This window comes from Pteropus medius, unplaced genomic scaffold, assembly GCF_902729225.1.
Source record: "Pteropus medius unplaced genomic scaffold, Ma_sr-lr_union100, whole genome shotgun sequence".
In the NCBI taxonomy this organism is placed as follows: domain Eukaryota; kingdom Metazoa; phylum Chordata; class Mammalia; order Chiroptera; family Pteropodidae; genus Pteropus; species Pteropus medius.
The window spans coordinates 20,872,522-20,940,321 of NW_024344240.1; the positions used below are offsets into that span (position 1 = coordinate 20,872,522).

General features: G+C 37.7%; 1 protein-coding gene across 1 annotated transcript; it reads right to left on the reverse strand.

The window, feature by feature from the left end:
• Positions 1 to 6,984: 6,984 nt before the first annotated feature.
• GALNT8 (polypeptide N-acetylgalactosaminyltransferase 8) lies at positions 6,985 to 48,310 on the reverse strand. Its single transcript, XM_039869062.1, is given in 14 exon segments — positions 6,985 to 7,128; positions 11,409 to 11,550; positions 11,552 to 11,568; positions 12,561 to 12,656; positions 13,228 to 13,365; positions 20,921 to 21,106; positions 26,188 to 26,302; positions 26,811 to 26,829; positions 26,832 to 26,888; positions 26,891 to 27,006; positions 27,731 to 27,914; positions 32,797 to 32,963; positions 44,479 to 44,745; positions 48,102 to 48,310. Coding segments are annotated over 14 exon segments (1,857 nt in total).
• Positions 48,311 to 67,800: the final 19,490 nt, after the last annotated feature.

The window sequence follows — 67,800 nt, forward strand, 5'->3', positions numbered from 1 at the left end:
AATAAGTTCTGGGGATCTACTATATACTGTCGTGCCCATAGCTAAAACTATTGTATTGCGTACCTAAGACTATTCTAAGAGAATAAATCTTACCACACACATGCACACACAAATAAACAATAATAAAGGGGGCAAGAGGAGACCTCGGAAGGTGATAGACTTGTCAATGGCCTTGATGGTGCAGATGGTTTCATGGGTGTATACTTATCCTCAAACTCATCAGATTGTATACGTTAAATACATACAGATTTTCCTTATCAATCATACTTCAATAAAGCTGTTTAAAAAACACTTGGCAAAAAATATAGACAAAGGACAAAAATTTTATAAAGAAAACCTAAAAGGAAATCTGTATGGTTGTTCATTGGAGAAACCAGAGCAATAAATTGAGGGAGACACCTAATAGATTTCATCAATATTAATATAGTATTCTCAGCACTTTCCCAACAGATATTAGCTTTGGTATCCAGGAACAAAAATTAGAACTCTCAGAAATTTTCACCAAATCCTAAGTTATTTCTAAGTATTTCTAAGATTAGTTATATTCTTTACTCATTATTATGGATGTCTAAAATTTTGTTTAATAAATAAGTACTAAGTTTCATAATGTTCACAAAAACTATAGTCTATAGCAAATATTCATATACTAGAAAACATTACTATGTAATATTCAAAGAATGTAGCATTCAGATCTCTTGATAAGAAGTTAACTAGGTTAACAGCGCTAGTCAGAATCATATGCTGAAATTGCCAATTTCAGGACATATTTTTCTTCCAAAACTTGTTATTTCTCGAAACATTATTCACAAGATATGTATCAAGTACACTACACATAAAAACTTGTTAACATGTATCTTTTATGTGCAACAATTATTCACTATGAGAGGCAGGTAGGTCATAAACACACACTTAACAACGAACTGATTCCTCTTTTTTTTCCTGCATGCTCCCATCCTGGTTTTCAAAACTATCACCCTTAACCTTGGATTCTGAGTGTCAGTGCCTGCTCTCAAGTTCCATGGGACTTTGATGAATTCCTTCAAACCAGTACCATCTCTATGTTACCCGAAATACTTTAATTCTTGCAGGAGAATTATAGAGCTCTTTTCCATTTTCCTAATTTTTCAATGAATTTTTCTTAGAATTTGGGATTTGGAAAAACACAGAAATTTCCCGAGGAATGCTGGGAAGGAAACTTCATACGGAAATACTAGATGTGCTGCAGGTCCAATGAAGAAGGCCCAACACCAGGCTCTCTGGAAAGGGAAGTAGGGAGCTTGATGACGAGGGAGTAGCTGGGACTTGGACACTGCAGCCAGTCCAAGGACAACTCACCTTCCAGAACAGAAAAGCATAAGTCCATCTTCTTCAATTTAGCCTTGGCTAGAAAATATGTTAGAAGCAAAAGCCACCAGACTCATTTAATAGTTAATGAAGAACCTTGACAGGATAGAAGATTGACAAGGTGCTTATAAAAGACAAGTCCCGACCTAGCCATTATGACTTCTTAAAAAAAGAAGGAAATTAGAACTATACCTATTTCTTATCTTATTGTAATAAAGTTGAGTTTCTGCTTAAGTCTCTTTGTTAAGGAGGCCAATCAGCTTTCTGACGATATTGAGAAATTTGGTTTTTATCATTCCAAAGATAATCTTGAGACAAGTTTTGTCCTTGAAACTACATTTGTCAAAATGTTTGAGTGAGGAAATCATGTTTGTTAAAATTAAAACTTAACAATTTAAAGTCATGAGAAGTTGATTTTATTCACCAATTCTTGTGATAATTGCTCATTGTAACATTACTGCTCTAACTCTATTTTACTTAATCTCTATAAAAAGACTTTACAAACTTCCTTAAAATTAGGAAATTAGCTAAAAGCACATTGTCTATTGTAAAAATGGATTACAAGTAAAATAAAGGGACCCTATAAGAGATTAACTTTAAAATGGCTAAATCTCAGTTTGTTATGATACAGCCTTCAGCTCTTTATCCCTTAGGTTTTGCACAAACAAGGAGGTCGCTCACCCTAAAGAAAGTATTGTGTTACTCAAGCCTAGTGTGGATGATGCTTGGGGCCTGGAGAGGAAGGACAAACAGGTCATGATGGCATGACTGCAGTCTCCAGGCCCATCTCCTTTTGGAAAAGGGCCAGAATCCTAAAGAAGCAGCAGCTGCAATGAGGAGAGAAGCAAATCTAAGCTGTATCTCTGTGGTTTCTGTGGGAACTTGAGGGGACCAAGTACAGCTGCTTTGTACCTTTAGCTTTGGACAGATGGCATGAAAACCTCTTTTCATGACTGCCACTTTAGGGTTGAATAGTGAAATGTGTTTCTTTCATGATGCCTGTAGGCATGGGATCTCCCCATGGCCCCATGAGGGGTCAATCAGGGACAGCCATCAAGAAACCCAGAGGCAATGTGGCATGGGAAGAGGAATGGACATTGTGAGACATCCTGGGACTATCATTGTCTTAGCAGAGGAAGGAAACTGCAGGACCGTGGTTCCATGGTTCCCTTCTTACTTATGGGGCAAACACAGAATTACTTCCCTGTCGGGGTCTCATGATGTCTTGTAATACAAAGTCATCAATCTGTCATATTTCTGTTGTTTATAAAGTAACTTCAACTTATAGTAGAGCTCCAACATTCCCAAAATTCAGAGAGAAAAGAATCAGTAAAAAATTAATTTGGGTACCAAGGAGACAGTCTCCTGACTAAAGATAGTCACTGAGATGACCTTCATAATGTCCTGACCAATGATGGCTGGATTTCACGTAGAACTTTGGACAAATAGGTGGTTTCAGGGCCAAAGAAGCAAATCAAGACTATCCTTGTCTTAACTAAGAGGCTGCCCCACACATCAGAGCAGCTGGAGGAAGCTGAGCACCTCCAAGAAAGTGGGGGGACCTGAGGTTCTTCCTGTCATCCTAACGGTGAGTATGACAGAATTACAGATTTCCTTTAGAGAATAAGGAACACCAGTTCTCGGGCTACAGGACACCTGGATGCCCTAAGCCTGAGGCAAATGCCACCAGGACAGGCTGGGTAGTGGGGCTCAGCTGTCCCCATCTTTCGACCCATCTTTCAATAAAGCTGTTGGTCTAACTCAAAAAGAAAAAAAAGAAGAAGGAACAACAAAGATTAAGCAGCATTGCTTATAGTTGCAGTTTAGCAGGAGGAGAGAGTTAATGTATATATAGACAGTTATTTTTTGTATGTGCGGTTTAAATCTTTTTATTTTGAAATAATTTTTGACTTACAGAAAAGTTGCAAACAGTACAAAGAATTCTTGTATACCTTTTACCTTTCATCCAGATTCCCTTTACTATATCTGTTTTATTACCTTCTGCTCCAACTATATGTCTGCTCCATCTGTTTGTCCGTCCATCCAAATCCTGCTTTTTGTCTGCCTATCTTTCCACCATCCTATCATCCATCTGTCTGTCTATCCTCATCTGTGCATCATCTATATCTGTCTATCATATCTAGCATCATCACAACTATCATTTTATCGTCTGTCCTATCTATTTTTTTACACACACACACACACACACACATATATATATATATATATATAATCCCAGAGATAATGCCCCTCACCTTCCAATCCAACATCCAGTGACAATTTTATAAAATCAAGAACATTCTCTTATATAGCCAAAGTACAATAATTAAAATCAGGGAAATAACATTGAAACAGTACTATTATCTAATAAACAAGCTTCATTTAAATTTCATCAGTTGCCCACTGCTGTCCTTTATAACCAAGGGAAAAATAATTTTCTCTCAGGCCCAGATTCCAATCCAGGATCACGCATTACATTTAGTTGTCATGTCTCTTTAGGCTCCTTTATTCTGAGGCAGTTAGTCAGTCTTTCATTTTCTCTTACGACTTTGACATTTTTGAAGCACACAACCATTTATTTTGAAGAATGTCTTTCAATTTGAGTTTAATTAATATTTCCTCATGATTATAGACCTAGGTTCTGTATTTTGGTCATGAATACCACAGAAATAATGTTGTATTCTTCTGGGTGCATGATATCAAGAGATGTATGCTCTCCATTTGTTCAGTAACTAGCAATGTTAACATTGATCACTTAGTTAAGATGGTGTCTGCCCGATTTCTCCACCATGAAATTACTATTTTCTCTTTGTAGTTAATAAATATCTTTGGGGATTTTCTTTGGTACTGTGCGTGTATCCTGTTTCTCATCACCCATTAATGATTCTTGCCTGAAACAATTTTAACCATGTAGGTTGCCAAATAATTTTCTAACTCCAAAATTCTTCCTACAACATTTAGTTGGCATTCTGCCATAAAGAAGAGCTTTTTTCCTCCCTATTCATTCATCCATCCATCCATCCATCCATGCATGCATTCATTTGTATAAACTCATAAACTCATGGATTCTTATTTTAGTCTATGGCTTACAATCTACTTATTAAACTCATTATTTATTTTAATGCTGAAATTGTCCAAGATTTGGCTAGTGGGAACCCCCTGAACCTGGCTGCTGTAGATTGTGATGTGTCCCCATCATTCTTTGAGCAGTTTCTTATTTTCTAACATAGGAAAAGGTCCCAGCCACCGAACTCTAAAATCAGCTATTTCTCCAGGGAGCCCTAATTCTTTTTATTGAAAAATATTTAGAAACCAAGATCCGGATGCTGGATGCTGAGTGTGCTTAGAATAAGTGTTTATTCACTTAAGCTAGAAAAAAATAGGTACACTTGTTTTTGTTTGTACACCATTTTGGGTTTTCCTCTATCTTTGTTGGTTTTATGTATTTACATTTGAGCATATGAAATACGATATGGTTCTAAAAGTCTAAATTATAAGGAAAAATGTATATTTTTAAGACGTGTCTCCCTCATCACACACACACACATTCCTTCTATCCTGTTGCTATCCCAAGTCCTTTTCACCTATTCCCACCACCCATCAGTAACAAATTTCATTCATTTCTGGTTTACACTCATGTTTCATTTTGCAGAAATAAACAGATACATGTACATTTTTTCCTTATTTCTTTCCTAAAAGGTACATATTATAGATGCCATTTTCCTTTTTCATACTGGATATCATCCCATATCAGTTCAAAGAAATGTTCCTAATTCTTTTTTATAGCTGCATAGTACTCTATTGTGGTGATGTATTCAACCACCCTGATGTTTGAGCACATACTTTGTTTCCAGCATTTTACAATTACGATCAATACTGTAAGTAATTAATTTATACATAAGTATTTTCTTATTTTTTGGAGGTGTAAATTCCTCGAGGTAGAATTATTGGCACAAATTAAAAATGCACATATAATCTTTTTAGATATCGCCAACTACCTCTCCAAAAAGATTGTACCAGTTTTCATCAATACCACCAAAATGAAATTGCCCGTTTCCCACAAACTTGCCAACAGAATATGCTGTCATACTTTTTAATTTTCGCCAATGTAAATAAAAAATGATCTCAGTACAGTTTTAATTTGCATTTCTCTAACTATGAGTGAGCTTAAACATTTTTTCATATGTTTAAAAATATTGTGTCTTTTGTCCATTTTTCTATTGGATACATGCTTTAAAAAAAAATACTTTGCTTGAATTGCATTTTTCTTTCAGTATGCTAGGCCAAAGCTAAAAGTTATACATTTGCTCAACATTTATCCTGTTTCTTAATTTTTTCATGATAAAATCTTATCTGTGGTAAGAATTTGGTTCTTGATATAGGTGCACGCTATGAAATTTTATCAAGCTGTACCTTGTGACTTGTGCACCTCTAAAAGCTTATTTTAAAAACTCTTAGCCAATTTAATTCTGTGCTAACAGTGTCTTGCTTGCCAAATACATAAGGGAAGCTTAGTGGTTTCCAGAACTTATACTTGAAAGGTGAGCCCACAACACAACATACACACAGGGTCATTCTTCCTCCCCTCCCACCATGGTGCCCACTCCCAACCCCCAGGAGCTTGACAAAATTAGCTGCCCTAGACATGTCTTCCCACTTCACCAGCTAGGGGAAGGATTTACCCAGTGGACAGCAGTAAGGACCCCTACAACCCCTTTTGAGTTTTTCCTACAACCCCTTCTCTATGTCCCAATAAGTGATGCTCCTCTATTTCAAGACTCATTTTTTTCATAATTTGCAGGGGTAGTAGAAGGAAATGGGAAATCAAGTCTATTAAATGTTATAAGCTACTTAGAGAAAGATTCAGATGGCCTGGACTTTTCTATCATTCTCTCTGCACTATGCAGAGCTGAGTAGTTGAGGTGCGTTCTCTCCTACCCTCAGCCTCTGGAGCCTATTTGATATGGGAGAGATTGTATAATCTAAATAAAACTGCTATGCAGGGGTGAAGGAAGAATTTTTAAGATTACTTGTCTGTTTATTGTATCTTTCAGGAGAGCCAAGAAAAGAGAGCAGCAGCATGCCTTCAGAGAATTGGCGCCACCTGAATAGCTGTCATGCTGCTGGCCTGATGATCACCTGGCCTCTCCAATGGAGCAGCCTTAAGGCAGTGGGGAATCTCTGAGCAGAGAGGCCCCAGGAGCAGATGTGAGGCAGATGCTGACAGTAGTCATCAGGAATGAACACTAAACAACATTGGCATAAATCAAAGATAAACCTCCCCTCCTGGTTCTCTCCCCCGCATGACCCCCAGATGATGAAGGTTATTTCAAGGAATTTCTAGGAATAGCATTTGATGTATACCATGACCTTCCAAGGAAAGCTGAGAGCAAGGCATTGTAGTTTCCTCACCCCTCCCCAGCCAGGATACCCTGACACATGCAGAGACAATACCTTCATCTTGTGGGTCACAGGCTGAAATCACAGTAAACACACACATGCACACACACATGCACACACACATGCACACGCACACACTTTCTCTCACTCTCTCCCACTCTGAGTAGCATTGGAAGTAGAAGCCATTCCAGTGGCAATAACTGCTGACCCAAATCCAGGCTCCCTGAGGATCACTGGATGTTAGTTGGACCCTCAGTTTTGGACAATATGCTCAATTGTCCATACTTGTGTCATACAGTTCTGAAGCACAGGCATAAAGAAACCAGAAGTGTCCTCCTTTATCTCCAGACATCGTTTGGTGTCTCTGTTTATGATAGCTCTTCCCTGAATGGGAAGAGAGACAGAATCAAAGTATTGCAATGCCCTAGTAGTATGTCACCATCCCTGCTCCTATTCTCCTTGCTGTGCTCAGAGATATACTTGAGGGGTCCCTCAATCTTCTGCAAGTCATCCAGAGGACAAATGAAGCAAAATGTAGAGTTAGGTCACCCAGTGTTTTCTCTAATAGCCCTGTGACAAACTAACCATAGATCTGGGAGTGAGCAATGCAGTGCTGGGTTCCAATGTTATCATCTGCCTTACCTGAGATTGAAGCATCGGGTCAGCATGACTGGCAAGACATGACACAAATTGGAGAGCCATGTCCCCTTGCTCGACCTTCCTTTTCACATCTTCATCTCTGAGTCTATGAAACCTACTGGGATTCTCCCTTTCTCCTCAGTGAGGCTCTGTGGTGGGACTGGAGCAAAAGCTATGTTCAGGAATCTCAAACTATTTTCTCTACCACTCCGGGGCGCAGTTCTTACTCCTATTATGGGAGCTTCAACAGGGAACATTATGAGCTTTAAAGCTAAAGAGTCTGGGTTAAATCCCTGCTCTGCCATGTACAAACAGCAGTCTTTGACAAATTAACTTAATCTGCCTAAGTCTCTACTTCTTCATCTATAAAGTGGGTTAGAATTAACATTAGGGTTAATATTTATTGAGCATCTTGTGTCTGACATTAAGAATGTGCGATAAATGTTAGTTCATCTCTGCTCCTCCCCATTCTAATGGGGGAAAAGAGAAGAGGAATCATCCTTCTCTTTCTTCCCATATGCCAACACCCCCTGAGCTTCAATGGCTCAACAGTCGACAAGCACACCATTGTCCTGGTCCTGTCCTCTTCACCCAGCACTCTCAACTCCCTACACCCCTTTACCCTTTTTTGCAGGAATAACTCCCATAATTTTAGTGTGAAGGTGAATTCGTTTCCCTCTGCTATTATCCTCAGAGTTAACAGTCTCCATTTGTCTAGTGAGAAGCCCTGACCTCGCTGGTCCACCTTGGGTACCTACCCCCAACTATTTTAACACCAAGCAGGCTGCTGGCTCTATGTCCAAATCCCTCTCTCTCCTTAAACACTGCCTCCCTACCTCTTATGTCTTCTAACCACAAACTGCCCCCAACAATCCTGCTCCCCCAAATTTGCCTGCCTCTGGCCACACCAGACTCTCTCTGCTCCACCTCCCCCAACCGCCCTAGATGCATTCATCCAGTGTCATCATTCAGGGTGGCTCTCCCAGTTCTTGAACTTTTTATGTCACTCCCACGGCTCCTTTTCCTTGGCCCCAGCTTCTGGACCACACAGGGCTCCTGGAGAGGGGCCACCACGTGAGCAGGCCTGGCCCACAAATGTACCTACAGCGGTTTGGCCTCAGCACTTGGCTTACTCCTTAGGGTTATTCCTCCAGATCTTCTCAGCATACTCTATCCCTTGATGTTCACTTTCGCTAAATGACTTCAGTTTTCACTTTGTCAAGAAGACCACACTTCCAGTCAATCTAGCCCCTCACCTGAATGCCATGAGCAATCCTGGGGATGCTGCTCATGGATGCTCTCAAAGGAGCTGCCCTGCTTACTGCCAGCAGCCCCGTGTGTTCTGAGCCCAGCCACTCTAGATATATATAAAGAGAAACACTCCTGCTGTCTAACATCTTTCTTTTATCTCTCACTCTTAGTAGCTTCCTTTTCTACTGACTTTAAATATATCCAAATGTTTCAATATTAGAAACAGAAAAAAAAAAATACTCTTAACTCTATCTTCCTTTTGCCAACATTTTGTGTGTTTCTCCCTTTCAGAATCAAACTTCTTAAGCAGAGAGGCAATAACAAACAGTAGATAAGATTCTGTGTTTGAATCTTGGACATTTACTATGCTGTATGATCTTGGGAATATTATTTGACTTCTCTGTGCTTTAGTTACTTCATAAATGGAGTAGAGCTAATGATAATACTTCTCTTATAAAATTTATGTGAAAACTAAATTTGATCATGTTTAACCCAGTGCCTGGTACATAATACATACTCAATTAAACTTGGCCATCATAATTAATTGTGAACTTTCAGATAGGGTCAGTGGTTTTTTGTTTTTTGTTTTTTCTATTTTCTCATCACTTCCAAGTGACATGTGCTTTGGCAGCATTCCTTACATCCTCTTCAGCCTCTTTTACATTGTGTTCATCTGGATCTTATAAATTTTGGCTTTGGTTTTTATTCGCAGGGTGTTGCCTGTCAGCTTTTAAAGGATTTTTCTTTTTGTTTCCTTTTCACTTTTTAAAAAAGAAATATGTGCTTATTTTTTAACTTTGAAAATCTATTTTTTAAATTAGAAGCACTCATAATGGGATAACATTGTACATCTAGTTTTTATATCCTGCTCTTTAAATGTAACATTACATCATATACATTTTCCGATTTCACTGATTTTTTGAAAACACTTTTGAGAATAATTTTAATGGTTATATAATAGTTCAAAGGATGAACAGAAATCTCACCTACTGTTGGACATTTAATTTTTCCTAATATTTTGTTATAATAAATGTTAAGGTATTTTCTATATGAATATTGAGCTACATTTTATATTATTCAATGTCAGGGTTCTTTCTATAGAGAAATAAATTGTTTTTGGAACTAGGCCCCAACTATTTGGGAGAGCACTGCCTTAGAGGTCTCTTCCTCTTCTTGAGTCCTGACTACAAGTGGTGTCTTCCTTCTCATCAACTCTCATGGAGATTCTGTTTGTGTCCTGAGCTGTCACTCCATCTTGAAGACTTCTGAATGATGATGACCTTTTGTAAGACAACTTACCATTCTACTGTTAGAAAGTCCTCCCCCTGTCCCTTAATATAAGTCTAACTCCTTGATCTCCAATCACTGGTCTTAGTTCTGCCCTCCTGTAGACATTGAACGAGTTCACTTCCTCTTTCTCATGAACACAGCATTATCTTTTCTCTAGATTCACTTCTCCAAGGCAGTACCTCCAGGCCTGCCAATCTTTTATTTGCTCTGCAACCATATCTTGAGTGCCTGCAATGTTCCAGGCACTGTGCTAGATGCTAGAGAGAAAACAACAAACAAAACCCGGGCCCTGCTCTCTAGCCCAAGTTTAGTGATGAAAAGGAACAAGTGAGCTGGCAATTAGAAGAGATCATGAGACAAGGCCTATAAGACAGGTACTGAGAACACACAGAAGAATCGCCCATCCTAGTTCTGTGGAATCACAGGTGGCTTCCTAAGACAATGTGTAAGGCCAGGGGAATACTTTGCAGTTGGTCTGGTAAAGAGATGGGAGGAGAGAGAACAACAAAAGTGCCTGAGATAAGAGGGAGCACAGCCTTCCGTAGAATTATATGTAGTTCCATTTAGTAAAAGCTTAGAGCAGGCTAGCAGGACTTACTCTTCTCTCCTTCTCACTGATATTCTCTAGTTAAGAGGGACCTAATCTAGGATCCAAAAGACCTCTGAAACTAAGTAAAATTGTGCATGTAGGTGCTTATATATATTTTCTTGGAAAGAGTACATAGCGTGCAGCAGATTCTCAAAGGAGTTATTAGCTTTAAGTTAGGAATGATTGAGTTAAATTGTCCATGTCCTTTAATATGTGCCTTCTGGACCCCATACAGTACCATGTTCAGAGGTATGTTCACAGACAAAGCATTACCTCCCTCTATCAGGACATCACATTCCTGCCAATGCGGCTTAATGCAGCCTTATTACACATTAAATTCACATACAGACTGTGGTCAACCAAGTCACTCCACCCTGTTCTTGGTCAATTGATGTTGAAGTTAAAGTCAGGGCTTTTACATTAGTTTCTGTCAAATTTCAGCCCAGTGCTCCAGACTCTCTGACTATCTATCATTCATTAAAAAACTGAATACAATGGCTAATACCTATTGAATACTTTCTATGAACCAGACACTATGCTAAATGTTTTACATGCATCATCTCATTTAATCCTCCTAACAGGCTTAAAAAGTAGACATTATCATCTCCATTTTATAGACGAGAAAACAGTTTCAGAGAGGGTAATACAATTGCTAAAGGTGACTGAACTAGGATTTGAACCCAAACTCAACTGTTAAGCTATAAGAGATTCCAGTATCTCCTCCCCTTAGCATCCCCACCTTAGTCAACAGATTCAGTGTTTCACTCCAAGTTCCCTTTTTCCAGTGTTTTCCCTATGCACTGCCAGAAAACGAATCTTCCTAAAACACTATCAAACCCAATCCTAACCTCTCAGATTATATGTAAACATATCCTTTAAGAAACACATGACTCACCGGTTTAAAATCCCAGTATATGTGCAGTCTATTTTTGGCTGCTTTGGAACATGGCTCTAAAGTGGGCTTCATCCCAGTGCCAGGGTCTGTCAGGCAGTGATCATCAGCATCTTCCTCTGCAATCAGTGATCCCACATAGAATTAGGTGGTAATAGACATTCTAAAAGAGAACAAAGGATCTGCCATGGACACAGTCAATGCAGAGGCCATTAATCGTACAGAGGGAGAGCATAAAGACTACTCTTAGGTTACCACAGGGAGCACTGAACTTTCCTGGGTAACAAGAAGTAACCTCTGCTTCTTTCTTTCTACCCCCCAGTAAATTCTAAAAGGAAGACCAGGGATGAGGAGGGAGCACTAGCCTGCTTCCTTCTATACAAGGAGCACAACAGAATTATGGTTTGCATGGATGAGGAAGCTTATCTTTAAAACACACACACACACACACACACACACACACACACACACACACACACACCTGAATTTCATAAGGTGGCATTATAAGCCTCATCCAGGAGCTTGTTTTCAGGAAACTTTTCAAATTTTCAATCTGACACTGCCTTGCTCAATGAACTTGGACAAGTAAGTTGTTTTTGTGTCATGACTTTTTATTTGTCAAGTGGAAATGTTATCTGTCCTGCACCCCTCAAAATGTTGCTATGAGGCAACATGCAAGGTAACATGATAGATGTGAGTAGTCTCAGTGAAAGAAAGTCCCCTGGCTGCGCCTTCCACTTGGTGCCAGATCTCTTCTATTCCCTGGAGGGACTTCCATTCAGCCACTCTCTTCTCTAGCCTTCTGTTTCCTTCTCTACAGAAGAAGTCACAGGTAGCATCAACTGTCCACCTTCCAGGGCATATAAGGAGCACCAGGAGGATGGAGGAAAGCAGTGGGAAGAGAGGGAAAAGGGGATTGAAGGTTATTGTCAGTGAAAATATTACCATGGAGAATGAAATAGAACTGTCTTGCCATGACTTTGTGAATGAACTTAGTTACAAGTACAGGTTTGGGTTTCACCATTACCCGTTATCCAAGATGCTCAGCTCCAGCTTCCCCACCATCTAATACTGAGTCCAAATCTGGCAAAGATCGCTAAGGGCTGAGCCTCAACAGACTTACCCTGTTGGGGCAAAGAAGATTATGGAAGATACCTGTATACTGTATTCATGACAGTAATACATGATGGGGGTGTTGCCTGGAATAGGTCCCTGATCTAGGCAGACATTTTCATCCAATGGGTTTTTCATCTGAAGGGGCAAAACACATGACAACACTGTTGGAAAGAGGCAGAGAAAGAGGGCCTTTGAGATTCCCCAAGCTCTGCATTTTCCCCACCACTCCAAGGGTACCAGAAATCATCAGCAAAAAGGGAACAAGGATTTGGGATCCTGGCAGCCATTTTCTAAGCACTAGACAAATGCCGAAGTGAGGCACTACTGTGATGCCCACTTCCTGGGAACAGCCACCCCGCTTGGACCATCAAAGCATATATAGAGAAGGGGAATCTATGCCTGTGTTCACGTGGGCAAGGCCAAACACTCTGGCTGGCTGAGAAACTTGGAGGATCAAAGCTAGGACTGCAATTTGCAAAGTAAGGAAGCAGAAGCAGAGAGAAGGAAAAGAGATGGAAACTGGGGAGCAAGAGATGAAAGGAAGCAGAGGGTCTAAGGGTAAAAAGCCAAGGAAGGAGTTGGGGGTAGGAAGGGAATTGAGCAAGATGGGCTTTGGAAACCCTTTTCTGGCAGTCAGGCAATTCAAGTTTTATTGTCTTCTATAGTCAAACATTTAAAATCTGAAATTCAATTTCATAATTCATACTCTTCCATAGCCCACAATGTTGTGGATTGGCTTCAGGGCTGGATAAACATTTTTCAGATACCAGTCAAAAGTTTTACATTTCAGTTTCTCCCGGATTGCCATCCTGGAAGAAATGTCTCCATAATCGATTCCAGAGTTCTATAAATAAAATAGAGTGCTTCTGTGTAACATGCTCGACTCCACCAAAGAGTATGGGGGATACTTGGGGGTATTTTTCTGATGGCCTGCAAGGTAACCTTGATAATTTATAGTTTTTCAGGGAAGATGATAAAGATTAAACCCCAGGAATCTCTGTTGGTTTTAAAGGCACTTGCAAGGCCTGTGTAGTGGGATTACCCAGGTTTATTACTCATCATTAGCAAGCTGATGCAGACTGCTTCTGTTTGAGATATTTACATCAATAAGGCACAAAATACTTCTTACAATGGTCAGAAAAGGTTTTCAAAAGGAATATTCTGGCATGAAAATTTGGAGCTTAAAAGACATTTTCTAAAAGTGATATCTGTAGGGAATCAAAATGAAAAAATGCTTGAGCCCAGAGCCACAGCTCAGGAAAAGAAGACAAATCACGCCAAACTTAGGAGTCAAGGACAAATGATGTGCACTTAGTTAAGAAAGTCATCTTCATTCATGTGCATCCAACAGGATTACAGTTCCTACTCCCACCATCCCACATCCTGCCTGCCATGTTATATACTCTTAACACAGTGAATTCCTTTTGTCCAAACCTGCCCCACAAGGATTCCACCATTGTAGATGATGGATGAAGAACATGGAATCTAAAAGATTCCTTTGTTTGAATCTTATGTCTGCTGCTTACTACCTTAGCACTTTAAACATGTTTCTTTCAACTCTCTATGCTTCAGTTTTTCCATCTGTAAACTTAGAATAACAAAAATAAAACCTAACCAAGGTAAATGCTGTGCTCACCTCCTTCCACAACCATATCAAAATTACAACTAAATTATAGAACAACCACCTGAAGATTAGCTGAACAGAACTCCTATAATAAAGGATATAAAGAAGAAGTCATATCGAGACTAGTAAGAGGGGTAGAGACAAGAAATGAGCTGATCCCACATTCACAAGTGGTGGTTAAGAATTGGGAGAGATATCTCAGCTATGGAGGAACCTCTGAGGAATGAGAGATCCCAGTCCCATACCAGACTACCTAACTTGGAGCACCAGTGCCAGAAAGAGAAATCTCCACAACATCTGGCTGTGAAAATCAGTGGGGATTCCGTCCAGGTGAAACAGAGGGATTCTGTAGACCGAAGTGTTCTCTTAAATGGCTCAAGCACAGATTCACTCACTCACAAACACTTGCCTTGGGTGCCAGCAAATGAATAGCAACGTGAAAAGTACCAGAGACATACAGGGAGGAACTGAATTGGCTGGCTCCAGGGCAAGAGTTGGAAGGGCAGCTCTCTCCCAGACAGAAGTTCTGCAAAGCACCATTGTTCCTTTGTTGAGCCCTTGCAACACACAGCTGGCAAGTGCAGATGGGCATCATGTCTGTGTCTCCACGTACACAGCTAACGCTGAGCACACAACCTTGGTGATTCGCTGAGACCCTGCCCCACCCAACTTGCTCACAAGAGCAAATCTCTTTCAGCAGCTATCCCTCACAAGTAACTGGTTTTGGCCCATACTTTGAACTTTCCTAAAATCCCTCAAAGATCCACAAACCCCAAATAGGCAGTGGCTGGCTTCGGCATGCCCTGCACCTCTTCCTAAGTGGCCCTGAGCCAGGCACTAGGGGTAGCCAGCCTTGGCTCTCAAAATAGTACCCCCAGGCACCTCCAAGCCCAGCAAGGCAGCTACAAACTAGAGATCACTCTGTTACTCTTATCAGGTTGCCAAGGGTGAGGCAAAGGCAGAGGAAGACCTTGGCTTGCACCAAAGCCCCTCTCAAGAGGTCCCAGAACCAACACACCCAGCAGTAAGCTTCATATCACACCAGAGCACCACCCAATCAGTCCCACAAACAACACATCAAAAGGGTAGACTTAGCAGGCACCAGAGCCCCACTAATGTAAATACCACTGTGGGGTCAGTGTCCATAAAACAGCTCATCCACTGTAGTTACAGCTAGCCTCAGCCAATGAGCCCGAGGGTTAATCCCACCCACTGACATGCCAACAGCAATCAAGACTCAATTACAACAGGAGGGCACACATGACACAAGGGACACACCTACAGCACCTGGCTCAGGTGATCAGGGATACTGTGCCACTGGGCCCCATAGGATGCCTACTATATAAGGTCACCCTGTCAAGACTGGGAGACATTGAAGACCTACATAATACATAGAAACACAGGTAGGAAGCCAAAATGAAAAGACAAAGAAACCTGTCCCAAGTAAAAGAACTAGACAAAATTCCAGAAAAAGAACTAAACAAAATGGAGGCAAGCAATCTAACAGTTACTGAGTTCAAAACACTGGTTATAGGGATGCTCAATGAACTTAGGGGGAAATGGATGAATTTATTGAGAACTCTCACAAAGAGATAGAAAGCATTAAAAAAAATAGTCTGAAATGAAGAATACATGAGATGGAATCAAGAACAGATTAGATGAAGTGGAGGATTGAACAGGCAATTTCGAAGACAAGGTAGTAAAAAATGCCCAATTGGAATAGCAAAAAAGAAAAAAGAATCTCTCCCAAAATGAGATCATTTAAGGGACCTCTGATACAGCATCAACTGTCACAACATTTGAATCATAGGGGTACCAGAAGAAGAGAGAGGGCAAGGGGTTAAAAACTTATTTGAAGAAATAATGACTGAAAACTTTCCTAACCCGGCTAAGGAAATAAACATACAGGACCAGAAAGTGAAGAGAGTCCCAAATAAGATGAACTCAAACAGGCCCATGTCAACACATATCTTAATTAAAATGTCAAAAATTAAAACAAAGAGAAAATCTTAAAAGCAGCGAGAGAAAAGCAGTTAGTCACCTGCAAGAAAGCTCCCATGAGACTGTCAGCTGGTTTCACAAAAGGAACTTTTCAGACCAGTTAGGATTGGCACAAAATATTCAAAGTGATGAAAAACTAGGACCTACATCTAAAACTACCCTACCGAAGAAGGCTATCACTTAAAATCAAAGGAGAGATAAAGAGCTTCCCAGACAAGAAAAAGCTAAAGGAGTTCATCACCACCAAACTAGTATTAAAAGAAATGTTAAAGGTACTTCTGTAAGAAGAAGAAAGATAAAAAAAATCAATAATAAAATAGCAATAAACACCTGTCAATAATTTCTTTAAATGTAAATGGATTAAATGCTCCAATCAAAAGATATAAGGTGGCTGAATAGATAAGAAAACAAGACCCATATATATGTCACCTGCAAGAGACCCACTTGAGCTCTAAAGACACACACAGACTGAAAGTAAAGGGATGGAAAAAGATATTTCATGCACATGGAAACAATAAAAAAGCTGGGGTAGCAATACTTATGTCAGAAAAACATAGACTTTAAAACAAAGGCTATAACAGGATACAATGAAGAACATTTCATAATGATATAGGGATCAATCCAACATGAGGTATAACGCTTGTAAACACTGACAGACCCAATGTAGGAGCACTTAAATATATAAAGAAAATATTGAAGGACATAAAGGGAGAGATTGACAGTAATACAGCAATAAAGACAGGGGACTTTAACACTCCACTGATATTAATGAATAGATCATCCAGACATAAAATCAACAAGGAAACAGTGGATTTAAATGATACATTCAACCAGATGGATTTAATTGATATTTTTAGAAAATTTCACTCAAAAGCAGCAGAATATACATTTTTTTCAAGTGCACATGAAACACTTTCCAGGATAGACCACATGTTAGGCCACAAAACAAGTTCCAATAAATTTAAGAAGATTGAAATCATACCAAGCAGATTCTCTGATCACAATACTGTAAAACTAAAAATTGATTACAAGAAGAAAACTGAAAACACTCTAACATGTGGAGACTAAATGACATACTACTAAACAAAAAAATAATTAATTCAAGACAATGACCTAAACAGTAGAATTTCTCTTAGTAAATGTGATAATGAGTCTTACTCTTCAACCTTCAAAACTAGATAACCGAAATAACCTCAACATATTGTTGGCTTTAAAATTTGAATCTAATTGCTGTAAAATCCCAATACTAATCAATACAGAGTATTTAGTTCTTTCACAATGAGAATCTCACTTAGATAAATAGACTCCACTGTGAACTAAATTAATACCAATTGCAAAAAAAAATTATTACTGCTTTGCAGAGGAATCAACTCAAGTTCGGAAGAGTTAAGTAACCTGTGTAAAGCTTATAATTCATAAATAATAGAGTTGGGATTAAATTTAATAGTAAATTTGATTAAAAACGAGATAGATTGGGTCATAGATGGCACCACAGAAACACAAAGGATTATAAGAAAATATTATGAACAAATATATGCCAACAAATAGGACAATGCGGAAGAAATGGATAAATTCCTATATAATCTTCCAAGACTGAGTCAAGGAGAAACAGAAAATCTAACCAGACCAATAACTACTAATAAAATTGAATCAGTAATCAAAAGACTTTCAAGAAACAAAAGTCCTGGAGTGGAGGGCTTCACTGGTGAATTTTACCAAATATTCAAAGAAAAATTAACACACATCTTTCTTAAACTATTCCAAAAAATTCAAGAAGCAGGAAGGCTCTCAAACAAATCTTAAAATGCCAGCATTATCCTCATTCTAAAACCAGACAAAGACACTACAAAAAAAAAAAAAAAAAAAGGAAAATTATAGGCCAATATCCCTGGTGAACACAGATGTAAAAATCCACAATAATATACTAGCAAACTGAATTCAGGAAGGCATTAAAAAAAACATAAGCCATGATAAAGTGAGATTTATTCCTGGGATGCAAGTTTGGTTCAATATCTGCATATCAGTTAACATGATACACCACATAAACAAAATGAAGGAAAAAATCATATGATCATATTAATAGAAGCAGAAAAAGCATTTGATAAAACCCAGCATTCAGTTATCATAAAAACTCTCAACAAAGTGGGAATAGAAGGAACATACCTCAAAGTAATAAAGGCTATATATGACAGACCCACAGCTAACATCATACTTAACAAGGAAAACCTAAAAGCGTTTTCCTTAAGATCAGAAACAAGATGAAGATGTCTATTTTCATCACTTTTATTAAGCATAGTATTGGAAATCCTAGCCACAACAATCAGACAAGTAAAAGCAAAAAAAGGCATCCAAATTTTAAAGGAAGAAGTAAAACTGTCATTATCTCCAGATGACATGATACTGTATAGAGAGAGAACCCTAAAGATTTCACCAAAAAACTACTAGAGCTGATATGTGAATTCAGTAATGTAGCAGGATACAAAATTAATATTCAGATATCAGTTGCATTTTGATACACCAGTAATAAACTATCAGAAAGAGAAATTAAGAAAATAATTCCTTTTTCAATTGGATCAAAAGAAAAATAAAATATCTAGGAATAAATTTAAACTAGGAGGTAAAAGACCTGTTCTCAGAAAATCACAACATTGAAGAAAAAAATTGAAGAAGATGCAAATAAATGGAAGCATACACCATGCTCATTGTTAGAAAGAATTAACATCGTTAGAATGTCCATACTACCAAAGCAATCTATAGATTCAGTTCAATCCATATCAAAATACCAATGGCATTTTTCACAGAACTAGAACAAATAATCTTAATATTTACATGGAACCACAAAAAATTCCAAATAGTCAAAGCAATCTTGAAAAAGAAGAATCAAGGTAAAGGTATCATGCTACCTGATAACAAACTATACTACAAGCTTATAGTAATCAAACTGGCATAAAAACATACACATAGATCAATGGAACAGAACAGAGAGTCCAGAAATAAATCCACATCTATGCTCATTAAATCCATGACGAAGGAGGCAAGAATATACAATGGGGTAAAGACAGTTTATTCAATAAATGGTGTTGGGAAAAGTGGAGAGATAAATGCAAAAAAAAAAAAAAAAAGAAAGAAAGACAGAAACTGGACCATCTTCTTACACCATATACAAGAATAAACTCAAAATAGATTAAAGACTTAAATGTAACAATTGAAACCATGAAATTCCTAGAAGAAAACATCGGCAGTAAACTCTGACATTGTTCTTAGTAATAATTTTTCTGATATATCTTCTTGGGCAAGGGAAACAAAAGAAAAAAAAAAACAAATGGGACTACATCAAACTAAAAAGCCTTTGCACAGAGAAGGAAAACATCAGCAAAACGAAAAGACAACCTACTGAATGAGAGAACATATTTACCAGTGATACATTTGATAAGGGGTTAGTATCCAAAATTTATACAGAACTCATACAACTCAACACCAAAAAACAATCCAATTAAAAAATGGGCAGAAGACCTGAAGAGGTATTTTTCCAAAGAAGACATACAGATGGCCAATAGACATATGAAAAGATGCTCGTAGTCACTAATCATCAAGAAACGCAAATTAAAACCACAATGAGATATCACCTCACACTTGTTAGAATAGCTATCATCGATAAATCAACAAACAAGTGTTGGGGAGGTTGTGGAGAAAAGAGAATCCTGATGTACTGTTAGTGGGATTGTAAATTGGTGTAGTCACTCTGGAAAATAGTATGGAGTTTCCTCAAAAAGTTAAAAATAGAACTATCCTATGATCCAGCAATCCCACTTTTGGGTATTTATCTGAAGAAATCCAAAACACTAATTTGAAAATACATATGCACACCTATGTTCATTATAGCATTATTTACAATAGCCAAAATATGGAAGCAGCCTAAGCGATAAAGAAGATGTGGTACATATATACAATGAAATATTACTTGGTCATAAAAAAGGATGAAATCTTACCATTCATGACACTATGGATGGACCTAGAAGATATTAGGCTAAATGAAGTAGGTCAAACAGAGAAAGACAACTACCATATGAGCTCACTTATATGTGGAATCTAAAAAGAAAATAAATGAACAAACAAAAAAGAAACAAACTCATAGATACAGAAAACAAACTGATGATTGCTAGATGAGATGGGGTTGGGGACTGGGTGAAAAAGAGGATGGGATTAAGAAGTACAAACTACCAATTAGAAAAATAATCATGGTGATGTTAAGTACAGCATAGGGAATACAGTCAAAAATATTGTAATAACTATGTATGGTGCCAGGTGGGCACTAGATTTATCAGGGGGATCACTTCATAAGTTATATAAATGTCTAACCACTATGCTGTACACCCAAAACTAATATAATATTGAATGTCAATTATAATTGAGAAAAAATTTTTTAATTAAAAAAATATAAAGAAATCAATTTGTATTTTATTTAAACCGCTGTTATTTTGGCCTCTGTTCCAGAAGCCAAACAAAGATTCTAATTAATATCTTTATAAATAATTTCAAATTATTTTTTAATTAAATAAAAAATGAAACCTACCCCATAGGTACATTGTCGTGATGATTATTGAGTGCCTGGAACATAGTATTGCTATACAAATGTTAAGTGTCATTATCATCACAACATTGGGACTTTATCTTTATTTTTTAGGGCGGGATGACACTTTTACTCTATCTCTTCCCATTTCCACCACTACCACCATCTCCTCCTCCTTTGTCTCTTTTCTGTCCAATGACAAACCTAGAGAAGTATGTTCCAGGCCAGGTAGACCATGTCTTTATACTCATCCATCTAGATTTCAGCCACACTCAGAGCATTGCGCTTCAAAGCGTGAGGCAGATCCAAGGCATAGGGCTTGTGGTGTCTCTCTAGGTGAGCAATCTGGGAGCAGGACAAGACCTCTATTCTCCCTCCACGCTGCCATACCTGCAAGAGAAGTAAAAAAAAAATCATCTCAGCAGATTAGGCCCCATAGCTGATAAATGGCATAGTTTGTAGACCCAAAGAGATCACATTTTAGAGCCATTTTTTAAAGTATGTAAATTTAGTCCTCCCACTCCCATCTCTATGTTGCCTCTCAACCTACTTACCTAAAACAACCTTCCTTAGAAGTCTCCCAAACACTTCTCTCCTGTCATTCAGACAGCTCCAGAAATCTTACCTCCTTCAGGAATTCCTCTTGAACAGACCAAAGGAAGGGATGCCTCTGATTATTTATCACTAAGAAAAGTGCTAAAGTCCTGAGCGGCACTTCACCCTTAGCTAATCCCACTGGATTTAGCTTCCCATGACCTCTCTCCACCCTACATGCCAGTTATAATGCAATGTGCTGGACAGACTCTCAGGTGGCCCCCATGATCCCTGCCTCCTGGTGTTTACACCCTTCCCTATTCCTTTCTCCTTACTTGTGAACTTGTAATCTTCTTCTAACTAATAGAATATGGCAAAGGTGACAGTACGTACATGATTGCATGCGTGTGATTACATCCAGTAAGATTATAGTATCCATCTTGCTAGGAGACACACTTTCTTGCTGGCTTTGAAGAAGCAGGCCGCTATGCTGTGAACCATATGGAGAGTACAAGAAAATAAGGATGGCTTCCAAATGACAGCCAGCAAAAACCTGAATACCTCCTCAATCTGGAACTGAATGCTGCCAACAACATGAGCTTTAGAAGCAGATCCTTCCCCGGTCAGTCCTAGATGAGAACCCAGCCCTGGCCAGCACTTTGACTGCAGTCTTGCAGAGGACTCGGCTAAGCCAGGCATGGACCCCTGACCAACATTAATTGAGCGATAATAAATGTATCTTACTTTAAGCCACTAAGTTTATGATAATGTTGTTACATAGCAATAGATAACTAATTCAGGTAATTCTTGACCAAGACATACCATGACTTGTGATATAATTATAAATATTTTCCCTTGTCATCCTGATGGCTACAAACATACTTGTCAGATCACACATTCTAATATTTGGCTTAAAAATATGGTCTTCCTCCCAGTAGATAATAGAACTATCTAATGTTATGAGATTAATATAATGGCTCCAGGGTCTTCTCTTCATGGTTGCCCAAATGAGTTGCAGTTTCTGAAAGATAATTAGCCTATCTGGCAGAAGTTAGCAACTTACTGCACTCATGCCTATGGGAGCAATTAAGTCCTGCTAGTTCAGTTAGCCACCTAAGAGGCCAATCCCCTTAACTGACTTTAATTTTTTTTTCATTTTTTCCTCCACTTCTGTACCCACAGACTCCTTTCCGTTGCCTCCCTTACAACCCAGAATAGAGGAGTGAAAGAAAAAAAACAAAGCTTTGAAGTCAGGCTGACCTGTATTCAAATCCATCACTGCACACCTAATAACTAGGGGATAAAACACCCCCATCCCCCATTCAATGATTCTCAGCTGGTTCATCACAAGGGCATACCCAATATCTGGGTTGTCAGGTGGACTAATTGACATAATAAGTACTCAGGGAACAGCAGCACCTATGATTATTAACTTGAAGCATACGTTTTCTTCCATTATTCTCCATTTCTCCTCATTAGTTCCCAGAACCAAGTGGAGGTTATAGCTTATTTGTTTTCAGATTTTATTTTCCGGAGCCAAACATTTAAAAATCCAAAAACTTTACTTCAATATTTCTAGTTGAAGGAGTTTTCCAAACTATAGGATTTTAAGAGAGAAAAATTAATGGTTGGCATAAGAAAACTTAAATTCAAGTGAAAAGATTAAAATCAGAATTGTAATTTGAGAAGTAATGTTAACTATTATACTTGACCAACATTCCAATTTTACTCTCTCAATTTATTCCACTTAACAAAAGTGTGCGCTCGCGCGCGCTCTCTCTCTCTCTCTCTCTCTCTCTCTCTCTCTCTCTCTCTCCCTCCCTCCCTAACACACAGAGACATGAAGTTTCTGCTTAAAATAGCAATAGCTATTACTACCCTAATATTTTTCATGAATTTGACCTTTACCATGTAGGTATAATTATTATCTCCACTTAATTAACTTGCCCACGTTTGCCAGCTTAGTAAATGACAGAGCTAGATTCTGAACCCAGGCCATCCACGTGTTAAGCTCTGGCGCAGTGTCAGGAATATAAGTGCCAGGTGCTTGACAAATGCTGATTTTCCTTTCTCAGCCATCAATCCCATCGCTCCATCTCCATTTATACACATCCATGCATGCCATTCACGGCAGTGGCCTCTAGATGTCAGAATAAGACACTCCATGCAGCTCTGGTGTTTGCTAAGGCCTATTACTGAGAAAAGATCTTAACAAGTGCTTAGGGGTTTTAAAAGGCAAATGGCCACACAACGTAAACCAAGGAAACTGGATATGGGTAAACTGTTTTATCCAAGAAAAGCAAAAGAATTACCCTGCCCTGACATGTCCTACTTTTCCAGCAAAATTTAAAAGAAAAGAGGACTTCTTGTAGAAAATGAAATGGCAAAGTTTAGCATGTGGAACAGAGGAATGGAAATAGAGAGAGGCAGCCTAGATGCAGAAAGGGAGAGCAGAGAAAAGGACGAAGAACTCAGAAATGGTAAGAAGGGCTTTGGGTCCCAAGTTGGGGAATTGGGTTTCCAGCCAAATTCATAGGAAGGTCTGGTAGGTGGGAAAACCCCAACTGCAATGTAGCTAGGGTCATCTTTAGAATTTTGCTAAGTACCATACATAAAATAATTATTTCTACATTTATATATTTTTTGTCCTAGAAACTATTTTTTGTCCTAGAAACCAATATCTATTCCCCTCTGCATCAATAGTTATAAAGGGACTAATTGGGCACATAACTTAACTAGCTAAAATCTACATTTCCCATACTCTTTTACACATAAGTGTGGCCATATGATCAGTACTGACCAATGAAATACAGTATCCACAGCTTGCAGGTAGTGCCCTTAAAAAAGAATGAGAAAGCTCTCTTCCCCCGCCCGCCCACCCTTTTTCTCTTCCTACTAACTAGAATACAGATGTGGTGCTAAGTGTGTCAAAACCACAAGATGGGAGAGACTTGGTCCCCATCACCCTGGAGCTAACATTTCACTCCTGAACTGCTTATGTTCGAATGGTAATATAAGAAAGAAATTAATTTCTATCTTATTTAAACCTCTGTTATTTGGGTGTCTGTCCCAGAAGCTAAATAAGGATTCTAATTAATATCTCTATAAGTCATTTCAAATTATTTATTATGTTTTAACTGCACCATCATCTATATGAAATAGTTAAAACAATGACGCTTTTCATTTCAAAAATGGGGAAACTGATCAAGACCACACATGAAAAATTTGTTCTCTCTGCCAAGAATGATTGTGGCTTAATGGATAACCCAGACAGGGACTCAGAGTTTATTTGTTAACATGTAAATGTGGGGCCCTGGTTGGGTTCTAAATGGGTACAATATATGGTCATCAGTCTCAACTGAAAAGAAGTTAAAGGGTATAGGTCTGAATAAGCGTTAGACAGGAAATTATCTTGTTCTTCCAGATACCACAATGGACCAGAGGTCACCTGGTCTCAGGCACAAAATTTTGGAGCTGGGAGAGGTTAAAAAAAAAAATCCATTTTACAGAAGCTCAGTCCGCAGAGAGTTAGCAAAGCCAGAATTAGAACCAAAGTCCAGCATTTTTTACAATGCCACCCTGACATCCTTATTATTGTTATTTTTATCATTAGCCATTTATTGAATGTAAGCCATGTGTCGCTCATCATGCTAGGTTCTTGATGTAGCAGGTATGGCTTAGAGGACAACACAAACTTTCTGGTGGAAGAGTAGGATTTGAACTTAATATCTAGATTCCAATATATGTGTAATTTTCACTATCTTATGCGACATCTTTTAAGAGTTCAGCCTTAGGCTGGAAGATGAAAGAAAGATCAACCAATAAGTACAGTCACAAACCCAAGGGTCATGGCCTTTTAATGAAGGCCTATAGATTATACAGAAGAGGAAAAGGATACTATGCAAGAGATATTTTATACATGAAAACTGTTCCAAACTTATCATGATGGGTTCAATTCATTGGCACCAATTCTTCATACCTCTCTTCATGGCTTCATTGTAGACAGAAGATACGCCCACTCCTTTGACTTTGGGCTTGACCACGACAAATGGAATAGGGCAGAAAAACATAATGTGCTAATTCCAAACCAAGGCCTTAAGAGCTACCCCTTCCAAGCCCTGCAGATCTGTGAGAATAAATTACTGTTGTTTTAAGTCACTGAGTTTGGGGTGGTTGGTTACACAGCATTTTTATGGCAATAGCTAACTGATACGCTGATGTAGTATGAACTTGTATTTGGAATTTCTCCAGTTGTCTAGTTTGTACCCTGAATGTCCTTATAAAGCACAAAAAATCTGAATGTTTATTTGACCCAAGGCAATATGATAAATATGAGAAGCTGTCAGGGGCAGAGAAGAGGCATCATTGCTGAAGTGTGAAGCCAGTGTTGTTCTTCCAGATATTGGTGTTATTCCAGGTACACGGGTAGTTGGTCAGAACTAAAATTGGTTTGAGGATTTTATTGCTGTACAAACTGGCTATTTGTCTAGACTAGACTACATCTCAGCATGAACTTGTGTCATCACGTCAGCTGTTCTAGCTGTCTCTACAGGAGCAGGCTGGCTGCCCACACATCTATATCACTTATCCCTCTTCCCAGTTTCTATTTGACTGGTCTTGCAGATAGCTGTCTGCCACAAAGTTCTTTTGTCCTAAGAGATGCTTGGAAATGCCTGGATTCCTCAAGGTAAATAGGGACACCATCTTCTGAGCCTCAATTCTACCTCTTCTCACCCTTATCTCCCAGATTATATATACCTACACCAGAAAGCTCCACTCCAGAAGTCCTATTGCCCATCTCTAGTGACCTAGAAACATGAGGATTTGTCCACCTCTTGAGCCAAGGATTGGCTTGTTTCAGGATTCCACAGGTCCTACTACCCTCCTATTATTTCCTTTTCTGTTTTGTCCTATAAGGATACTGTAAATGTTCCTACCCTCAGGCTAAGTTCCACATTCTCTCCTCCATAGACCGGCATACCACCATCCAGAGATCTGATCTTTCCCAAGAAGAGCCTATTGGCAGCCAGGATGCCCATGATGGAAGGACTCCTATAGAGCACACAGCAAGAGAGTTACTAAGCCCTCAATGATGAATGGGTTAGGATGGAGGTGAGGGGTAGAAAGTCCAGTGATGGATTGGCCTTCAAAACTCTACCTAAGCCTCTTCTTATTTTGTAGCCTTTCCTTAACCTCCCAGGCTGGACTGAGTACATTGTAGCCTTCCCTCACCTCCTGTGCTGTCATAACCCTTCCCAAAGTCTATTGCAAGTACATCTTTTTCATCTTTGTATCCTTATTTCATAGCCTGATAAATACTTAAAATGGCCCAAATGTTTTCTAAAATGTTATATACTTGGCTTTCTTTTGCTCGGAAGCCCTCAAATAGCCCCAAGGGTCTCTAATTTTTTGCTTGGGATCATCTTTTTTTTCTCTATCACCTGTTCTTCACTCTCCCTACCTCACTTTCATTACTACCATCAAATATAAACAAAACACACATCTTCACTTTCTGACTTCCCAAGTGCTATCCAAGTTCCCTCAGCCCAGTCAGACTTACTTCACTGGAGCGGTGACATATTCAGGTCAGTCCAGGCCTTTGGCAGTGGATCATAGCGGCACCATAGTTTCCAGTTAACCCATCAACTGCTAATTCATACTTACCCAGTTCGAAGGTGTCAAAATGAATGTTATCAAACACAAGAGACACAATCACAGTGTGGTCTTCCTGAATCTGAGCCAGGATGGGCTCCGCCCTAGAAGAGTGTGTAACAAACCCAGGTTAGTTATGAGAGTAAGCAGAAGAAGCAAGCAGACAAAGATGCTCTAAGAAGCTGCCCCGACATTGAGCGCCTTCTTCACTGAGGCTGTGCTGGGTGGTAAGGAGAACTAGCCAGAGTCTAGAAAATCTCTGCAACTTTTGGGATAGCTGGGGATTCTAGTAGCTGACCATGCAAAATCATATTTGAAATTAGTACCCAAATACCATCCCCAAGCCGTATTCATCAGTATTCCGCCTGAATGCAAATGGTCTCTTGGGTATCCCTGTTTCCAAAATGATGTCTCTTTACTATCTGATTCTTTACCTTCTCCAAAACACAGCTTTCTTTGTATCATGTAATTTCAGGGTTGCGAAAAACCTTAGGAATTACCAAAAGATAATCTCTTCATTTTGCAGAAAAGGACATGAATGTCTAATTAGGTGACGTGATTTATTCAAACTTACAAAGTATTTGGTAAAGTCAGGGTTGAAATCAGTAGTCAATACTCCAAGCTCATTGTTTCTTTCTCTAGCACTAGATTCCTATCCTTAGCCAATCAAAATCTCTGAATAAAAGCATCTTGTCTTTGGAGCATCCCTTTGTTTAAGGTCTTATGTTGACTTTTCCCTATTTCTACACTATCCCATCTTTTATTCAGTACATGCACAGTATCTCCTTTCTTCCTTTTCCCAAAAGAAGAAAGCTCCTGATGCCTTACCACCCAGCGTTTACTTCAACATGAGTATCCAAAATGGCAACCACATCAGCCGTGGCCACTTCTCTGCCAGCGTTGCGTGCGTGAGCAAGACCTTTTCTCTTGGTATTCTGTACTATTGTCAGTAGTCCTGGATACTTCTGGTTGTAAAGCCTTATCTTCTCATCCAAGTTAGCCTTTAGTTCTCCTGTCAACCAAATGCACACCCATAGAAATTCCGAGTGCCATAATCAATTCAGTACAGAAATACTATAATACATACTATTATATATATAGACTACCTCTAGCTTAAGATGAGCAATTCTACAGCTTTGACTGAGAAAATAGTCAGTGTTTCTCCTGCACCTACCTCTCCTCTCCCTTTCATCCTCGGGCTTAATATTGCCATTCCTAACCTCCTTTCCCTCAAAGTTAAATTATCTTAGAATAATAATACTGCTTACTATGTGCCAGACACTGTTATACGAGCTTTATGTATATCGAGAAATTCTAGGAAGAATGAGGACAGACCTGATCGAACTAAGGTACAAATGCTGATGGACAGACATTGCAGAGAGAGCTTGCAGCATAATCTCCATAGCTAAACATGCAAAATTTTCTAGAGAATACATAAACAACTAAAATTGTTTTGTGCTGTGTTAGCTATTTCTACTTGGCCTACTCAAGGGCCAATGGGACAGAATGCCCAGACTAATTTTTTCCAGCTCTTAGCCAATCAGTTTACCCCCATAATTATGCAAATGAGTTTCACTATTCCAAGATTGTTTATAGTTTTTTCTTCCCTAACCCCCCTCACTTTTATAAAGCCTACTTATGCATTTGTCCTTTGACTCAGCCTACCAGTTGATGTCCTCATGTGTTATAAAAACAACTTGCAAGAAAATCACTAAGCAGCGTTTAAGGTATCTGACCAAATGACTCTGAGTTATTCATTGATAATATTAATTTATTAATTCTCAAAGAATTAATATGAGGTAACACTTCAGTATCCCCACTTTACAGATGAAAAAACTGAGGCACAGAGAGGTTAAGAAACTTGTTAAGTTACACATTTAGTAAGTGGCACAACTGGATGTCAACCCATGTTGTATTTAAACACCATGCCATACCGCCTCAGGAATTATGTACTCGATTGGGTTTATCAAGATTTTCCTCCATCCACTCTTCCCCATCTCCTCACCCTCATTTCCCAGAGATGAGATTCTTTCTGGTTCCTGTCTCAGAAGAGGAGTAGATTTGTGAGTCCCAGAGTGGTCAGGAGCTGGAATCAATACCTACATGACTATGTTACTAAAATTTGCCCCATTTTAGAACTTTCCGTGCTCCACTCCAGGGTGACAGACTCAAGAATTGTAAGTGTTAAAGAGAGCCAATGGATATGAAGGTTGTTTGCATCTACTAAAAGAAACAAAAGGTGGAAAGTCCCTACATTCACCCAGTCGCTACATTTAGAAAATAATCAGAAGGAGTTGACATATTTTTTTCTGCCTCTGCTGCCACCATGGCACCCATGAAAAAAGCTTGTGGTGAAGCAGGCCAAAAAAATAAAATAAAATAAAATAATTAAAGTGAATAGAAAAGCTGAGACTCTTGGTGGAGGGGTTATAACTATTGAAAGGAACAAGAGCAAGATTACCACAATTTCTGATGTTCCTTTTTCCAAAAGGTATTTGAAATATTTCACTAAAAACTATTTGAAGAATAATCTATGTGATTGGTTGCATGTGATTGCTAAGAGCAAAGAGAGTTAGGAATTACGTTACCTCTAGATTAACTAGGATGAAAAAGAGAATGATGAGGACCAAAACTCATTTATCTGAAATATTTTGCATGAGTTCTTGAATAAAACTTGAGAACCAAAATAGTGGGGGATGGGGGAAAAAAGGAAAAGAAGTGGTTGCCATAGACTCTGGATATCTAGACTGTAATTTGGGCTCCCTTACTATCTAATTCTGTCAATTCCCATTTGGAGAATCTCTATTACCTCAATTTAGAGAAGGCTGGATAATATATCAAGATCCTTTCTAATTCCAAAATTCTATGAGTTGTAGATTTTGAGTCACCCTCTCAGAAATAATGCCTATAGTCCAGCACAATTAAGACCCTCAGTGGATCTTCTAAAATAAACCTATGCTCTCTTCTCAGCCTGGCTCTCTCATTGGTACTCCCTGCCCTGACTCCCACAACAAAAATTTTTATTCCAAGCTGGTCAGCTCAGGGTGCTTCTGGCTTCTGCATCTTTGCTCACATTATTTTTTTCTTCACTCCCTATCTCTCCCCACCACAACCAGTCTTCCTTTGTTTTCTTTGCCTTTTCAAGTCCTAACAAGCTTTCAAGTCCCAAACCAAGTCCCCCTCCTCCAGAAAGCCTCTGTAGGTCATCCCAACCACTTCTCTGGGCTTTCTTGCACTCACTTCGATACTCTGCTTTTCATATATTGAGGTGTCTTTCCATAGGTGTCTTGCCTCATTAATTAAAACGGAAACTTCTCGAAATCACTGACATTCTCTTTTATGCACAGCGCCTGGCACATGGTAGAAACTCAATAAATAGTTATTGATTGTAGAATTTGCCTAAAGTTGGGGAGAAAATACTGGATCCCATCTACATTAATATAATTTTTGAAAAACTTAGATTAGCTCTATTGACACTTGTAACATTTGACCTGATACAAATGAAGCAGGGAAAAGGAAGGGAGCACAACTCTAATACTAACTTGTGGCATTTCGACAGTACTGCAAATGGTTCTGAGATGAACTAGAAGTAACAACACTACCTACCATTTATTGGGAGCAAGCCCTATCCTGAAGACATTACATTTATCGTTTAATCCCCAGAATGGTCCTGTCAGGAAGGCATTATTATTTTTCTGATGTTACAGATGAGGAAATGGGGTGGGGAGTTTGAAGTAATGGAGTTACTTACCCCTCAAAGTCACATGAATAGTAAGTTTCTCTTATGGCACACATAGTAGAGACTTCCAATTACTTTTCTCAGTTTAACACAAAACAGTTTTTTGAGTTAAATTCGGTTTAGGCCCAATCCAGCTGAGGTTTCCATGGTTAATCAGAGAGAAGCTAATTCCTGTCCCAATGACAGCAGTCAAAGAATTACTAACAGTTCCTCTTCTGTGCCCATCCAAATAAGCTATCTCTGTGAAAAACATAACTGAGTTCCCAAACCTAGTGAAAGCAATATGTTAAATGATAGGAACATAGTTTTGACAATCCAGCACTTTGTTACGTGGCTACTCTATGTTTGTAATCCTGTATCCTTTGATTTCACCATCACTATTCTATCTTTTGATTTCACTGTTCCACAGGAAGAAGACAAATTAACTCTTATCTGCTCCTAATGGAATGTGGAATTATAGGACCATTAATTTTTTTTTCCATAGAGAAAGGTTCAGAGGTGCTCAAGCTCAGCCTCTGCATTTGCCCTATGAAGAAGTTAAATCCCAGAGAAGTGAGATGACTCGCCTCAGGTTACCTCTGAGCCAGGGAGTGGAGCCTGGGTCTTCTCAGATGTCTAGAACAGAGGTCTTTCTAATTAAGTTATTTCTTGCTTGAAAACCACGTATGCAACTTGGTATCAGTCTCCATGCCCAGAAACAAGTGAAGTCAGCCATTCTTTTTTCTTTGTTTTTTTGGGGGGGCGGTGGGGGGAGGCAGAATTTTGCTTTGGAATTGTACCTTCTCATTTTTTGTGCAGTTATATTGGAAGGACAAGATAGGAAGGTATTTGAAGCATGAAAAAGAAGTGTTCTTAGTCTCTGGAAATCCATAAAAGAAAGTTTAAGAGGACATTTGTCTCTTAACCTCAGGTCAAACTGCTCCTAATTTGAAGATACAATAACCTGTTGGGTACTTAAAGATCCTCAGAGAAGAAACAAATTATTCCTCTCACACCCTGTCATTTTACAGCATTTACTATCAGAAATTTCTTCTTTATCACTAGCCCAGATCTCTGGTTTCATGACTTAATTTGAATTTGTTTTAATTCATGCTAGAATTAATGACTTAATTCTAGTTTGTGCCCCAAATTGATAAAACTAAGAACTAGCACTTCCTGAGAAGTGCTAAATGCTGTACATAATCTGTATATTATATTGGTGAACACCGTAGCTAGAGCTAGGGCCCTAGACTCTGAAGTTATGGTCAAATCCCAATTCTGTCACTTACCAGCTGAGTGATGTTGAGCAAGTTCCTTGACTTAGTTTTTCACATCTGCGATTTGGGCAAATAAAGTGGTTCCTTCCCCATAGAGTTATTGTAATGATTGAAATAGTTAACATGTGTAAAGTACTTAGAACAAACAATGTTAGCTACCATTATGATCTCATTTAATTCTCACTATAGTTAATGAGATAGTTATTATTATTGTTCATGTTTTGCAGATAAGGAAGCTGAAGCATGGAGAAGTTAACTTACTCAAGGACATAGAGCTCACAAGGGAAGAACTTGGATTCTAAAACCCCAGAAAGTGAGGACTCAGGTTCACCCACCACCTACCACTTCCCCATGCGTCTTCCTTGGGTGGGTTAGACCAGGGTGGGAAGGGGGCACGTTGTGAGCAAAGGACATGGTGTCTGTAAAGAGTCTCAGAATCCAAAGCTCTCCTTTTCTCTCAGTTTAATTACCTGAAAGATTGGGGGTTTTTTTACTCATAAGGAATGATTCTGAATCCCTTCTTGGTGTCTGAGATCCTCCTTTGGACCTCACTTCATTCCCTCAGGCCTCTCTCATGGTGCCTGGACAGGGCACAGATGGCTTTGGAGTCACACACTTCTGGGCCTGATTCAGTTCCACCACTGACTCGCCATGTCATTTGGACATATTGTGTTCTCTCCGTCTTTGTCCCCTCCTTTGTGTGATCGAAATGATGTCCCACTGCCTTGACTTCATGGAGATTAATGTGCCCAGCCCAAATAGGCACTCAATAAAAGATCCCTTTCTTTTTTCTGTATGAGGAGCCCAAAGTGTTGTGAATACAAGCTAAAACCCCTTTCCAGCATAGCACAGTCAATAAATGGTCATTTTTACTACTATCCCTTAATCAGGTTGCTCACCATTTGAGCTAAAATCATCCACCAAGGTGACTTTCTTCAAAAATCGAGATGGAGTCCGGTTGATGATACTGGTGATAGCCCCCTGTATAATGGACAGAGCTTCATTCATGAATATGAGAATGACACTGAGGGATGGGAGTTGTGAAGAATATGTCTTCTGAAGACATCTGTAAGAGACCATTTTTAATAACCATATTACTTTTTCTAATTACTTAAACAATCTGCGTCTTCATTACATACAATGTGTATAGGTGTAGATATGAACAAAAACCATCTCTATCTTTGTGTCTTTTCATGCTGTGATCTTTGACCAACCTCACTGCCTTCACTAAGCATATCAAAGCCTTCCAGCTGATGATTACCTGTGCTCCTTAAAATGTAGCCATATATGTGTTTGTTAGTAACAGCTGGAATGGCATGACAAACAAAATAAATATCAAACTGGTAGTAGTATTAATTATAAACAATCATAAGACCACTAGGAGGTATGGCCCCTGGTGCTACTACATTCTTTGTCCCTTTGTCCTGTCAGTCATTAGTACCCAGAATTATACTATAAAAATGTACTGTAACAGGAGTCTGCAGCAGAGATAATCTGCACAGAATCGCTAGGTCATCTTTTCTGCTCCCACCCAATCTTCCTGTAAGTAAATTACCCTATAATAAATTCTGTTGTATTCTATGGAGTTGCCTGCTTTGTTTATCAGTCTGCAGATACCTTTTCATTATGGTGGCCATTATATTTTTTCCCCACCAACAGACATGTTGTAATATCAATCAACTCTTCAACTCTCCAAGCTCGTTACGAAGGGAAACTCTCACTTGCTTATCACAGTAGCAAGATTTTATATTTGTTTATCCAAAATGTTCCTTTTATGGGGATAAAACCATTTCTTTTTTATTAATCTTCAGTAGACATTTCCACTTGAGCATTCATCATGCCCCCAAAGGAATTCCTCCTCCACCCCCAAATTAGCTTCCTTGCTAGAGACCTTCTTTCGGTCATTTCCACCACCCTGTCCCCATGTTCTCAGACTTTTAGTCTTTTTTGACATAACTCTTTACTTAACCACCACAGAGAGGTGGCAAACTGTTCAGAGAATTGTGTTATTTTTTTTAAATGTCATAATTTCCATTTATTAAATGCTTATCATATGCCAGACACTTATTTACTTTTTTAAACATTTTTATTGAGATAACATTTCACATATGATAAGATTTGCCAGTTTAAAAGTGTTTTTTTATTACATTCAGAGTTGACCAACCATCACCACTATCTAATTTTAAAACATTGTATCACACTAAAAAGCAGCACCATATCCATTACCAGTCGCTCACCATTTCTCCCCATAATCTACTTTCTATCTCCATAGAATTTCATTTCTGGACTTTTTATATAAATAGAAATGTACAATATGTGATCTTTTGTGACTGGCTTCTTTCACTTAGTAAAATATTTTTAAGGTTCATCAATTTTATAGCAAGTCTCAGTACTTCATTCCTTTTTATTGTCAAATAATATTCCACATATGCCACATGTTTATCCATTTATCAGTTGTTAGATATTTAGGATGTTTCCACTTTTTGGTTACTAATGCCACTGTGAAAATTTTTGAACAAGTTTTTATGTTGCCATATGTTTTTATTTCACTTACACACACACCCAAGAGTGCAACTAGTAAGTTATATGATAACTCTGTTTAACATGTGGACCGTGAGAAGAAATATTCATTTGATATGAACCCCAAGAAAGAATTTATCTGATGAGATGGACCCCGCCACGGTCAACCAGGGGCCCAAATTTTATAAATAATAAGGGCTTAGTGGCTATTTGCTATTTGCACTTCTCGCTTACTCTGTACACTGGGAAGGACCTCAGACTGAATTATCGGCTTCTTGCACTATGCACTGCTTGTTTACACTGTCTGAGTCAACTACTGAAGGGAACCAGTGGACTGAAACCTGCCTTGTCCAATCAGAAATGTACAATTTTGATACTTCATTTACATAAAACATACCTAATTGAAGACCTGGGTGGGAACTTTTTGCTATAAAAGACTTCTTCCCTTTTGTCTTGGTGGAACACAATTAAGATTGCTACCTGAATCTGTGTCTCCCAGGCTGTAGCTCCTCTCAAATAAATGACTTTTATTCTTTATTACAGTCTAAAATTAATTTTGGTTTACAAACAAGTTGATGAATTGCCATATTGTTTTCCAAAGTGGCTGTACCATTTTACATTACCAGCAGTAATGAATGAAGGTTCAAATTTCTCCACATCCTGGACAGTGCTTGTCATTTTCTGTCATTTTGATGATAGCCATCCCAGTGAACATGAAGTATTATCTCTCTGTGGTTTTGATTTCCATTCCCCTAATAATTAATGATGTTGAGCATCTTTTCATTGCTTGTTTGCCATTTGTATGTCATTCAGAGCAATGTCTAAGTCCTTTGTTCATTTTTAATTTGGTTATTTGTCTTTTTATTATTGAGTTGTAAGAGTATTCTAGATTCAAGTACCTTACTGGATATATGATTTGCAAATATTTCTCCCACTCTGTGAATTTTTTCACTTTCTTGATAATATTATTTGCAGCAAAAGGCTTTTCAGTTTTGATGAAGTTTAACTTTTTAATTTTCTCTTTTATCACTTACATACTTTTGGTGTTATAACTAAAAAGCACTGCCCAATCCATGATCTCCAAGATTTACGCTTATGTTTTCTCTCAAGAGTTTTACAGTTTTATCTCTTATATTTGCACGTATGACCATTTTCAGTTAATATTTATGTGTGGTGTGGTATAGGGGTTCAACTTCATCTCTTTTGCATATAAATCCCCAGTTGTCTCAACAACATTTGTTGAAGAGATTATTCTTTCCCCGACAGAATCATCTTGGCAGGTGTTTGCCAACCTGGAAGCTCTCCAAACCCTGTATTATTGGGATCTTATGGAGGTTTTCTCATGTAAGCATGATAAATTATTAATGCCATTTCCAGCCCCTCTCCCCTCTCAAGAGGATGGGAGAATAAAACTGAAAATTTCAAGCTTCTGGTAAAGGCTTGGTCTCTCTCATGATCAGCCCTTATCCAGGAGCCCACCCAGAGTACCCTCAATAGAACAAAAGATTCTCATAATCTTATTACTTAGGAATTTACAAGGATTTCAGGAGCTCTATGTCAGGAACCTGGTTATTAAGAGGGTCGAGTGCAATAATGTGCTTAAAGTGCTCAGAATCAAAGAAGTATTTAATAGATGTTAGCTGATCGTATTACTACTTTGGTGATTCTTGTTGTTGTTATGATTATTACTTGAACAATGACACCATTCACTGAACTAGGAATAATGAGAGGCGAAAAAGAAATTGATGCTTTTAAGTTTGGCCACCTTGAGTCTGAACTGCCTCGAGTCACACCATGAAATCCTTCGCAGGTTACTGAATATATGGTCCCACAGCTGCAACTGAACAATGTGGATTGGAGACGTGTGAGTTTGGGAGTGTATAGAGCATGAAGAATTGAGAACTTTTGAGGCTTTACAAAATAGATTCCATGGGAGCCAGTAAATGACAGTAAAGTCAACTGGCACATAATGGGAACGCCCTTAGGGTGTGGCTGGAATATCCCAAACCACAGAAATGACAGCCAGGACTGTCCTGGGAAAGCCCCCATCCACAGGGGCCAACAAGCAGAAGGATCCCATCTTGTAAGGTTCGTATAAGCTGAACATCTTAGACTGACGATGCTCAAGACTAACCCGGTAGCATCAGGGACGGGTGCACTGAGAGCGCAAAACCTGGCTTTCCACCCATCGTAGCCACTGGCTGGGGACCTATGTGCAGCTCTCCATGCCACCAGTCAACAGAGCTCAGAGCTCTCTTTGGAGACACTAAGGATTTTCATCCTGGCACTGTCGCATAAAACTCTTACCCCCTCTGTGTGTTGTGTGTTTATTTCAGAAGGTTCCATTCAATAAATATGGCACTGAGGAAAGACACAAATGCATTTAAGGATGTTACTGCAGTAGCCGCTTTTCTTGTTCACAACAATAGTTGTCACCATGTAAGTGGTGGTTGGTTGTGAAGACTTGGATAAAATCACTCAAGTTACATGCAGATAAGAACCTTAAGTTAAAGCCTGACAGTGATTAATATTTAAAGCTGAGGCAGAGGAGCATGAGAGGTAAATTTTAAATTCTCCATGTCTAGTACAGAGTAGTTATATAATAAATATGCATTTTCATTGAGGGTAGAATTGATAATCATGCTAAATTGAAAACTAAATTAAACTCTGTTCAGCTTCTTTTTCCTCTAATCCACATAGTTCAATCAGCTACCTTCAGATTTTGTTTCTTCACAAAATGTTTGTTTCTTCAGTCTCACACGCACCTTTCTGAATATTTTCTTCACTATGTTCTAAATGCTTTCACAACACTTCTCTCATGCACACCTCACATTCTCTTCACCACCTTATATCAAGAAAGGCAGGAAGTGTTGCTCCTGCAATTCCAAAAAGAATGATCTCTCCTTCTCCTTTGCTTCCTAGCACCTGACCTGAAATATATAGATCAGTTCTATCCAATAAAATTTTCTTCAGTGATAGAAATGTTTTATATCTGGGGTGTCTATTATGATAGCCACTAGCCACATGTGATTATTGTACACTTCTAATGTGGCTATGTAACCAAAAACATAAAATTTTAATTTAATTCAAGTTTAATTTCCATTTAATTAGACATATGTGACTAATGGCTACCATATTGGACAGATACTGAAAAATATTTATTGCTTGGATGACAGCTACAGGAACTGATCTCTAGCAACTCCTTCCAATATAGAACCGCAGCCCTCTCTCACTTCTAACAAGTGGCACAATGGGAGAAATAGATAAGGTGAGTAAGATCTAGGTATTAGAGTTAGAAAGATAAACTTTATGCATATCATGACTTTGCCTGAAACTACTGTTCTACACAATAAATAAATTAATATGTGCACATGCAAACAGGCTTTAAGTAATTGCAAAATATATTCTCATGTTGGGATTTCCTAAGGCAAGTTATGTCATCAACAAGATCAGCTTCCCAGATGTGCAACTTGTACAGTCATACAGGTCCCCACAGTTAACTTGGCTTAATACTTTGCTATCACCATCTTGAAATTCTTAATAGTTTTTCAGCAAAGGGCTCTACATTTTCATTTTGTATTGGGCCATGAAAATTTTGTCGGTGGTCCTGGCTACAGCATTTTGGTGGACTGCCTATGAGAGATTAACTATCAAAGCATGCCTTTTCATGTGTGTGTTTGTTGATATTTAATATCTATCTAAACTCAATAAAGTGACTGACTGATTCTCCAGTTCCAAGCAACACTCTCCTGGGTAATCTTTCTCTGATCTCTGAAAGGTCAAGAGAGGACACAACAACATGAGAACTGCCAGGGCTGGCATCTTTCTGGTATCAGACAGCTATTCAGAAAGCTAGGAAATTTAGTAACTACAATCACTTTGGCATCTGGCTTAGCCAGAAAGCTGGACTAAATGGCATTGGTCTATTCTTATATAATCTAATAATTCAAGATTCTATATGATAACTCTGATTCACTAAATTATTTCTCTCTCAGAGAAAGTCAGTGGAGCGGTCTTCCTACAGTTCTTCAACCATGGTGGTTTCCAGAATACTTCAGCTCTGAAATTCATGTATGTCTGAAACACATGGATTTTTTTTATGGACTGCAGGGAAGAAGAGGACTCATTTGGTTTACAGGTATCATATGTGACTCAGATGGTATTAAAGTATATATTGATAATTTATACACACATTTTTTTGTTCACAGTAATACTTTTTAACAAGCAGTTTCATGAGTTGATACCTATGGAATTAAATCTGAATGCTCCAAAATTAAATAAGTACAAGGAAACTTAAGTTGCCAACTGATCCCAGCATATTCTCCTCATACCTAAAGACAAATTATGCAACCAACCCAGGAGAAAATGTGTTATGTCCTACTTGCCTCCTGGTATGCAAGTGGCAAATACTGACACACATGCCACCATTTGCATGATGACAGGTATCTCTAACAGATCATGGCATGCACGTCTTTGACCACATGGCTCAAAATCTTCCCACCAAAATACTCCCGGTAGTCATTACCATCTTTTATGAAAGAAGAAATTGCAAAATATATATTTTGTAACCCCCAAAAGAAATATTCATACTCAAAAACTTCTAGACACATCCAAGAAGCTTAATGAACCCAAAGTATGATAACTGTAGAGATGTACATTGAGACACATCATAATCCAAATGCTGAAAGCCAAAAATAAAAAAGAAAATCTTGAAAGAAGCAAAAATAATAACTCACTACTTACAAGAGAACCCCAATAATATTAATAGTTAATATCATCAGAAACAATAGAGCCAGAGGCAGTTGGATGACATATTGAAAGTGTTGAAAGAAAAAAAAAAAACTATCAACTAAGCATCTTTTATACCTTTCAAATATGAAGGTAAAATAAAGACACTCGCAGATAAACAAACACAGAGAATTTGTTGGTAGCAGACCCACCTTACAAGAACTACTAAGTTCTTTAGGCTGAAAGCAAGCAACTCCAGACAGTAATTCAAATACACACATCCACACACAAAACAAAGAGTACCAGTAAATATAGTTGTGTAATTATGAATGACATTATTAATGCTTATTTCTTCTCCTTTCTTTTTTTAATTGATTTTAAAAGTAATCATATTTTTTAAAGTATATATAATTATATTGTTGAGCCTACAACATTTAATTATTTAATACACTTGACAATAATAGCACAAAAGAGGTGGATGGGAGCAAAGCCGTACTGAAGTAAGGAAATGGCACCAGATGGTAAATTGAATCACGGGAACAAGTACAGAGAATCAGACCCGGTAAAGAAAAAGATAAATATAAAAACTCTATAAATTTACACTTTTCTTTTTCTCATCTTTACTTGGCATAAAATTATATAAAGTAATTATAACAGTATATTTTTAAGTTGGTACCATATATATGAAATATGTGTAACAATAATAGCAAAAAGGAGGAAGAGAAAATCGAGTTATATATGGGTAAACTTCCTATACATCTCATTGGAATAACTCTAAGTAGACTCTGATAAATTAAGACATATGTGATAAGCCCTAGAGCAATCATTAAGAAAATAATTATAAAAATATACTGAAAAATTATTAAAAGAATTATACTGTTGCATGAGAAAGTATTCACTTAATGTAAAAAAAAAAAGAGTGGTAAAGGAGGATTAGAGAAGAGAAAACACGAGACATAAAAAAACAAAAATAGGATGGCAGACATAAATCCAATTATGTTAATAGAAACATTAAATATAAATGAATTAAACTACCTAATCAAAAGGTAGAGATTGTCAGATTGTATTTTTATTTTATTTTTATTTTTTTGGTTTTTTTAGTTATAGTTGACATGCAATATTATATTAGTTTCAGGTGTACAACATAGTTATTAGACATTTATACAACTTATGAAGTGATCACCCTGACAAATCCAGTATCCATCTGACACTGTACATAGTTATTACAATACTACTGACTATATTCCTCATGCTAAACTTACATCCCCATGACTATTCTGTAACTACCAATTTGTATCTCTTAATCCCCTCCTCCTTCACTGATTCCCCACCTCTCAATGTGACAACCATCAAAATGTTCTCTGTATCTGTGAGCCTGTTTCTGTTGTTTGTTTGTTTATCCTGTTCTCTAGATTCCACATGGGACATTTTCCTTTCTCTGTCTGACTTCCTCCACTCAGCACAGTACCCTCTAGGTCCATCCATGTGATGCAGATAGCAAGATTTCTTTCATTTTTATGGCTGAGTAATAGTCCATTGTATATATACCACCTCTTCTTTATTCATTCATCCATCGATGGACACCTAGAATGCCTCCATATCCCGGTTACTGTAAGTAATGCTGCAATGAATATATGGATTCACATGTTCCTTCAAAGTAGTGTTTTGAGTTTCTTCAGATAAATACTCAGAAGTGGGATAACTGGGTCCTTCTCTGTCTCTTGTTATATAGCCTTTATTTTAAAGTTTATTTTGTCTGGTGTAAGTATTGCTACCCCAGCTTTTTGTTTGTTTACATTTTCATGAAACATTTTTTTAGCCCTTTACTTTCAGTCTGTGTTTGTGTTTCGAGAAGTGTCTCTTGTAGGCAGCATATGAGAGGGTCTTGTTTCCTTATTAATTCAGCCACTCTATCTTTTGATTGGAGCACTTAATCCATTTACATTCAAAGGTAATTATTGATAAATATGTAGTTATTCCCATTTTATTATTAATATTTTTTATCTTTTTTTAATATCTTTTCTTCTTCATCGTAAAGAAGTCCCTCTAACATTTCCTGTAATACTGGTTTGGTGATGATGAATTCCTTTAGCTTTTTCTTATCTGTCCCTCATTTCTACATGATAGATTATGGATGGAGTAGTCTTGGTTGCAGGTCACCATTTTTAATCACTTTGAATATTTCTTGCCAATCCCTTCTGGCCTGGAAAATTTCTGTTGAGAAATCAGCTGACAGTCTAATAGGAGCTCCATTGGAGGTAACTAACTACTTTTTTCTTGCTGCTTTTAAGATTCTCTCTTTGTCTTTAAACTGGCATTTTAATTATGATGTGTCTTGGTGTGGGCCTCTCTGGGTTCACCTTGTTTAGTTAGGACTCTCTATGCTTCCTGGGCTTGTTTGTCTATTTCCTTCATTAGGTTAGGGAGGTTTTCAGTCATTATTTCTTGAAATAGGTTTTCAATTCCTTGTTCTCTCTCTCTTCTCCTTCTGGTACCCTATGATAAGAATGTTGGTACACTTGATGCTGTCCCAGAGGCCCCTTAAACCATCTTCATTTTTTTGGATTCTTTTTTTTTTAATGCTATTCTGATTGGGTGTTTTCTGCTACTTTATCTTCTAAATCTCTGACTCAATCCTCTGCTTCATCTAATCTACTGTTAATTCTTCCTAAGGTGTTCTTCATTTCATTTATTGTATTCTTAATTTCTGACTGGTTCTTTTTCATGTTTTCTATCTCCATTTTTATGTTTGCAATCTCTTTTTTAAAGTTCTCACTGAGTTCATCTACTCTTCATCTAAATTCATCGAGCATCCTTATAACAAGTGTTTTGAATTCTGAATCTGGTAGATTGCTTGTCTCCATCTTGTTTAGTTCCTTTTCTGGAGCTTTGTTCTGTTCTTTCATTTGGGACTTTCTTTGTCTTCCCATTTTGGCTGCCTACTTGTGTTTGTTTCTACATATTAGGTAGGGCTGCTATGTCTCCCAGTCTTAGTAGAGTAGTAAGTGTGTAGTAGGTGTGCTGTGAGTTGCAGTGACACAGTTTTCCCTGGTCACCTGAGCCAGGTACTCTAGGTATGTCCCTTATATGGGCTGCGTGTGCCCTCCTGATGTAATTGAGCTTTATTTGCTCATAAATGAGAGAGATCGACTATCTGGCTGATTGATTGTGAAGACTGGCCATGACCAGTGGAGAAGCAATTTTGCAGGGGCTGACACTACAGAGCACGGTTCACTTTAACAGGGTTCTGGTGCCTGCCCTGTCTGCTCTTGTGTTGTGTCATCCTCAGGTGTAACCCCAGGTGGTCCTACAGCGCAGACCAAAGCCAGCCACTGGATGTACAGACCAGGGCCTCCTTGGAGGGGCCCTGCCACAGGCCAAGTTCAACTGCTGCCAGACAAAATAGATGTTAAAATAAAAATGTTACTAGTGATAAAAAGGAAATTTTATAATGATAAAATGACCAATCTATCAGGGTGATAAAACAATTAAAAACATATACACATAGCAACAGAGTCCCAAAATACATGAAACAAAAACTGACAGAATTGAAGGGAGTAATAGACAATTCAACAATAATCTTTAGAGGCTTCAATACAATACTTTTGATAACAGATACAACTAGGCAGAAGATAAACAAGGACATGAAAGACTTATAGAACACTGCAAACCAACTAAAAGATATTTATACAACACTCTACCCAACAACAGCAGAATTCTTTCAACTGCACAAACAACATTCTTCAGAAGAGACCATATGCTAAGGCATAAAATAAATCTCAATAAATTTAAAAAGATTAAACTCAAACGAAGTGTGAAAAACTTCTGTGCACCAAAGAAGGTCATTAAAAAAGTAAAAAGACAACCCACTTGGAAGAAAACATTTGCAAACCATATGTCTGATAGGAACTTGTACCTAGAATATATAAATAATACTTGCAACTCAATAATAAAAAGACAAATAAACCAATTTTAAAAAAAAGAAAGTCTCTGAATAGACATTTCTCCAGAGAAGTATATAAATGGCCAATAAGTACATGAAAAGACATTTAGCATCATTAGACATCAGGGAAATTTAAATCAAAACTACAATGATATACCACTTTACACCCACTAAGATGGCTATTATCAAAAAAACAAATAATAACAAATGTTGATGAGGATGTAGAAAAATCAGGACTCTCATACACTGAAAGGAATGTAAAATGATGCAGTCACTTTGGAAAACAGTCTGGCAGGTCTTCAAAATGTTAAATATAGTTATCGTATGACCTAGCAATTCTACTCCTATAGTATAACTAAGAAAAGTGAAAATGTATGTCCACACAAAAACATCTACATGAATGTTTATAGCAGCATTATTCATAATAGTCAAAAAAGTGGAAACAATCCAAATGTCCATTAAATGGTGAATAAGTAAACAAAATGTGGTATACCCATACAATGGAATATTATTTGACAATAAAAGAATGAAATATTGATACATGCTATAACATAAATGACACTTGAAAACATTATGCTAAGTGAAAAAAAAAAAAAGCCAGTCACAAAGACCCCCATTCTCTAATTTTATTTATGTGAAATACCCAGAAGAGGCTAATCCGTAGGAACAGAAAGTTGACTAGCGATTGCCTAGGGATGAGAAAATTGTGGGCAAATAGGGAGTGGCTGTGAATGGGTGTGGGGTTTCTTTTGAAGTGATGAAAATGTTTTAAAATTGATTATGGTGATGGTACACAACTCTTTGAATATATTGGAAACCATCAAATTTTATACTTTAAATAAATGAATTATATGGTGTGTGAATTATATCTCAATGAAGGTGTTATATTAAAAACTTGTGAAGGAGGGTAGGAGAAGCAGAAAGAGAAAAGACAATGGGAAAGGGAAACCAAAAGAGAGAGTAAATTAAAATTAATAACCAAGAGGAATCCAAGCAGAGAGTTTGAAGAAAATACAGGGAAAGAAGTAGAGCTGTGAACTTCCATGTGACTTGTACTAGTCCATTCTCTTTCTCAGCCTCAATTTCTCTGTCTGTAAAATTATAAATTTGACTCATCATATCAGAATTCTCAAGGATCTATGTTTCTCTGACATTTCTGCACATCTCCAAGAGCACAAAAATATTTGAAACAATTATCTTCTCTGAGATGCCATTAAAAAATGGATTAAAAACAAGAACTCTGCTCAGTCAGTCTGCAAAAGCTTTCTATGCCCTGAACCCCATCCCCACCAATTTCCCATTCCCTCAACTTTCTTTCCAACCCTTGACTTTCATTGCTCCCAAAGCTCATCCCCAAATTAAACTGAGGACCCTAGGAAGCCCAACTTACCTGGAATCTTGTGTGTCTGGGATGGGACGATTGAGGGGCAACTGGTTACTGAGGTAAACATTGTAACTAAACTTCCAGAAGAGGTCCTGTGCCTTTTTCTGCTGGGTCTCAGAAAGGTCCTCACCCCAGTGCTTGAAAAGCGGTGAATTCGGGGAGAGTTTCTCTCTGCATTTGTGGTTATCTGTCTCACTCGCCTTGGCTTCCACCCTACCCGGTGTGTTGTCCACATTTTCTTGTTGCCTCGTTGCCAATTTCATACTTTCTTTTGCAAATGAAGGGCAAGGGAACAAATATTTCAGCCAATTATTAGGTACCTGGGTTTTGCCTTGCCTTCAGATTTCTTTGAAATATATTCCTCTCCAAATTCTAAAAATTTCAAGTTCTTGTCCCAGAGGATGTGACATTTCAAGGGAACTTGTTAGAGTCATGCCAGGCTGTCTTGGCAAGGCATTCACTAGAGCATACCTCTTTTTTCAGCTCTATCAGAATTTATATGTTCCTGAGTTCCTCTAAGAAAGATGATCAGAGAAATACATTGACAATAAGGCCCAAGAACTACTTACATGAGAGTCATCTGTTGTGATTATATAAAAATGTAGATATCCAGGCTTATCCTCAAATCAACTAACTCAGAATCTCAGGATTAGATGTGGTTAGGGGAAGATGTCAGAATCTGCACTTTTAACGAAATCAATGAGTAATTCTTTTGTACGATAAAATTTGAGAAACGTTGTACTGCATTATCAGTGGCCACTCCTTTCTGTGTGACCTTGGCCTTCTTGGTGCCTTAGATTTACCAAGCATCTCAGAGAGTTGCTGTGATAATCATGCAGATTAATTCTTATAAAATGCTTAGGACAGAGGCTGGCACGCAAAGTTTGGCTATTTTTTTGTTTTCCCTGGTTTATCTGTTTCCTCTGCTGGAGGGTGTGGGGAGAGGTGAAGAAGGGTATTGAGCAGAGTGAAAAATCTTTTAAATTGTCATGATAAAAAATGGGAGTGAGAACTGATTTGTAAAGTAAAGAAGTAAACCCGATGGCTCAAAGTGATGGCTCAAATGACTTCTCTAGGCACACTGCACTCCAGCTCAAGGAAAGAATAGCCAGATTGCAAGCAGAACTCCTATTTTAAGCCTCCAGAAGTCTAAGCCCTAGGGTTGGGTGAGAGTCCTGGTGCGATCTGGGTGCTCTGCCAGGAAGCGATAGTAACTGCCCAGGTACAAAGGCATCCTCTTGGTGAAGATGCAATGAGCATACTTTCAAGTCAATGTTCAACCCAGCTGGATGTGCTCAAAGTCAGGGCTTCTGGAGCTGACAATCTTCTCTTTGTTTCATCAGCTTTCTTGCCCTGTATCACTCTTTTCTTTATCACTGTCTGCCTGTCCTCTGTCCTCACCTTCTTACACTATTCATTCATTTATTCATCAATTTAATCTCCATGTGCCAGTTACAGGGAATAAAGCAGTAGGCTCTCTATGAGACATTAATTAAACCAAGTTTATGAAACTTGCCTTTCAGAAATTGTATTACAATAAAATATGATGAACTTCATGAAGGAAGATGTAGATGGTGATGTGGTGCTTTGTGCCTCCTTGTTCCTCTCCTCCTCCTTTTTTCTTTTTTCTCATGTCTCCAAATACACTCTTTCATTCCCTCACACTAGGTTCTCATTTCTTTGCTCCTTTTCTGGCCTCATCTCTTTGGTCCTCTCTCAATGCTTTCTCTCTCTCCCTTTCCCTAATTTCCTCTCTTCCTTTTTCTCCTCCTATTTGTCCTTTCGTCCATCCCTCTGCCTCACCCTGAGCTGGGACAGTGATCACTCCCATTTTAAAAGACACTTTCCCCAATTCCAGCCACCATGTGCACACATCCACATATCTGAATGAATGGTTGTTTCCCTGCTCACACAACCAACCTCTCTTCAGGAACACAAGCATTTGATCCTTGTCACTTGGGAGCAGGAGAAACATGGCTGCTTCCCCTCACTGGAGTCAGATGCTGAGTAAACATAAAATTCATAGGTGTTAGAGTTTCATGGTGAGCCTAAATTAAAAACAAACCCCAGAATTTATGCGAAGAGGTTAGAATTTGGTGGACTTTGAGGGTATTATGCTAAGTGAAATAAATCAGACAGAGAAAGACAAATACCATTTGACTTCACTTATATAAGGAATCTAAAAATGAGAGAAAAAAACAAGTTCATAAGACAGAAAGGTAAATACCATATAATTTCACTTATATGCAGAATCTAAAGAACAAAAAGAACAAACTAATCAAAAACAGACACAAATATAGTGGACAATTTGGTGATGGACAGAGGAGAGGGGCATTGGGGGTTGGGAGAATAGGGCGAAGGAATTAAGAAATACAAATTAGTAGTTGATAGTTGGTCACAGGAATGGGGAGCATGGCATAGGGAATGCAGTTAGCATTAATATGATGGCTAAGTGGAGGGCCGGGGGAGGGAGGGAACAATTGGGGGGAATGTTTTATGAACTATATAGATGTCTAACCAATGTACTGTATACTTGAAACTAATTTAAATAAATTTAATTTAAAAGAAAAAAGAAAGAAAGAAAAAGCAATCTCATAGACACAGAGAGATTGGTAATTGCCAGAGGTGGAAAGTGAGGGGTAGGTGAAATGGGTGAAGGGGGTCAAAAGGTACAAACTTCCATTTATAAAATAAGTAAGTCTTGGGGATGTTATGTACAGCATGGTGACTACAGTTAATAATACTGTGTCATATATTTGAAGTTGCTAAGGGAGTAGATCTTAGAGATTCTTGTTACAGGGGAAAAATATATTTGTAACTGTGTAGTGAAAAAAGTTAACTAAACTTATTACAATCATTTCACAGTATATACAAATATTGAACCATTATACTGTACACCTAAAACTAATAAGATGTTATATATTAATTATACTTTAATAAAAAAAGAAGTTAAAATTTGATACACACCAGTTTACAGAGCACTTTCTGTACATATTTCACAACTCTGTGAACTCAGGTAGGTATCTTCTCATCTCCATGTACAGATCAGAAACCTGAGACTGAGAGAGATAAGAGAGATAAGCACTTGCTCCAAGTCACATGATCATCATGGTTATATCAGGATTCGATATTAGGTCCTCTAACAAGCCCCCATTAGTTACTGATAGTAGCTTACAGCAAAATAGAAGTGAGGCCTTTGCCCCAGAGATTGTCATCTCTGTTTAAAAGCCTTGCCACAAAAAGGCCTCAGGACAGGGCTATGCCTAGATATTCCTGAGCATCTCAGGGGTTCTTAGTCTGAGCCTTTGTCTACCTGCCTGCCTGTAAGTACTCATGATCATTTGTGTGTGCAAGTGCACACACACACACCACTCAGCACATCCTGCCCCCGCCCCTCCCCCAACCTCTTGCTCTGATTCTCACTAATTTTCATTACTTACCACCCATTTAGAGGCATAGAATTCAATGTCAGATGCCAAAAGTGAGCAACTGAGAGATGGGAACATGATCTCTTGCTCGGCACCCTCCCTTACTCCTTTCTAGTGTTCTTAAAAGCACACACACACACACACACACACACACACACACACACACACCATTCCCTCCAAGTTAGCATTATAAACTTATGCAGATGCTGCAAATCCATCTCCAAGTGAGAGAGTCTCTTTATCACCGTCCAGTTCCATTTAGACAGAGGCAAATGAAGCTCTTTTTGGAGACTATCCTGAATCAACTTTTGTAAAGTCACCTTGGTATAAAATACCAGGAGGAGATTGTAGGCAATAACCAGAATTAGCCCAATGCGGAAAACTTTGTAGACATTTCTCCTGAGCATCATATTCTGTCTCTGGCTCTGCCACTCTCTGTGGGTCTGAGTGTATCACTACCTAAGCAGACTGAGCTTTGTCTCCAGTGGCTGCATAGATGACACCTCGCCTGCTGAACCAGATGTTCTCTGACGGGGAAAGCTGTCACAAGTTGCCTGCTTCTTTCTCCCTGAGCAGCATCAGGTGTGTGAAGGGTGCTATGACAGCCACCCAATGACCAGCAGGTTACCTGGACACACCTTGTACTGTCTCAGAAGTCAAACTAATACTTGTTCTTGGAGCTAGCTCAGGCTGCAGGGTGAGAAGCTTTTCTCTCTATATTCTGTTTGGTTTGGTTTTGGTTTTTAGCGTTCCTTATCTCGGGCAAAAACATCTGGGAGATTCTCTGAAAGGGCATGTGACATCTTTTCCTGTGAGTGTAGAAGGGGATAAATAGTATGAGAAAGGAATCCATAAAGTGGGAAGCTTCTGTACCATATGCTTTTTGAGAGCAAGGATGATGTCTCAGGTGTCTTTTTATCTAACTCTACAGGGTCTTAAACATTGTATGTGTGCAAAGAATGTTGCACACTTGAGGAGAGATTTTTACATAGGTTTTACCTAAAAGGTGGATGAGCTTGTGACAACCCTTGGAGGTGAGCCACAGGCAATGGCCCTGCTTCACTGATTCCAACTCTGTGTTAGTCATCTACACAGCTCGGCACACTGAGGTTTTACCCTACTCCAGCTTCCAGAAACTCTTCTGCTTCCACACTTCACACTCACTTTATGTTTTAAAGAAATCATCTGATCATCATCATTTAAATTAAACACTTGAAATTGATCCCTAGAGCCAAAAGTTTCAAGTTCTATGTTTAGTTTTGGGTCCCTCCATAATCATACCATACCGCACACAAACTTCATTCCATTTCTTTAATATAGTTTCTATCTAATTCGAGCTGGTTTTGCCAAGATAATGGCATTGTGATTTACTTGCTTTTTCCACCCTCTACCTTTGTATGCCTGCTCCTTTAATCATTAAGCCCTAGGACATAAGATTTATCAAGCCTCAGATCTGTAATAACAGCACAATAAGTTTTGGTTACACTAAAGATAACATCTTAGACTTACATGTGTTTCAGCTCCAGGTCCATCAAGCCAGAACAACTACACCAGAGGGCCACAGGGCCAGACAGGATGACACCGGGCTGATTCTAGAACCAGACACAGTGATCAATTATCCCAGCCCCATCCAATTGTCCAATCAGTAGCACCCATGACCCCAACTCCCTTAATTTTCATGATGACTGATTTTTTTCCTATGTAATTGGTACTCCTGAGAGAGCATTAGCTCACCTGCATCTCCAGGACTTGCAACACCCTGAAGAAAATTCTTACTTTCTTTTCTTTCCTGCATGAATCTTTCCTTTGACTCCCATGCAGGTGAATGGACCCCTCTTTGTTCCAATAATAATCTCTCTCACCTGTCTCAGACCCTTAGACTCCTTACTAGGTCCCCAAACACAACATATATAGACAAGAGCTTAGGCCAACATTTAAAGTAAAGAAATGTAGCTTTAGACAAAGCAGGTAGAACAAAAAAGAACGAAATTATAAGTAACATTTTTTTTTTTGTTTTTCCTCAGTCTTTCCTATCCTCTCGCCTTCAAATTAGAGTCAAAATAAATTTTAAAAGCACAATCACTTCTATTTCTGACTCAAAATGAAGTAGACCACTAAAAACTCTGGACAAAATATATAAAACAAACATAAGACTGAAAAGTGGAGATAAGAGGGCAGATTGTCTAGAGATCTCAGGACCCAAGAATGACACGTCCGACAGGCAAAAGTAATAAAAGCCCCAAGAAAATCCTGCTCTGTCTAGCAAAAGGAACAGGAAAGGGGCAGCCTAGCAAGACTGAAAACATTCAGACAATAACTACTCTACTCCAGCCAGTTTCCACTGAAAAACCTGCCATATCATACCTATCCCATCAACAAAGGCCATGTGGGGAGCCCTGACTTCCACCCTCACCCCAGCTATGATGAAGTGTCTCTTCATTCTCCTCTAGAATGGTGGCCTTGTGGGGAGTTATAATTTTTATCCCTGCTATCCCATGATGTCAGTAAGAGAAGAGTAATAAAGTGGCCCTTCCTCTTAACCAGTTGGTGACAGCCAGTGGGAATGAGAAACCTGAACGTCTTTCCCCACCCAACAGTAATGAGGTACCTATCTTTCCCTAAGTGTCAATGGAGGCAAAGTAGGAAACTTGGACTTCCACACCCACCTGGCAGTAACAAGGTGACATTTCCCTTTTCTCACTAGAGCAGTGGTGGAAAGTTCTGCTAAAACAGAAGATTTAATTAAGATCCAGAGTCTTATAACATAATACTCAGAATGACCAGCTGCAGCAAATATATATATATATATATATATATATATATATATATATATATATATATATATATCACTTGACATACTTAGAACCAGGAAAATCTCAACTTGAATGAGAAAAGACAATCAACAGACACCAACACCAATATGACAAAGATGTTGGAATTGCCTAATAAGGGTTTTAAAGCAGCCATCATAAAAATACATCAACAAGCAATTATGAATATGCTTGAAACAAATGAGAAAAGTAGTCTCAGCAAAGCAATATAAACTCTTAGGAAAGAAAGAGAAGACATGGAAAGAAAAGGAAGACATAAAAAGAAACCACATGAAAATTTTAGAACTGAAAATATAATAAATACAATTTTTAAATCATGGTGACGGAAGGAAATCTGACTTTGGGTGGTGAATACACAATTCAATATACATATTATGTATTATTGAATTGTACACTTGAAACCTACATAATTTCATTAATCAATGTCACCCTAATAAATTTAATTTAAAAATAAAATAAAATAAAAATTTTAAATCATTGGAGGAGCCTCAATAGCAGAACGAAGAGGATAGAGAACAGAATCAGGGAACTTAATTAGAAGACAGATAAGACAATAAAAATTACCCAACCTGAATAATGCAGAGAGAGCAGTCTAAAAAAAAAATAACAACAGAACCTCAGGAACCTGAGACTATAACAAAAGATTAAGTGTTTCATCAGAGTCTCAGAAGGAGATTCTGTCTCAGAAGGCTAAACAAGAATTCAAAAAAATAAGGTCTGAAAATTTCCCAAAGTTGGTAAAAGACATAAATCTACAGATTCAAAAAAGCTGTGTGAACCATAAATAAGATAAACTCAAAAAAAAAAAAAATCTATGCCAACACAGCATAATTGAACTTCTGAAAATTAAAGACAAAGAGAAAATTTTGAAAATAGCAAGAGAGAAATAATGGCTCACTTGTAGAAAAAATAAATAAAAGATTTGAATGACAGCAGATTTCTGATCAGAAATCACAAAGACCAGAAGGATGTATCATTTTCGAGTGTAAAAGAAAAGAATGATCAATCCAGAATCTTAAATCCAACAACAATATCCTGCAGGAATGAAGAAAATTAAGCCATCCTCGGACAAAATAAAATTAAGAGAATTTGTTGCAGACTTACTCTAAAAGAAAGCACAAAGAATTTTTTCAAAATGAACAAATGAAAAAAAAAAAAACAAAAACAAATCTTGGAACATTCAGAAGAAAGAAATAACAACAGAAGAAGTAAAAATCTGACTAAATACAAAGGCTTTTCTTCTTTTGAGTTTTCTAAATTACGGCTGACAGTTGACACACACATTGTAATATTGTCTTAGTTCTCAAAGTATGTAGAAGAGATACTTAAGACAATTGCATTATATATAGGAGAGGGTAAAGAAACTTAAAAGCAGGTAAGGTTTCTACATTTTACCTGAACTAGTAAAATAATGACACTAGTGGACTGTGATAAGTTATATATGCATAGTGGTGATGGAATAGTGCTAAAGTATTTTGATTGTAGTAGTGGTTGAATGAATCTACATGTGTATTAAAAGGACACAGAACTATACACACAGTATCAATGTCAAAGTCCCAGTTTTGTTATTGCGCTGTAGCTGTATAAAATGTATCCATTGGGAGAAAATGGATAAAGGGTACACAGAAGTGCTCCATACTATTTTTGCAAAGTTTCATGAATCTATAATTATTTCGAAATTAAAAGTTTTTTTAAAAAGAAAACATTACCCCTACCCTAAACAGACTGCTGAAGTAAATCACTTTCTGAAATTATAAACCCTTTATTAAAAACACACAAAAGAATAGTGGTCATCTGTGGAGGTGATGGGGGCTGGGGAACTGAGGGATAGAAGTGGAAAGTAGACTGACTTTACACTGAACAATTTTTAATATTTTTTTTATTTGTATCATATTACATGAATTATCTATTTAAAATAAATAGAATAATTTAATAAAAATGTGCATCATATTCTCAGATGTTCACTCAACTAGACAGACCAGCAACTATTTCTTTCCCTGTAGTCTTCACTTGTTCCAAAGGGGTCATGTGAAAGTCTGTGGGAATTCTAGGTTCCCTCATGCATCCAATCACTGCTCAGAACACTGAAGCAGTGGGCCTCAAATGTTCAAGTTAAAAAAAGTCAGATGGATATCTTTGTAAAAACACAGACATCCAAGTCTCAAGCCTATGGATTCTAATTTTGTTGATCTATTATGGGACCTGGGCATCAGCATTTTAACAAATGCCTCATATGAATAAGCTTACATTTCTGCCCCAGAAAGCTCACAAATCCATGGAAGAGATGGAATGATCTACAATTAGAGTGAAGGTGATTAGAACCATGTAGGAAGCACCAACATGAGCCAAGGGCCACAAGAAGGCAAGTGACCATTCAGCCTGGGTACGTGGCATCTTGAAAGGTAGGTAACTTTCAGTCCCTGTAGTAGAAGAAGCAAGTATAAGGAAGGTTGTGAGAACAAGAAGGTACAAATTATTTAATTAAGACAAATAGTTCAGGGTGGTCAGAATGTAGAGATGGGGACTGGCATAAAAATAATATTTTTGTTTATAATAATAATAAAAAAAATAAAGCTGACCTAAAAGGCCAAACACAAGGGAATGGTTAAATAACTTATGATACATTAATGGCTAAATAAATTATGGTACCTTCACTCCAAAGAATAGTAGGATATTATGGGCAGCAAGTACACACTGTTGGAGAAAGTATGGATATTAGAGTAAGATAGTGATTCTGTTACTCACTAACCAGGTAAACTCAGGCAAGTTATTTCACCTCTCTCAACCTCATATTCCTTATCTGCAAAATGGGAATATATAACACTCTTCTTTGCAGAGTTCTCATGAAGTTTAAATGAGATAACCTTTGTAAAAGGCCTGACATATTCAACAAACATTATATATTATCATAGCTGTCATTTTTGTTAAAAAGGTTTTGAAAGCTGTATCACAACATGAAAACCTGCTTAAAGAAAATGGTAAGTGAAAAAACAAAAACGGCTAGAAAATTGTTTAGGTAGCCTGAGCTTTCTAAATTACAAGAGCCCTAAATAGTGACACAGTACCACTGCCAGCCCAAATTTATTTGATACTTACCATGTCTGCTGTTACAGGATTCCAGGACTCTGCAAAAACTCCTTACATATTTCTGAAAGTCCATCGTGAGGTTTCAGAAGTAGTATGCTAGGCTCCATGCAGCATCTTGTACTTTTCCTCCTTAATCCCATTAGTGATCTCTCTACCAAACATAGCAAACTTTTACAGCCATCCTGCTCCTTCTGTAGAATACCTAAGCCCCTACTTTAGAGTATGTACTCACAGGCCCCTTAAAGGTGCTAAAAACTATGAAATATCCTTTGCTGGAAGGAAACAGCTCGGGGTAGAGTGCATCAAAGCCAATCTATCTTGTATCCCATTGCCTCATGAAGTTTGTAGGAAAAACAACCCTCCATTTTTACCCACAGATTTTTTTTCTCCAATGAGAGGAATGGGAGGAATGTTGAGTCAGAGGTAATCCAAATGTCACCAATCACACCTAGTCAGAATCACTTCCCCCTCGGATGATGAGAACTTTGCATTTATCCTCATTTGTCTGCCTGACACTTTTCCTTAGCATGAGTTCTTTCCCAGAAGGCACCAAGTCCTTAGCAGACTCCTGCTTGCCTACCCGACCACTCTGCCAGATGTGTTCAGAGATGACTAAACCCAAGCAAAGAGCACAGCTAAGAATCTAGGTAGGAACTTCCTCCATATCCCAATATATGACCATGATTATAGCAGTGTTTGAAAGAAAATCAATACCCAAGGCCCAGATTCCTCAATACAAGGAACCAGTGTACCTTAAAGAAATAGTTGATTCTGGGGCAGGAAAAATATAAGATGAACCTGAAGCATCTTGTACTACCAGAAGGTAAGGAAATGCACAAAAAGAGGAAAGAAGAAAATGAAAACAAGAAAACCAAACAGAACTACAAGAAAAAAAGAGTAGAAGAAAATATGCTGAAATGCTAAGAAAGGTTGTATTAGTAGCAATATAGGCAGTTAATTTACTTTTCTATTTTTAATTATTCTCTTATAAGCTTCACAATGGGAGACATTTATAAATTAATGATATTCTAAAGTAGACATGGTAGCCATCTGAAAACAAAGGCTAAGGGGAGAGAAGTGGTGAAGAAGACTCTGCTTCAGCAACTGAGTGCTTGGTAGTGTCCATAACTCAGGGAGACAACAAAGAAGGAAGAGTAGATATGGGGAGAAATAATTAGGCCAAGTAGGCACATGTTTCATTTGAAAGGCCTCTGCAAGATCATATAAGTCCAGGAAGAAAACTGGAATTTTGGCTCTGAAGCCCTGGGGAGAGATCAAAGGCAGAAAATTTTCTCAGAGAAAATGAATAAAGTTTTTGAGAGTAGAAATGTATTGCAATTAAACATAACAATGGAATATTCAAGTATGGAAATTTTAGTTTTTAGTATCTTAAATCATATTGAGGAAAAATGGTGATTCAATCATTACTAATGTCTATCTTTTCTCTTCATAACATAAAACATCTAGCCAGACAGTAAATAGTTCAGAATGGATTTCTTTTATTGATTATAATGCTTACTTTTTTTTAGTGGGGGAGGGGGGGCGGAATCCACCCCCACTCATACTTTATCTCTAAACTTTCTGCTCATTGTATGCTCATTTGGGGGGAATATGTTCTCAAGGGATTATATTATCCATACTAAATCAGTAATAAATATCTGTGTAATCGCAGAAGATTCATTCATTTGACAAGTAATAGGATTGATAATAATGGCTGAGAAAAGTTATTTGTAGACTGTGAACACGTGTTGGAGAGAAAAAAGCAAATAGATGTTTGTAAGCACCTTCTATGGGGCAGCCAGTGTTAGGCATTTTATACAGGTAATTTCATTTGGTCTTCATAACCACCTTGTGTTGCTGAGATTATTACCCCATTTCACAGATAAGGAAACTGAGGGGCAGAAGGTTAAGTAATATCTACACTAGATCAGGCTGTATTCTTTTATTTTCAGCATTTGAATCATAGTTTTTTATGGTATAGTTTTGGTGGTTAGTACAGGTAACTTGCAGATAGTTTTCTTTTTGCATATAAATAACCACTTCTTGGTGTCTTTCTTGATTTCCTAGATTGGTTGCCTATATATTGATCATTGTACTAAAGTCTATACATAACAAAGATACAAGTGTTCCAAGACAATAGTTTTTCACTCCAGTTGTTGAATCAGGAGTGGGAATATTAGCTAGTATGACCCAAGAAGAAATCATAAAGTAAAAATCCTGAGCAAGAAAACTTTGAGGTATAATTCGCTTTAAAGATGGACTTTCCCACCAATAACCAAGAGGCCTGAACAGATCTCTCCCACTACAGCAACAGAAGAAAAATAATCACACTGCAGAATTAAAGAGCATCATACAACCTTATGCATTTGTACATAATTAAGAGTACAAACTAAAAAGAGCCAATGGTGTAACCAATACAGTGGTTAAAGAGTTAACTTTGAGAAATGGCAGAGTAATAAAATCCTTTGCAATTTAATCACCAGCCCTGAATACCTATAAAAGAATAGAATTGGCCTAAGTAAAAGAAATAGCCTGGAAAATAGACCCATATAGATTGCAGAACAAGGGAACAAAAAAAGAACTGGAACCAGAATCAAAAACATGGATTTTTTTTTTAACCACACCTGGTTGTTTGATCAGTGACCTAGCAAGGAAGTCTTAGCCATTACCAAAAGAACTAGAGTTGACACAATTTTTACACAGCCTGCACTTGTCTATATAATTCAATTTTTATAAGGCTTTAAACTCAGTTCTTCAAATGTTAACTGATGGGTGATGATTTGAAACATTACTTTATTTGCCATCTGCCTCCTGCCAGCCAATAGGCCAGTTTCCATTTCATTTAAGCATTCCAGTGAGACTTTAAATAATGCAAGGCGAAACTATCAGTTTGAAAGAAAACTGTAAGAAGCACTTAGAAAAAGATACTTTGGAATTATAGGCAAGTAAAAGTTAATTTGATAGGTTTGAGAGAAAGATATCTCTACCCTATAAAATTTGCTGAAAAATCAGCTGGTAACAGATGAAATACCACCCTAATATTTTAAATTTTTCTGGAATCAATTTCTGCTTCCAGCTATGATAGAGTAACCAGGATCAAATTTGCTCTCCTGCCAAAAGCAACTCTATATGAGACAACTATTTTCAGGCAATGGAAGCAAAAGACTGTGATCCCTAAAAGAAGAGAAATATGAGTTGAGCCCCACATCCACCCCACTTCTTTACCTGGGGACAATTTCACAACCATGGCATAAAATGGTGAACCACAAGCAGAGCATGATAGTTGTATTGATCTGGACAGTCATAGAGCAGAGTTTGGGGGTCTGCTAAAGCATATGGAAATTTCACTGTAGGGTACCAATGTTAAAAGAGCCACACAGAAAGAAGGATCCTAGAAGTTTTTCTGGGGATTCCCTCTAAGTTTCTAGACAAGGAATTGGATAAACAGGCCCAGGGAAAAATTACACACGGTCTACTGCTACAGGGTTGAGAGCATAAATGAGATATTAGATGTCACACAGGCTTGGGGGACATAAGAGTTCTGGCTGAGTCATAATAGAGAGATCTACACTGAATAGCCTGAGTATTCTACTAAGACACCAAGAAGACCACTACTTAAGAGTAATGACCATGCCCTAGAGTAAGGGCTACTCTAAACCTACTCTAACAAAGCCTAGGAACAAGTCTCAATAGCATCAAAATAAGTTGCCAGTATATTAACAGCCAGACCATAACTCAACACTCCTTAAGGAAAGACAACATAAAACAAATGCTTTATAAGGATTCATTCACAATGTCAAGATACAATCAAAAATTACTGGAAATATGGAGAGTCAAAAAATATAACCTATAAACAAGAAAAATAGTCAACAGAAACTGACCAAAAGATGACCCTCATGTGGTAATTAAAATAGAATAACTTTAAAATGGCTATTAAAAATGTCCAAGGAGGAGTTCTGGTTAAGATGGCAAAGTGGGAAAATACTGTGCTTACTTCTTCCATGACCACATCAAAATTACAACTAAATTATAAAGCAATCAACCCAGAGAAGGGACAAAGGGACAGCAAAGAGACACACGGGGAGAAAATGAATTGTGTGGCTTCAGGCTTTGGGCCACCACTATCCCTGTGTGGAGCCCTCCCCTCATGAAGCCTGTAGGGGCAGGTGAGTGCCAGATCTGAATCTGCATTAACCTGATTAACACCGCTCACCCCACCCTGGTGATTCCCTGAGGCTTCTCTCCACCCAGCTCTCATACCATCTTTGGCTCTTTCAGTGGCTGTGCCTCACAGGCAGACTTGGATCACACAGCAAGCTTTCTTAAACTCTCCAAGGTCCACGTGCCTCAGAAATGTTGTAGCTGGCTTCAGTGTGCCCTGTGCCTTTCCCAGGCCCAATGCAGTATAAGCTGGCCTTGCGTGACGGTGTGGCCTCTCCCATGAGCCTCTGGGCTTAGCATAGACAGATGTCAACTGCAGATTCTTTGTAGCTCTTACAGATAGACCTAGGCTGAGCACAGAGAGAGGCTGACCTTGGCCTGCACTAGAGTCCCTCCAAAGAGGCTTTAGAAACACCACACCTAGTGACCGGCATCAGACCACAACAGAGTACCACCAGATTGGCTCCATAAACTGCACACTTAAAGAGTGGTCTTGGCAGACACCAGAGCCCAGCTGGGAAAAATCCTACTCTATAGGGTCAGCCCCCACTGTGGCTGTGGGCAGTCCTCACAGCCAGCCAGCCTGAGAGTCAACTCCAATCACCAATGAGTAAATAGCAATCAAGGCTCAATTACAACAGAAGAGCACACATGATTCACATAAGGAACATTCCTGGAGCACTCGGATCAGGTGCCCAAGGAGACTTCAACACTGGGCCCCATAGGATACCTATTACAAAAGGTCACTCTGCCAAGAATGGGAGACAGCAGGTTTACCTAATACACAAAAACATACACAGAGAGTCAGCCAAAATGAGGATACATGTCCAAAATACCAGAATAGGAGAAAATTTCAGAAAAGTACCTAAATAAAATGGAGGTAAGCTACCTATCAAATACAGAATTCAAAACACTGGTTATAAAGTGCTCAACAAACTTAGGTTAAGAATAGATCAACTTAGTGAGAACATCAACAAAGATATAGTAAACATAAAAAAGAACATAGAAACCATAAAAAAAAAAGTTAGAAATGAAGAATACAATGACTGAAATTAAGAATACACTAGAAGAAATCAATAACAGAGCAGATGAAGTAGAAGATCGAATCAATGACTTGGATGACAAGGTAGCAGAAACATAATGAAGAATGCTCTAGAAGGAATCAATAGCAGATTAAAGCATAAGATCAAATCAGTGACTTGGAAGACAAGGTAGCAGAAATACCTAAAATACCTAAAGAAAAAAGAATTTTTTAAAAAGGAAGATAGTTTAAGGGACCTCTGGGACAGCATCAAGTGTACCAATATTTGCATCATAGGAGTGCCAGAAAGAGAAGAGCGAAATGAGGGATTAAACACTTATTTGATAAAATAATGACTGAAAACTTCCCTAACCTGGTGAAGGAAATAGATGTAAAAGAGCAGGAAGTGTAGTGAGTCCCAAACAAGATGAATCCAAAGAGGCCCACACCTGACACATTAAAATTAAAATGACAAAGGTTAAAGACAAAGAGAAAATCCTAAAAGCAGCAAGAGAAAGGCAATAAGTTGCCTATAAGAAAGCTCCCATAAGACTGTCAATTGATTTCTCAATGGAAACATTGTAGACCAGAAGGGATTGGCATGACATATTCAAAGTGATGAAAAGCCAGGATCTATAACCAAAACTACTCTACCCAGCAGAGCTATCATTTAAAATTCAAGGAGCAATAGAGCTTCCTAGACAAGAAAAAGCTAAAGGAGTTTATCGCCACCAAATCAATATTACAAGAAACGTTAAAGGTACTTATTTAAAAAAAGAAAAAACTTAAATATGAATTAGAAAATGGCAAAAACTATATATCTATCACATATAAATAGATTAAATGCTCTAACAAAAGACATAGAATAGTTGAATAGATAAAAATATAACATCATAAAAACTCTCAACAAAGTGGGAATAGAGGGAACATATCTCAAAGTAATAAAGGCTATATGTGACAAACCCACAGCTAACATCATACTTAACAGAGAAAATCTAAAAGCATTTTTCTTAAGATCAGGAACAACACAAAGATGTCCAGTTTCACTACTTTGATTCAACATCGTATTGGAAGTTCTAGCCACAACGATTAGACAAAAAAGTTTAAAATAAAATATAAAATAAATTAAATTAAATTAAATTAAATTAAATTAAATTAAATTAAATTAAATTAAGTTAAAATAAAATAAAATAAAATAAAATAAATAAAATAAAATAAAATGCATCCAAATTTTAAAGGAAGAAGTAAAACTGTCATTATTTACAGATAACATGATACTACATATACAGAGAACTCTAAAGATTTCACCAAAAAACTACTAGAACTTATAAATGAATTCAGTAATGTAGCAGGATACAAAATTAATATTCGGATATCAGTTGCATTTTGATACACCAGTAATGAACTATCAGGGAAATTAAGAAAATAATTTCTTTTACAGTTGGATCAAAAGAAAAATAAAATATCTAGGAATAAATTTAACCAAGGAGGTAAAAGACCTGTTCTTGGAAAATCATGACATTGAAGAAAGAAATAGAAAAAGATTCAAATAAATGGAAGCATACACCATGCTCATTGTTAGAAAGAATTAACATCGTTAAAATGTCCGTACCACCCAAAGCTATCTATATGATCGATGCAATCCCTATCAAAATACCAATGGCATTTTTCACAGAACTAGAACAAATAATCCTAATCTTTATATTGAACCACAAAAGACCCTAAATATCCAAAGCGATTTTGAAAAAGAAGAACCAAGGTGGGATATCAAACTATACTACAAGCTTATAGTAATCAAAATGGCATGGTATTGGCATAAAAACAGACACATAGATCAGTGGAATAGAATAGAGAGCCCAGAAATTAACCCATGCCTTAAGTAATTTATGAAAAATTAATTTATGACAAAGGAGTCAAGAATATATAATGAGGTAAAGAGAGTCTCTTTAATGAATGATGTTCAGAAAACTAGGCAGATACATGTAAAAAAATAAAATTATGCCACCTTTGTACACCTTACAAAAGAACAAGCTCAATATGGATTAAAGATTTAAATATAAGAACCAAAACTATAAATATCTAAAAGAAAACAAAGGCAGTAAACTCTCTGACATTACCTTTAGTAATATTTTTGATGATATATTGCCTCAGACAAGGGGGAAAAAAGAAAAAATAAACAAATGGGACTACATCAAACTACATCACTTTTCACAGTGAAGGAGACCATCAACAAAACAAAAAGACAACCTACCAATTGGAAGAAGGTATACACCAGTGTTATATCTGAAAAGGGGTTCACATGCAAAATTTATAAAGAACTCACACATCTTAATTCCAAAAAAATGAACAATACATTTTAAAAAATAGGCAGAGAACCCGAATAGACATTTTTCCATTATTGTCTATTCAGGTGGCCAGTAAACATGAAAAGATGCTCAATGTCACTGATCATCAGAGAAATGCAAATTAAAAACACTTCACACCTGTCAGAATGACTATCATTAATAAATCAACAAACAAGTGTTGGCAAGAATGTGGAGGAAAGGGAACTCTAGTGTACTGTTGGTAGGATTGCAAATTGTTGTAGCCACTATGGAAAACAGTATGGAGGTTCCTCCCAAAATTAAAAATAGAACTATCATATGATCCAGAAATCCTACTTCTGGGTATTTATTCAAAGAATTCCAAAACACTGATTCGAAAAGATATATGCACCCCTATGTTCATTGCAGTATTATTTAAAATAATGGAATATGGAATATATGGAAGCAACCTAAGTGCCCATCAATAGACAATTGGATAAAGAAGTGGTATATATATATACCACTTACCACAAATGGTAAGTTTATTCTTTTTTATGGCCAAGTAATATTGCATTATATATATATATATATATATATATATATATATATATATATATATATATATAATGCAATATATATTTACATTTTATATATATATAATAAATTTTATATATATATAATGCAATATATATATAATGCTATATATATACATTTTATATATATATATATAAATATATAAAATGCAATATTACTTGGCCATAAAAAAGAATAAACTTGCAACAACATAAACAGACCTAGAGGGTATTATGTTAAGTTAAATTAAATAAGTCAAACAGAGAAAGACAAATACCATATGATTTCATTTATATGTAGAACTTAAATAACAATATAGGTAAAACAACAAAACAGAAACACACTCATGGATACAGAGAATAAACTGATGATTGGTGGATAAGAGGGATAGCCCGAGACTGCGTGAAAAGATGAAGTAAGAAGTACAATTGATAGTTAAAAAATAGTCACAGGATGCAAAGTACAACATAGGGAATATAGTCAATAATATTGTTATAACTATGTATGGTACCAAATGGGTACTCGACTTATCAAGGGGACCACTTCATAAATTATATTAATATCTAACCACTATGCTGTACACCTAAAATTAATACAATATTGAAATATCAAAAAATAACAAATATAAAAAATACAAAAATAAAGGTTTATGCTACCTTTAAAAATAAATAGGTAAAAATGTCTAAAGATTTAAAGAAAAAGATGGACAGAAAGAGTGCACAGAAGGAGATATCCTTAGAATTTTCATCTTTCTGCTTATATTATCCAGTCTGTTCTTGTTTGTTGTCTACTTTGTCCATTAGTGAACTTACCATATTAATCATAGTTATTCTAAATTCCTGGTCTGATAATTCCAACAATCCTGACATAATTTGATCTAGTGATGATGCTTGTTCTGTCTCTTCGAATTGTGTTTATTACCATTTAGTATGTCTTGTAATTTTTTTTATTGAAAGCGGCAGATGCCTCTTAAAGGGGCTGCATCCACAAGCAGATTTTTGTGGTGACAGACCTGCTCGCTCTGAGCACCAGTGCCCATTCGGCTGTGCGCAGGGGGCACCAGGTACTTATAGGGAGACATTGTCAGAGTGAGGGCTGAGGCGAGACTGGCTAGGTACAGAAGTGTTGGTGGTATCCATTGCTCCCTGTTGAGTCCTCCCCCATCGCAGAGCACTAGACACAGAGCCGCCATAGCCATGACGTCATCAAACTGGATAACACAGGTAGCTCCACCCAGAGGATTCCCTGAAACCTCGCCTACCCCAACTCGGGCCCCACCCAAGACACATTCAAGTGTATCCTCAGTGAGTCAGGTGCTTCTTGCTGAGACTCACACTGGGGGATGCAGCTGGCCTCAGTTTCTGCTGTGGCCTTTTGAGGCAACTATAAGCACAGCATCTGTGGATTGCTTGCTGAATCTTAACAAGTGGCCCCAGAGGCTAGAGGGTTGGACTAAATTTGGTCTGTAGCTGAACTCTACTCAAGACTGTGCAACTGTACACCTACTTCACAAATCCACACTAATAAGATCAGGAGACTTAGGAGCTTTGCCTAGTAAATAGAAACAGACACAGAAAAACAGCCAAAATGGGAAGACAAAGAAGTAGAAACCATATGAGAGAACAGAACAGAGATCCAGATATAATGGAGTCAAGTAATTTAACAGATGTAGAGTTCAAAACACTGGTTATAAAGATGCTCAATGAACTTTTTGGAAGTGTAGAGAACTCCGACAAAGAAATAAATGGAAATGGAAATTATAAGAGGGAACCAGTCTGAAATGGAGAACACATTATCTGAGATGAGAAGTATATTAAATGGAATAAACAAAGTGAATAAAGAAGAGGATCAAATGCCCTATCTAGAAGACAAGAAAGCCAGTCAGGACACTCAATCAGAATGGCAAGAAAAAAGATGCCAAGACTATAAAAATAATTTAAGGAGTATATGGGACCCTATTAAGACTAAATATTCACCTAATCGGCATAATAGAAGAAAATCAAGATGTTAAACAGCTGTTTGAAAAAATAATGATGGAGAACTTCCCTAACTTGGTGAAGGAAATGAACATAAAACCCCAGGAAGCTCAGAGAATTCCAAAGTTCAGAGAATTCCAAAAATCAGGGATCCAAAGAGGCCCACACCAAGGCACATCATAATTAAAATGCCAAAGTTTAAATACAAAGAAAGAATATTAAAAGCAGCAAGAGAAAAACAGATAGTGACTTATAAGGGAACACCCATAAGACTGGCAGCTGATTTCTCAAAAGAAACTACGCAGGACAGAAGAGCTTTGCAAAAAAATATTCAACAGAATGAAGACCCAGGATCTATAACCAAGGATACTTTATCCAGCAAAGCTATCATTAAGAGTTGAAGGACAGATAAAGAGCTTCTCAGACAAAAATAAACTAAAGGAATTTATCAACACCAAGCCAGCATTACAGGAAATGTGGGAGGGACTTCTTTAAGAAGAAAAAAGGTGTATCAAAAACAGGAATAAAGAATGGTAACAACTACATTCCTATCAATAAATTCCTTAAATGGAAAAGAATTAAGTGCTCTAACCAAAAGATGGAGGGGCTGAAAGGATAAGAAAATAAGACCCAACATGTGAAAAGAAAGAGAATGGCAAAAGATATTGCTTTGATGGATCTAGAAGGTATTTAAGTCAGACAAAGGTAAACACTATATGATTTCACTTATATGAGGAAAGAAAAAAAAGAACAAACTAATCAAAAACAGACTCACAAATATAGTGGACAATTTGGTGATGGACGGAGAGGAGGGGAGTTTGGGGAGCTGGGAGAAAGGACTGAAGGGTTAAAGAAGTACAAATTAGTAGCTGATGGATGGTCACAGGGATGGGGAGCACGTCATAGGGAATGCAGTTAGCATTAATACGTTGGCAAGGTGGAAGGTCAGGGGAGGGAGGGAGGAATTGGGAGGATCATTTTACTAACTATATAGATGTCTAACCCATGTACTTTATACTTGAAACTAATTAAAATTTTAAAAATAAATAAATAAAATTAAAATAAATAAATAAATAATTTTTAAAAATAAAATAACATTTACCTTCTATTTTTTGGCATGAAAAAGTTTTGTAGAACACATAAATGGATTGTCAATGTCTGTTTTTGTGCTACAAGAGTACATTGAGTAGTTGCGAAAGAGACCATATGGCTTGCGAAGCCTAAAATACTTACTATCTGTTCCGTTAGAGAGAAGTTTGCTGACCCCCGGACTAGACTAGATAAAAAGACAAGACTCAACTATATTTTGTCTCCAAGAGACACATTTTAAAAATAAAGACAAAAATTATTGAAAATAAAAGATTGGGGAAAAATCCCATGCAGCAGTAATCATAAGAGAACAGGTGTGGCTTTCAAACAAGACTTTCAAACAAGAAGTATTACTAGTGATAAAGAAGAAATTTTTATAATAATAAAAGAGTCAATCACGAAGACATAATAATCTTAAATGAATATAAACCTTATAACAGAGCATTAAAATGTGAAGCAAAAACTGACAGAAATGAAGATAGACAAATCTACAATCCTGAAGAGAATAAGTGATAAAACAATTAGAACAAAAAGTTAGTAAGTATTAGTTTTTTATTGCTCCATAACAAAATGCATAAAATTGATGGCTTAGAACAACACAGCTTTGTAGGTCAGAAGCCAGGGTGATCTAAGTGGGTTATCACCTAAGGCCAAAAGTATCAGCTAATCTGGGCTCTGTAGCCTCTGGGGAAGAATTCATTTCTAAATTCACTCAAATCATTGGAAGAATTCAGTTCCTTGCTGGTGTAGGCCGTAGGTCCTCATTTATTTGCTGGCTGTTAGCCAGGGCCACTCAGCTCCCAGAAGCTACCCACATTCCTTGAGCCTCGCCCCTTCCATCTTCAAAGCTAGCTATGGTGCATCCATCTTCCTCATGCTTGAAATCTCTGACTTCCTCTTCTGTTACCAGCCAGAGAAAACAGTCTGCTTTCAAAGAGTTCATGTTAAGGGAGCAGGTCCACTAGAATAATCTCCCTATCTTCAGGTCAATTGATTCCTAATTTTAATTGTGTAAGGGAGGAAAAAATAGCTGCCCTCTACTCCAAGTTCTGGAGTTCCTATAACAAAATACAGATTAACAAAAGAAAAACAAACAGAAGTTTATTAGCATGTATAACTCTTGGGAAGATACCAGGGAAATGAGTAACACTCAAAGAGGTGGCTTAGAATTCAGGCTTAAATATCAGCTTCAGCTAAAAACGAAGAATGAAGGGTACGAGAGAAGCCAGTTATGAGAGTGGTCAGGAAAAGTATGATAAATAAAATATTTGTTAAGTAGACATAAATTGGTACCTTCTCCATTGATGAGTCTCTTGTGATACACTCATCCTCTCATCTGGGTACAGAGAGGGAGATACACTTAGAAAAGCAGGTTTCTTTAATAAATGTAAATTTCACTTATAAAAGGGTAACTTCTCCGTTTTCAGAGCTTCTTCCTGTGTCTGCTGTTTCTCAAAATAGTCTTTATGCCAAAGAAGCATATTTGGGGGTAGAATATTCTCGTCTCTTATAACTTCATCTGTAAATCCTCTTTTGCAATGTCACATAATTTTAATCACATGAATAACATCAGAGAGTGGAGATCATAGAGCCCATCCTAGAATTCTTCATGCCACAGTAATGAGATAGAAGATCTGAACACAATCCAAGTGACTTAATTGACATTTACAGAATACTCGCTTGCAAAGTTAATCATTGACCTACACTATGATCCAGCTATTCTGTTCCTAGGTACTGACTCAAGAAAAATGAAAAACCTTATGTCCATAAAAAGACTTTTATATGAATATTTATAATATTGTATAATTAACAAAATAGATTTTAATGATACAATTAAAGTATATGCCTCCTCATAATAAAAATTAAGGCAATTCATTTCCTCCAGGAAATGGAAATTTTTCTTTTTCTGAAACCACCGAAGAAATGTGAGAGAGCTAGAGAGGCTGCTAAATAAATATTTGTAATGATGTCTTAACCATTCTCTTTCTTTTCTTTCTTCCTTGGGAGTTCTTAGCTACAGATTTGGTGTAGCAGTCATCAGGCAGGCCTCTTGTTTCATCCAAAGTTCTGATGGTGCACATCTTCAGAGCATGAAGGAGATGGTGAGAGAAGCATCCACAAGTGATGGAGGGACTCTGCACGTGGGTGTGGTGGTGGTGGTGGTGGGCATGTGTTTCTGTGTGATGATGTGAGTAGAGATGGCTATATCCGTGAGGGTTGGAGGCAGCCTGAGCTGTGGGATGTTTCTTGGGCAGCTTTTACTACTGCTGTGACTTAGCCATTTTTGATGTCACCACAGTGGAATTATTCTGGGGGATGGGAGTAGGGGCAAAGGGAGGGAGGAAAATGTTTGCCAAAAACATAATTAAGGATTTTGTCATATTTCTCTGGAAACAGATGACTCCTACATCCCTCTGGAGCTACAGCATATACATTTTCTCACATCTCTTCATAAAGACAGTGTGAACCAAAGCAGGAAACAGCCTATGATGTATAGGTTTTAATTGTGTGTGTGTCTGGTGTCTCAGCTTGATTCTCAATCTAGCTGATTGATTCAGGCAAATAATCGCATGACTTTCAAACTGGTCAAGTAACTCTACTAAAGGCTTCAGGGCTGAGGTGTGTCCTAGGAAAGAACTCAGCAATCATCCACTGTGTTCCTTCTCACACTTCGTGAAACCTGAGACAAAGCCTTCCTGGCCTATCCTTCCCTATCCTGAACAGTTTGCCATCAGGACACTCTCCTTTCTAAGCATTACTAAGGCTAGCTCTACCTTTACAGGGAGCTTAGCTTTTTATCTCTATTGCTCTAAGCCAGGTATTTTTCCAGCAATCCTCTGAAAAGTCTAAGAACTCCAT